Here is a 70,812-nt window from a genome sequence, read left to right as displayed (position 1 = left end):
CTGTGAAATGCTCACTACGGTGAGTATAATCACCATGCATCACCACACAGAGTTATTACAACAGTATTGTTTTTTAAAGTTTTTATTCACTTATTTAAGTAATCTCTACACCCAACGTGGGGCCCGAGCTCAGGACCCCCGAGATCAGGAGTCTGCATGCTCCACAGACTGAGCCAGCCAGACGCCCCTATTTCCTGCTTTTGAAAAGCTTAATGTATCGCTTTGCTTTAACAGGAAAAGATTCATCAGGACCACAGGATACTGAAGGTTAACTGGGCAGTGATACAGACCTAGGTTTAAGACAGTTTTTAAAGAAACTACTGCAATCAGTCACGTAAGAAGTGTTTACCGAGTATTTACTATGTGCCTGGCCCTGTTCTGGGGACTGAAGACATCAAAGGAAAAACTGCTCTGATATTCTGCATTCGACTGAATGAGAAATGAGATACCACGTTGATCCGTATTCTTACAAATTTAATCTGTTTTTTTTTCTTAACTTTCTCAGGATTTTTTTTTCTTTTGATCCTTGTACTCTCGAAGTTTCACTACTATTTCAATGGCTCGGAGAAAGCATCAAGCTAAGTGGACTAGAGATGTCAGGACTGGGGCGCCTGGGTGACTCAGTCGTTATTAAGCGGCTGCCTTCGGCTCCGGTCATGATCCCAGGGTCCCCGGGATCGAGCCCGGCATTGGGCTCCCTGCTCTGCGGGAAGCCTGCTTCTCCCTCTCCCACTCCCCCTGCTTGTGTTCCCTCTCTCACTGTGTCTCTCTCTCTGTCAAATAAATAAATAAAATCTTAAAAAAAAAAAAACAGCCAGGACTACCAGAGCAGACGGTGGAAGAAGGGTCAAAGATGAAGGCCTGCTGGACTGAGTCTATGATGTGGATCTGGGAAATCCCCACAAAAAAAACCCCGAGGATGATGTCCCCTGCGAGGGCCCAGGGGATCCTCTGTTTACCGAAGTGATAATAAGGAATGCCATGGTGAGGGGCCCCCGCATCACAAACAGGATGGGTGGTGGCGCTCCTCTGTCAGCCATGGCCAGTGGGTGCCAGTCAAGGAAGGAGGTGGATGGTGGGGCTGGGTGGGGAGGGAGGGGGACAAGAAGGGCCTTGGGATCAGCCTGGGGTGCTCCACCCACCCTCAGGTTGCCCAACACGAAGGTCCATGAGGGGTTCAAGATCAACAAAAACATCTACTCTCTCTTTTTTTTTTAAGATTTTTTTTTTTTTTTAAAGATTTTATTGTGTTGACCATCTTTTTATCTTTTTTTTTTTTAAGTAGGCTCCATGCCCAACATGGGGCTCAAAGTCACAACCCTTAGATCAAGAGTTATTGGATGCTTTACCCACTGAGCCACCCAGGCACCCCAGTGTTGACCATCTTTTTATGAGCTTGTTTGCCATCCTTATAACCCCTTTGGTGACGTATCTATTCAAATCTTTTCCCCATTTAAAAAAAATTAGGCTTAAAAATATTAAAAAATTAGGCTTCTTTTTTTTTTTTTAAGATTTTACTTATTTTTTGACAGACAGAGAGGGAACACAAGCAGAGGGCATGGGAGAGGGAGAAGCAGGCTTCCCGCAGAGCAGGGAGCCCGATGTGGGCCTCGATTCCAGGACCCCGGGATCTTGACTTGAGCTGAAGGCAGATGCTTAATGACTGAGCCACCCAGGTGCCCCTGGGCTTGTTTTCTAATTGTTGAGTTTCAAGAGTCCTTTCATATTCTGGAATCGAGTTCTCTGTAAATGCGATTTGCAAATATTTCCTCCCAGTTTGTACCTTGTCTTTCCATTCTTTTAACAGTGTCTCTCACAGAACAAAAGTTTTTAATTTTGATGAAGTCCAATTTACATTTTTTTTCTGTTGTGGATTGTGTGTTTTGTGTCCTAAGAGCTCTCCACCTAATTCTTGGTTACGAAGATTTTCTCCCATGTCTTCTTTTTTTTTAAGGTTTTATTTATTCATTTGAGAGAGAGAGGGAGGGAGGGAGAGAGCACAAGCAGGGGGGAGGGGGAGAGGGAGAGGGAGAAGCAGGCTCCCTGCTGAGCAAAGACTGCATGCGGGGCTCGATTCCAGGACCCTGGGGTCAAGGCAGCCGCTTAACCATCTGAGCCACCCAGGCGTCCCCTCAGGTCTTCTTTTTAAAAGTTTGATTGTTTTATGATTTTTTTTGAGAGAGAGCAAGAGCCTGTGCGAGCCAGCGGAGGGCAGGGGTCAGGGGGAGAGAGAATCCTGACATGGGGCTCAACTTTAGGACTGTGAGATTGTGACCTGAGCGGAAATCAAGAGTTGGAAGTTTAACCAACTGGACCACGCGCACCCCATTTATGTTTGACATATAGATCTATCATCCATCCGGTTTTCATTAATTTTTGTATAAAGTGTGAGGTTTCCATTGAAGTTCATTTTTTGCATATGGATGAGCAATTGTTCCAATGCTTTTTAAAAAATATAATTACAGAGGTGGGTTTTTTTTAAATTCCAGTATATTTCACATACAGTGCTATATTAGTTTCAGGTATGCAATATAGTGATTCAACACTTCCATACAACACCTGGTGCTCATCAAGAACGTGCCCTCCTCAATCCCTATCACCTGTCTCACCCAACCCCCTTACCCCCTCCCCTCTGATAACCATGAGTGTGTTCTCTATAGTTAAGAATCTTGTTTCTTGGGCACCCAGGTGGCTCAGTCGTTAAGCGTCTGCCTTCGGCTTGAGTCATGGTCCCAGGGTCCTGGGATCGAGCCCCACATCAGGTTCCCTGCTCTGCGGGGAGCCTGCTTCTCCCTCTCCCCCTGCTTGTGTTCCCTCTCTCACTGTCTCTCTCTCTCTCTCTCTGTCAAATAAATAAAATTTAAAAAAAGAAAGAATCTTGTTTATTGGTTTCTCTGTCTCTCTGCCCTTTGCTCATTTGTCTGTTTCTTAAATTCCACATGAATGAAGTCATATGGTATTTGTCTTTCTCTGACCGACTTCGCTTAGCATAATATTCTCTAGCTCCAACCATGTGGTTGCAAATGGCAAGATTTCATTCTTTCTTATGGCTGAGTAATACATACACACACACACACACATATATGTATGTATATATATATATATATATAAGCCACTTCTTCACCTTTTGTTGGATACATGGGGGGCTTCCATATCTTGGCTATTGTAGATAATGCTGTTATAAACATAAGGGTGCATGTATTCCTTTGAATTAGTGTTTTTATATTCTTTGGGTAAACACCCAATAGAGCGATTACTGGAAGGCAGTTCTATTTTTGATTTTTCGAGGAACCTCCATACTGTTTTGCAGAGTGGCTGCACCAGTTTGCTTTCCCACCGACAGTGCACAAGGGTTCCTTTTCTTCTACATACTTGCCAATTCTTGTCTCTTTTGTTTTTGGTTTTACCCATCCTGACAGGTGTGAGGTGATATCTCATTGTAGTTTTTTTTTTTTAAAGAGCTAGGAGTCTTTTTTTTTAAGATTTTATTTATTTATTTATTTATTTATTTATTTATTTATTTATTCGAGAGAGAGAGAAACAGCATGAGAGGGGAGAGGGTCAGAGGGAGAAGCAGACCTCCCGCCAAGCCGGAAGCCCGATGTGGGACTCGATCCCGGGACTCCGGGATCATGACCTGAGCCGAAGGCAGTCAGTCGCCCAACCAACTGAGCCACCCAGGCACCCTCACTGTAGTTTTGATTTGTATTTCCTTGTTGATGAGTGACGTTGAACATCTTTTCATGTGTCTGTTGGCCATCTGGATGTTTTCTTTGGAGAAATGTCTGTTCATGTTTTCTGCCCGTTTTTTAAATTGGATTATTTGGTTTTTGAGTGTTGAGTTGTATAAGTTCTTTATATATTTTGGATACGAACCCTTTATTGGGTATGTCACTTGCAAATATCTTCTCCCATTCTGTAGGCTGCCTTTTAGTTTCTTTTTAAAGATTTATTTGACAGAGAGAGAGAGACAGCGAGAGGGGAACACAAGCAAGGGGAGTGGGAGAGGGAGAAGCAGGCTTCCCGCCGAGCAGGGAGCCCAATGTGGGGCTTGATCCCAGGACCCCGGGACCATGACCTGAGCTCAAGGCAGATGCTTAACGACTGAGACACCCAGGCACCTCCTTTTTTTTCTTTTAAAGATTTTATTGACTGATTGATTGATTGATTTGAGAGAGAGCACGAGTGGGTGGAAGGGCAGAGGGAAAGGGAGAGGGAGAAGCAGACTCTCTGCTGAGTGGAGAACCTGAAAGATCATGATCTGAGAGATCATGACCTGAGCCAAAGGCAGCTGCTTAACCAACTGAGCCACCTAGGCGCCCTGGTTTAGGAGTTTTTAATGCTTGGAATGAAAAATCACAGGCTGGGCTTTTCATAAAGTTATTGGTCCATCTCTGGCAAGGCAAGGATCTGCCCTCACCCAGCAAGGTCTTCGGAGTGGGGGAGCTCCTTCTGTAGTGTGGTATAGTGATGCCCCAACCAGGAGGCAAAAAAGCAAGAAGTATAAGGACCATCCACCTGCCAGGCCCAGGCACGACACAAGGCAATTTCAAGTGTTATCTCACTTAATCCCCACACCAACCCCATGAGGTAGGGATCCCCGTTTTACCAATGAGGATCCTGAGGCTTGGAGAGGTTCATCAAATTTGTCCAAAGTCATAAAGTTCAAAAGTCATGAAGTCTCAAAGCCGAGATGAAGAAAGCCTGGTCTTCTGGTCTTCCCTACTCTGCCACACTGAATTCTTTCTCTGATCCAACCTCAGTGTCCCATAAGAGGTTCTTTCTTAACATCCATATCCCTTGCTTTGTCCTGGTCCCTCTGACTGAGGGCACTCCAGTCCCAGCACTGGTCGCTTTGGTGCTCTTGGGGCGGGGTCAACACAGGTCCCCCAATGCCCAACCAGTCCCGGACTATGCTCACTTCCCGAAAGGGCACCCCAGTCTGGGCCATGCCAACGGGCCTGGGGTTCATGCCCAAGAGGAGTACTTCCTTGGGGCCCTGGCAGTAGCGGGTCACCTAGCTGCGGTGAGGCTCCCACGCATACTCCACAGGATTGTAGATGATGCCCACAGGCTCGGAGAACTGCAGTTGGCTCAGTTCAGCACTGAGCCGCAGCTCCTCCTCCAGGAAGCCCTCAGCCACACTTTGAGGGCAAAGCTGCGGCTCTATCGGGGCACTGGGAGGCTCATGGAGGGGCCCCAATGGATAAGCCTGGGGCACAGCCACGTCACTGCCCCCTTTTTCAATCCTGTTTAAAACGACCTTCTACCAAGGAGTCTTTCTTTCCCGATGGACTCCTCTCCGTTTCTACAAGCCCGAGTTCACTCAAGACTCAGCTGCCCGCTTTGCACTCCAATTGCTTCTGAGGGTTTGCCAGGCTCTGGGTGTGTTTCCATCATGTCTGGGCCTCCCATGGGGCAGGGATCAAGGTTCTTCTCCCCCATGGGACCTCGGGGTTGACAGAACAGCTTGATCCATCAACCTGTTCTCTGACCCTAGCCTGGTTCAGCTCTCCACCCAGTTTCTGCCTTTTAGTTTTGTTGATTGTTTCCTTCACTGTGCAGAAGCAATTGTTCCAACACTGTTGAAAAAGACTCTCCTACCTCCATCGAATTTCTTTGGCATCTTTGGCAAAAATCAAATGTCAGCATTTCTGTGAGTCTATTTCTGAGCTCCTCTGCCCCATGATATGTGTGTCTGTTCCTTTGCCAGTACCACACTGTCTGGGGTATTATAGTTTTGTGGATTTTTTGTTAAGATTTTATTTATTCATTTGAGACACAGAGATACAGAGAGAAAGAGAGCATGAGCAGAAGAGGGAGAAGCAGGCTCCTCGCTGAGCAGGGAGCCTGATGTGGGGCTCAATCCCAGGACCCTGGGATCATGACCTGAGCTGAAGGCAGACGTTTAATGACTGAGCCACCCGGGCGGCCCTCCCCTCACTCCTATATACAATTATTTATTTATTTATTTATTTATTTTTAGTAGGCTCCATGCCCGATGTGGTGCGTGAACTCATGACCCTGAGATCAAGAGTTGCATGCTCTACCGACTGAGCCAGCCAGGCGCCCCTTGGGTACGATCATTTTACCATAATTTTAAAAATTGATTGGTGTGATTCCTCCAACTTTATTCTTGCTTTTCAAAATTACCTTAGCTATTCTAGTTCCTTTATCCTTCCATATAAATTTTGAAATCAGTTTGTGTATAATTACACAAATTCCTGCTGGGATTTTGATTGGTATTGCATTAAATATTTAGACCAATTTGGGCGAAACTGGCATTTTTCTTGTGTTGAATCTTCCAGTCACTGAACACAACATGCCTCTTCATTTATCGAGCTGTTGTTGATTTCTTTCGCCAACGTTTTGTAGTTTACGGCATGCAGTCCCAGTACGTGCTTTATTAGGTTTATAACTAAGTATTTCATTTTTGGTGGAGCTGTTGTACATTTCTTTGTTGTTGTTTGTTTTTAATTTTATTTACTTATTTGAGAGAGAGAGTGTGAGAGAGAGAGCACGAGCGGGTAGGGCAGAGGGAGAAGCAGATTCCCCGCTGAGCAGGGAACCCAGTGCTGGACTCTATCCCAGGACCCTGGGATCATGACCTGAGCCGAAGGCAGATGCTTAACAGACCGAGCCACCCAGGTGCCCAATGTATATTTCTTCGGTTATCAATTCTACATCGGTTTCCAATGCGATTGAATTTTGTTTGTTGACCTTGTACACTGCGACCATGCTAAGCTTATTCATTAGTTCTAGGAGGGGTTTTTTGTTTTTCTTTTGTAGATTCCTTGAGATTTTCTACATCGACAATCTTGTTGTCTGTGAATAGAAGCAGTTTAATCTCTTCCTTTCTAATCTGTATGCCTTTTATCTTTTTTTTTTTTGTAAGCTCTATGCCCAACGTGGGGCCAGAACACTCAGAACCCCATGATCAAGAGTCATTTGCATGCTCCGCTGACTTCTAGGCACCCCTTATCTTTTTTTTTTAGAGAGAGGGAGAGAGAGGGCAGGGAGGGGCAGAGGGAGAGGAAGAGAGAGAATCTTAAGCAGGCTCCACGCCCAGCCATGGGGCTCGATCTCACAGCCCTGAGATCATGACCTGAACCAAAATCAAGAATTGGTTGCTTAACCGAAGGAGCCAGCCAGGCACCCCCAAAGTCTTTGTTTTCCCAAGAAGTTCCTGAATGGTCCTTGATTGCTTCTGATCTGAATATGACTTCAGAAGGGAATAAGACAGCACCAAGCAGTATCTTTTCTATGCTCCAATTCAGCATCATACTAAAGATCAGATGATTTAGAGAAAAATTAATTTGTGCAAAACATAACCAAGGAAGGTTTAGTTAAATTATAGGCTTTCTTTCTTTCTTTCTTTCTTTTTAAAGATTTATTTATTTGAGAGAGAGAGACCATGTGCCAGAGGGGCAGTCGCTTAACCAACTGAGCCACCCAGGCACCCGCTGGAGAACTTCTATTACCCAATTTCTTTTTTTTTTTAAGATTTTATTTATTTATTGAGAGAGAGAGAGAGAATGGTAGAGAGCATGAGAGAGAGGAAGGTCAGAGGGAGAAGCAGACCCCCCGCTGAGCAGGGAGCCCGATGCGGGACCCGATACCGGGACTCCAGGATCATGACCTGAGCCGAAGGCAGTCGCTTAACCAACTGAGCCACCCAGGCGCCCTCTATTACCCAATTTCAAAACTTTCCAGAAACCTACAGTAATAAGATAGTGTGGTATTGGTAGATAGGCATATAGGTTGAGAGAATGGAATTGAGAGTCTAGAAATAACCCCTACATTTATGGCAAACTGATTTTGACAAAGGTACGATGAGAATTCAGTTGCAGAAAAGACAGTCTTTTCAACAAATGGTGTCAGGACAACTGGCTATCCATATGCAAAAAGTCAGCTTACACTGTTAGCTCACACTGTACAGAAGAATTAACTCAAGTGGATCATAGACCTATATATAAACCTGTAAAATGTTTAGAAGAAAGCATAGGAGAAAATCTTTGCAACCTTCAGGCAAAGAGTTCTTTAAAAAGACATTAAAAGGGGCGCCTGGGTGGCTCAGTCGTTGGGCGTCTGCCTTCGGCTCAGGCCCTGATCCCAGCGTCCTGGGATCGAGCTCCGCATCGGGCTCCCTGCTCGGCGGGAAGCCCGCTTCTCCCTCTCCCACACACCTTGCTCATGTTCCCTCTCTCTCTGTGTCTCTCTTTCAAATAAATAAAATCTTTAAAAATAAATAAATAAATGAAAAGACATCAAAAAGGGTGCCTGGGTGGCTCGGTTGAGCATCTGCAACCGGCTCAGGTCATGATCCCAGGGTCCTGGAATCAAGTACCGCATGGAGTCCCACCTCCAGCCCCTGCATTGGGCTTGTAATTTAGCAGGGAGCCTGCTTCTCCCTCTGCCCCTAGCCCCTACTCGTGCTCTCTCTCTCCCCCTCAAAAATAAATAAACAAAATCTTAAAAAAAAAGACATCAAAAAGAGGGGTACCTGGCTGGCTCAGTTGGAAGAGCATGTGACTCTTGATCTCAGGGCTGTGAGTTCAAACCATGTTGGGTGTAGAGATTACTAAAAAAATAAATAAATAGAAACTTTATTTTATTTTATTTTATTTTATTATGTTATGTTAGTCACCATAAATAGAAACTTTAAAAAAAGACACCAGGGGCGCCTGGGTGGCTCAGTTGGGTTAAAGGCCTGCCTTTGGCTCAGGTCATGATCTCGGGGTCCTGGGATCAAGCCCCACGATGAGCCCGGAAACGGGTTCCCTGCTTGGTGGGGAGTCTGCCGCTCCCTCTGCCCCTCCCCCACTCTGTTCGCGTGTGCTCTCTCTCTCTCAAATAAATAAAATCTTTAAAAAAGAAGACACCAAAAAAAACATATTAAAAGAAAAAAAAGTTGATAAATTGGACTTCATTAAAATTTAAGGTGTTTGGGGTGCCCGGGTGGCTCAGTCTTTGCGCGTCTGCCTTCGGCTCAGGTCATGATCCCAGCGTCCTGGGATCCAGCCCCGCATGGGGCTCCCTGCTCCGCGGGAAGCCTGCTTCTCCCTCTCCCGCTCCCCCTGCTTGTATTCCCCCTCTCGCTGTGTCTCTCTCTGTCAAATAAATAAAATCTTTAAAAAAAAATTAAAGTGTTTGCATTTCAAAAGACACCACCAAGTAAAGGAAAAGACGGTGCTTGCTTTGGCAGCACATATACTAAAATCGGAACAATACAGAGAAGATTAGCGTGATTGACACACAAATTCATGAAGTGTTCCATATTTTTACAGAAAAAAAAGTAATACCCATTAAAATGGCAAAATTAAGGGCTCAAGCCGGCAGAGCAAGTGACTCAATTTTTTAAAACAATTTTTCTTTAAAGATTTTATTTATTTATTTATTTGACAGAGAGAGACACAGCGAGAGAGGGGACACAAGCAGGGGGAGTGGAAGAGGGAGAAGCAGGCTTCCCGCCGAGCAAGGAGCCCGATGCGGGGCTCGATCCCAGGACCCTGGGATCATGACCTGAGCCGAAGGCGGACGCTTAACGACTGAGCCACCCAGGCGCCCCTAAAACAATTTTTAAAAATATTTTATTTATTTGCCAGAGAGAGAGAGAGAGAGGACAAGCAGGGGGAGCGGCCGGCAGAGGCAGAGGGAGAAGCAGGCTCCCCGCCGAGCAGGGAGCCCGATGTGGGGCTCGATCCCAAGACCCTGAGAGTGTGACCTGAGCCGAAGGCAGACGCTTAACCGAGTGAGCCACCCAGGCGCCTTCATAGGCTAGTATTCATAGCAGCGTTATTCATAAGAACAAAAATCCGGAAACTATCCGTATGTCTATTACTGATGAACGGATAAACAAAACGTGGCGGCTCGGATATGCAATGGATTCCTATCAGCAATAAAAAGGAACAGAACACTGACAACATGGATGAACCTCAACAACATTACACTAAGGGAAAGAAGCTAGATACAAAGTTCCGTATGTTGTATGAGTCCATTTATATGAAATGTCCATAAAAGGCAAATCCATAGAGACAGAAAGGTCAGTGGTTGCCTGCGACTGGGGTTCGGGTGTGGGCAGTGACTGCAAGTGGGCTCACGGGAAATTTTGGAGCTGATGGAAAAGCTCTGAAACTGGCTTGTGATGATGTTGGCCCGAGGCTATAAATGTACTAAAAATCATTGAACTGTACACTAACAATGGGTGAACTTTGTGATATAGAAGCTATACGCTGATGAAACTATAAAATGTGCCCAGTGCCAGGAAAGACGGCAGGTTTTATCTTGCCCCTGCAGCCCCAGCACCGCCAACCACAGTGTGTGTGGCCGGAAACCAAGACCGGGGTTCACCCTCGCGCCACAGATGAGAGAGAGGGAGCTGGGGGGTGCTACAGCCGCGGCTGTTCTCCTGACCAGACACTGCCAACCTCCCCAAGGACTGGCCATTAGAAATGTGAGGAGCGGGGCGCCTGGGTGGCTCAGTTGGTTCAACCGCTGCCTTCAGCTCAGGTCATGATCCCAGGGTCCTGGGATCGAGCCCCACATCGGGCTCCCCGCTCGGCGGGAAGCCTGCTTCTCCCTCTCCCACTCCCCCTGCTTGTGTTCCCTCTCTCGCTGTGTCTCTCTCTCTCAAATAAATAAATAAAATTTTAAAAAAAGATTTTATTTATTTATTTGAGGGAGAGAGAGAGAGAGCACGGGCGGAGTGAGGGGCAGAGGGAGAGACAGACCCCCAGCCAAGCAGGGAGCCGGATGCCGGGGCTCGATCCCAGGACCCTGGGATCCTGACCTGAGCCGAAGGCAGACGCTTAACCGACTGAGTCACCCAGGTGCCCCCACACCAATTTCTTTTTTTTTTTTAAAGATTTTATTTATTTATTTGAGAGAGAGAGAATGAGAGATAGAGAGCATGAGAGGGAAGAGGGTCAGAGGGAGAAGCAGACTCCCTGCTGAGCAGGGAGCCCGATGTGGGACTCGATCCCGGGACTCCAGGATCATGACCTGAGCCGAAGGCAGTTGCTTAACCAACTGAGCCACCCAGGCGCCCCCCCACACCAATTTCTTAAATCAAGAAGGGATCACAGGTACTGCCAGGCCTTAACACCATCAAAAAGACCTTTTTGTGTGCCTTTGGGAAGAAATTCACATTTCCTCCCAAAAGGTCTTCTGAAGTTTTACCCCAAATCTCCTTAGCCCCCCAGCAGATGTCCCTAAAATGTTATCTGGAAAAGTGGGAGTTACCTCTCTTCTCTCCTTCCTGCTCAGTCTGTGACATCTTCACACCCGTTCTTTTTTTTAACTAGAAGTTTGTTCCTCTTCGTCTTCACCTAGACCACCCATCCCTCCACCCTCCTCCCCTCGGGTAACCACCAGTTTGTTCTCTGTACTTATGAGTCTGTTCTGTTTTGTTTTGTTTTTTGTTTGTTCCTTTTTGTTTTTTAGATTCTACGTATACCTGAAACCATAGGGTATCTGCCTTTTCTCTGTCTGACTCATTTCACTTAGCATTATACCCTCTAGGCTCATCTATGTTGTTGCAAATGGCAAGATCTCATTCTTTTTCTATAACTGAATAATTCTCCATTATATATATGTACCACATCTTCGTTATCCATTCATCTATGGTTGGACCCTTGGGTTGCTTCTGTATCTTGGCTATTGTAAATAACGCTGCAATAAACATGGGAGTGTGTATATATTTTCGAGCCAGTGTTTTGGTTTTCTCTGGGCAAATGCCCAGCAGTGGAATTACTGGATCATATGGGTTTTTTTATTTTTAACATTTTGAGGAAATTCCATACTGTTTTCCACAGGGGCTGCACAAGTTTGCATTCCCACCAACAGTGCACGAGGTTTCCCTTTTCTCCGCATCCTCGCCAACACCTGGTGTTTCTTGTTTTTTTTAATAAGTATTCTTTTTTTTAAGGTTTTTATTTATTTATTTGGTAGAGAGACAGCGAGAGAGGGAACACAAGCAGGGGGAGTGGGAGAGGGAGAAGCAGTCTTCCAGCCGAGCAGGGAGCCCGATGGGGGGCTGGATCCCAGGACGCTGGGATCATGACCTGAGCCGAAGGCAGACGCTTAACCACTGAGCCACCCAGGGGCCCTTTGTCTTTTTGACACTAGCCATTCTGATGGATGTGAAGTGAGATCTCAATGTGGGTTTCATTTGTTACTTCCCTGATGATGAATGATGTTGAGCATCTTTCCATATGTCTGTTCTTCACACCCATTCCTGCTTCTCTGGATCTCCGGAGCCCCAGAGGATGACAGGGCTATATTCTGAAATTATGTCCTTCCTACTTTTCTTTTATGTGAAAAAAAACTCTTCTTTCTTTTATAAAATGATGGTGAGAAGTTAGAAGTTGAGGCTTTGTCAGTTTGTTAATGTCCCAAACTTGGCAAAATGGAGAGATGGCCAACCTCTGTCCCCTCCCACACACTCACATACATGACTACACCTGTTTTTCTTGGGGGGGGGATTCATTAGTCCAAAAAATGTGGCTAGTATCCACATTATATATCTAAATTTTCTTACACTTTAGAAACTTATGTAATATTTATCATAAAATAATTTATCATAGGGACACCTGGGTGGCTCAGTCAGTTAAGTGTCTGCCTTCGGCTCAGGTCATGATCCCAGGGTCCTGGGATCGAGTCCCACTCCCTCCTTGGCGGGAAGCCTGCTCTCCCTCTCCCACTCGCGCTGCTTGTGTTCCTGCTCTCGCTGTGTCTCTCTCTGTCAAATAAATAAATAAAATCTTTTTTTTTTTTTAAAGATTTTATTTATTTATTTGAGAGAGAGAGAATGAGAGATAGAGAGCACGAGAGGGAAGAGGGTCAGAGGGAGAAGCAGACTCCCTGCTGAGCAGGGAGCCCGATGTGGGACTCGATCCCGGGACTCCAGGATCATGAGCCGAGCCGAAGGCAGTCGCTTAACCAACTGAGCCACCCAGGCGCCCATAAATAAAATCTTTTAAAAAAATAGGAAAAAAACATAATAATGGCCAAAAGTTGGGTCGGTGCCAGGCACTGCCTCAAGAAAATGGCCAGAGGCAATCTTGGATGAATGAAATGAAGAAGAAGAGCAGGCTGGAGGTGCCCACCACACCAGGGCGGTGCTGCGGCAAGCAGGAATCTCCATCTCTCAGAGCTTAGAGCACTGCTAAGAAAGTGGAGGTCCCGTGTTTGATTTTATGTTTTCTGCTATGGGACCCAGGGCTATCATCCCTCTCCCGTAGCCCCACAAACATATAGCAACAGAGAAAAGAACAAGAATTCTGGGTACGGTGGGATTCAAGGCACAGGTGACCACGAGGAGGTATCATCTAAGTGCCAAGAAGTAAATAATATGTAATGTAACAGTGATGATGGTGATGATGGTGATGGCAGAAAAAAATGTAGAACTTGGATTCTTGGCTAGGGCGAACTCATTTAATCAACTGCATGGGATCTAATCCCAGCTGCTAATGTCAAAATGTTGTTCCCTGGTGGCCCCATTCTTTGCTTTCTACCATTTTTTTAAAAGATTTTATTTATTTGAGAAGGAGACACAGAGAGAGCTCGTGCGCGCGCGCGCACGCACACACACACACGCACACACGCGCGCGCGCGCGCGCACACACACAGGAGCTGGTGGGGAGCGGCTGCGGCAGGGGGAAAAGCAGGCTCCCCGCCGAGCAGGAAGCCCAACCCGGGGCTCAATTCCACAACCCTGGGATCATGACCTGAGCCCAAGGCAGAAGCTTAACCGACTGAGCCACCCAGGCGCCCCTCTATCTTTTTTTTTTTTTTTTAACTCTGTTTCCAAAATGTTTGCGTCTCTGGTCGGACTGTGATAAAGGGAAATAGCTATCCTGGGCCCCGGGGGTTCAGCCCAGAGCCTGCTCTTTATCTTGCACACGCCGTGTCCCTCCCCCGGGATGACCGTGTCCCTCCCCCGGGATGAATTTCTGCAGATGAGAGGCCGGGCGTTTCATTATCCTTACACACTGCCTGGCAGACTGCCTTGCGCAACAAGGTTTCTAATAAATGTGCTTTGAAAAACAACTTCTGGAGGACTGCAAGGGAGCAGACGGGGGAGGATTCAGTGGTGGAGGAAGGCCCAAAACCTATGCCATGTCTCCGGGGCAGATTTTAAACACGTGTCAACTGGTTAGTAAAGGAATCAGTTAAAGGGACAAGTCTTCAGCGAGATCCCAGTATGTTTTCCCCTTTGGTTCCAATCAGACATTGACTTTGGCTACTCATTTTCCCAGAGAGTGGCAGCAGGAATCTCTCCTTGGCCCAGACTTTGCCAAGAGGGGGCCTTCAGGAGGTTACTCTGCGACAGGGGGGTGGTGGATGCGGTTTCCCCATTAAAGAACCTGAACCTGATTTCTTCTCTCTTACAGGAGTGTGAAGGGTGGCGTCTTGGGGAGCAGAAGGGAGGAGAAGGGGGACCAGTAGGGAGTAGGGAGAGAGCTGGGGGAGCAGCGGGTCTCCTCCCAGCTGTCACCCAATCAGAAAGCCAGAGATTTATCAGAAGACTCACAGGGCCAGGCCAAGGGTTCTCTTTGTTCTACCTCTTTTCCCATGCCAGAACCAAAGAGGAAAAAACCCAAAACACATCAAAGGACAAGAATTAATGGTGTCAAATAAATAACATTAGGGACAGAGCCTTCTCAGTCTGTGATAAGAGCCGTGCTGCTCAGCCTGGGGCTGAAGTTCATGGTGCCTTGGGCAGAGGCAAGCCGCTGGTGCCTCCTGGGAGTGAAATCCAAAACTATCAGACCAGGAAAAAGTGAATTAGGATCTGAGAGACAAACGCATCACAGTCCACATTTATAGGAAAGCAATGCATTATCCATCGGGCACCCATCCTCTACCTCCCTCCAGCTTTTGGTCTGACTCGCCCCAGACACCGTGGAGGGAACACAAAATATGAGTCACTCATTACTCCTGTCCTCACATCGCTTCCAGCCTTCACAGGGAGCTCATCCCGGTCCAAAGAGAGAACCAGCCAAGTGGGGACCGGAGCCGGGAGCCAGGACAAAGGACAATGTATGACCGAGGAAGTGAGCACAAGGGGACAGGCTAAATACACACACTTTTACCTGTGAGTGATTTGTTATTTACAAAGGAGTAATTATTGCAGGTGATCTATTATTTGCCAGTAGTTCCAAGGCATCAGCATCGGACTCTAAAGGTGTCAGGCTTGGAGCGCCAGGGTGGCTCAGTCGGTTCAGCATCTGACTTTTGATTTCGGCTCCAGTCACGATCTCAGGTCTGCATCTCAGGTCATGATCTCAGGGTCATGAGACTGATCCCAGAGTCAGGAGTTAGGCTCCAGGCTCAGGGCAGAGTCTGCTTCTCTCCCTCTGCCCCTCCCCGCTGCTCCCGCAAGCATGTTCTCTCTCTCTCTCTCTCTCAATTAAATAAATAAATCCTTAAAAATCCTTTATTTAAAAGGTGTCAGGCTCAGTTCTCCAGTCCATAATTTATATTCACATGATTGTTCTCATATTTGACTTGAGAACATTATTTGGATGAAACAATTTGTTTCATCTCTGATGACATCCGTTGATTTTCCTTTCCCTAGCTGCCCTCCCTCCACCCTATCCTCTCCTCCAGCTCAGGGCACTCTGCATTCCCATCATTTTCTGGAATGTCTCCCTAACCAGCAGTGAACTCACAAGGGCGGGTCTCCTCCCTGTCTGTACTGTGTCCCCCACCCCAAGGGGGTTCAGCCCTGGCCTGGCCCTTTGCAAGGAAGGAGACTGGGTGGGGGGTGGAAATCTTTGGCGTGCATCATTCACACCTTTGTTTAGTCACTCATCCAATAGCTATTTTTTTAAAGATTTTATTTATTTATTTATTTATTTATTTATTTATTTTGAGAGAGAGAGAGACAGAGAGCATGAGGCAGGGGGAGGAGGAACAGTGGGAGAGGGAGAAGCAGACTCCCCCTGAGCAGGGCTCAATCCCGGGACCCCGAGATCATGACCCAAGGCAAAGGCAGACGCTTAACCAACTGAGCCATCCAGGCACCCCAATAGCAATTTTTTGTAAATTTAAATTGACTCCATGCCCATTGTGGGGGTTGAACTCACAACCCTGAGATCTCGAGTCACAGGCTCTACTGACTGAGCCAGCCAGGCGCCCCTCCAGTAGCTATTCCTTTAATGTCTCCCATATACCTGATGCTGTGAAATAAGGCTGAAAGGCTTGCCCACTTACTGCTTACAGAGGAGGGATACACGAGTTCATGAGGAGGCAACAGAACCTGAACTCAGCGTGCCCGGGAAGGAGTTCCGGGGAGAGTGGGATCTCAGCTAAGATCTGAAGGATGAATAGAAGTTTGCTAGATGAATGGGGTGAGAGGCTGGGTAATGGGAGCCAGAGTTAAGAGGACAGGGGCCCAGCCTTATTTGTGCTGACTCTGTGATCCTGAGCAAACAAGTCACCTATATTTTCTGAATCTGTTTTCTCATGAGTAAAATGCGGACAAAATATCCCCCTTGTCGGTTTGTCGTGAAGGTTAAAGGGGAGAATGTAGATAGAGCATCCGACAGACTGCCTGGCATGTAGTAGATGTTCAGTAGACATCTGATGGAGTAGAGCCTGCTTCTCTCTCTCCCTCTGCCCCTCCCCTGCTTGTGCTCTATCAAATAAATAAATGAAATCTTTAAAAAATATTTGTTGAGGGGCGCCTGAGTGGCTCAGTCGTTGGGCGTCTGCCTTCGGCTCAGGTCATGATCCCAGGGTCCTGGGATTGAGCCCTGCATCGGGCGCCCTGCTCGGCGGGAAGCCCGCTTCTCCCTTTCCCTCTCCCACTCCCCCTGCTTGTGTTCCCTTTCTCGCTGTGTCTCTCTCTGTCAAATAAATAAATAAAATCTTAAAAAAATATATTTGTTGAATTTTGATTACCTGGATCTAATGCATTCCATAAATTTTATAGGTGGTCCTCTCCTGCCTAAGATTAAATCCCAAACTCTTGTGTGGTAACTTCATTGAACTACTTGAGAAAAATAATTGGGTATGGAGTAAGGGGGTGTCACCTACCGAATCACTTCAATCCCTCCACAATATTAGGTTTTTCCCCTTGAGGCCCCTGACCAATCCATGGCTCTGTGAGCCACACGAATACTTGCACACCTGTGTGTGAGTGCACATGTAAAGTATATACACACATTTGTTTGCCTGAGTTTCTGGAGATCTCTCAGCCTTGTGGTTCAGCTTACCCTCTGCAACGGGGGGATGGATTTCAGTTTGCTATTTCAATGAATATTGGACACAAACCTACTTGCTGCTTAATCAAAAGATGCAATGGAAAGTCTCAGCCTGAAATTCAATGTTCATTTGGGCAGGGACATAAAAGATCCTTTTAATAACATTGCATTAGAGAATGTCTTTGAAAGTCTTCAGCAGAAACCACATATCTTTTTAAGACTTTATTTATTTAGGGGCGCCTGGGTGGCTCAGTCGTTAAGCGTCTGCCTTCGGCTCAGGTCATGATCCCAGGGTGCTGGGATCAAGCCCCGCATCGGGCTCCCTGCTCGGCGGGCAGCCTGCTTCTCCCTCTCCCATTCCCCCTGCTTGTGTTCCCTCTCTCGGTGTCTCTCTCTGTCAAATAAATAAGTAAAATCTTTTTTTTAAAAAAAGACTTTATTTATTTATTTGAGATAGATAGCTTCCCGCTGAGCAGGGAGCCCCAGGCAGGGCTCGATCCCAGGACCCTGGGATCATGACCTGAGGCAAAGGCAGACACTTAAGCTTAACCAACTGAGCCACCCAGGCGCCCCAAAATCACATATCTTTGTACAAGGAAGGACTTCCCCTCACCCAACGCCAACAAGTTGCTGATGGAAATTATGTATTTTAACGTTACGGATTTGGTTTGAAACCAAGCAAACATTATGACTACTCTTTGGCAGTGGAAAGAGCTCTGTAATACACTGAGTGTATGTATTCAAATAATCAGGCAATTTTTACACTTTCTCCCTAGATCTTGAAGAATGCTGTTCCTACATTTAAAATTATACAGCACCTTCAACTGGTTATCCAGACTAATAAGTAGGTATTCAAATGCTATACTATCACTTGCCCATAATATACCTTGTAGTGAACAGTTCTCACAGTGAAGCCTCATAATTGCTTAAAGAAACCTTTCTTGGGGCGCCTGGGTGGCTCAGTCAGTTAAGCGTCTGCCTTCGGCTCGGGTCATGATCCCGGGGTCCTGGGATGGAGCCCCACATCGGGCTCCCTGCTCAGCGGGAAGCCTGCTTCTCCCTCTCCCACTCCCCCTGCTTGTGTTCCCTCTCTGTCAAATAAATAAATAAAATATTAATAAATAAACAAATAAATAAACCGATTACAAGATATTTTATTCCAATTAGTTGTTTTCATTTCAACACATGGTTTCTTTCTTCCGGGAAAATATATCTTTGGGATGAGGCTCAGAAGCTGCCTGGCCACTCAACCGCACTCTAGCCTGGTAACTATTTTGACTCTCTTTGAAACCCAAAGGGCTAAGGCATTTAGGGCTTTCACAGCAGATATTCAGAGCCTTAAGGAGGGAGGAGAGACTGTTTGGTACCTGGCCTCACCCGGCGCCAAATACCCTGCACTGCTATAATTCTTTTGTAATTCAAATTTTACACAGAAGTTCATCTATCTTTGATAAGACTATTACTACTTTTTCAGGGAAAAAAAGTTTTGAAAAGATGAATTTTTTTCCTTTTTTGTTAAATCCCTGCCCCCCAAATGTCCCAGCTGTGCAATCCCGCCCCACCCCACCCCACTGTGTAGCTAGCCCCCATGCCCAGCCTCCTGAATATTTGTAAACATTGACAAAATATCTTTCAGTCACAAATAAAAAAAAAATCTTAAGTGAAAAAATAGCTTTAAGAGATTTTGCTTCGATTTTAAAAGACCATCGGTGGCCAAAAATATACATTTTAAAGCTTCCTGACTTAACTTGCAGGACTCAGGCAAGTTATGCTAACACTATGCATATGTGCATATTTATCCCCAATTTCCTGAAAGTTCCATTGATCATAAGATTATAAACACACACGCATTGTTTTCCCATAGTTGCCAAACCTAGCAAATAGACACAAAACAACTTTTTTTCTCAAGTCTAAACTGGGCTTGCTGGTGAAGAAATTCGTGTAATTGAAAGGGCTGCCAACATAATAATGCGAGCCACATTTATTGGAGGTTTTCTTTCAGCATTTTATTTTTTGCAAATGGGCTCATTCTTTTATTCATAAGCTGAAGATTTTCTTTTGTTCCCCTCCATCTTCTTCAATCATATCACTTTGGGGTGTATTTCTGGAAAGAGACTGTAGAGCTATTGCATGTTGGGCTACACCATACTATAACCATTAGGGCTAGATCCCAAACAAATACAATGCACCTCCTACCAACATTGGCCCTTGGGTGAAGATATTAAACCGAAGTATGTGTGTTACAAACCCAGCCACCATCAGAAACATTCAGGGATGACAAAGTACCCACACTTTAACCTAACCTTTGATTTGTTCTACCCAGCACCCCAAGCTCCCATATACACACTTAAAATAATGATCAGAGCTGATGCAAAAGCAGTGCAGGCAGTGCTGGGCATAAATTTGGAGTTTCCAAGCAAACTAAAGGAAATTTGCCCCTACCTGGTGAAGGCAGAGGGCTCAGGGCCCAGGCCTCCTAAAATTGAGGGCACCATGTGAAATTATCAAATTACTTGCCTTTGAGCATGTGACTGACCCAGGACAGTGAACCGAGGTCCCACTCCTCCATTTACATCATCTATATGCCTATGAATCATGTACTTATAGTTATTTATATGTATTTTATAATGCACGTAATATATACTTATATTTTAATTTACATACATTTATAATGCAAACATTGCCAACTTTAAAGCAGGTAACTGGCTGTATCACCTACGATGTATATTAAATAATACATATCAATCGCCAACAATCCTGTCCCCTCTGGCCGGGCCTAATGCTCCAAAACCATTGCTTTGTGCATCGAAAACTGGGGAAAAGTATTTATTCTCTTAAACACACTTTGTCAGATCCCTCGCCAGGAGGGACCTTAACCGCTGTAAACTTTGTACCCGTTTGTCAGAGGAGTAAAATTAATAACTTTAGTACATTGAATCCAAAGACCGTAAAACGTCCACTCTGCAATTTACGGTATTTAGGGAGAGCCAGACAGCCCACCTGCGCCCGTCCTACTGCGGCGTAATTTTATTAAACTAACTTCTGAGTAGTTCCTGGAGTAGTTCCTAGAACCCAAACTCAAAGAACGCCTTCTATTTTGTGTTAACTAGAGAATAAAGGAATGCAAGAAACCTGGGGTGCAGGCACGAAAACCCTACTAGGTTTGTTAGAGTTTACAATTTCGAGGTTACACGGAGCGCCACGCCCCGGTGGGTCATCTCACTAACCCCCAAGGGGAGGCACCACCTCCTGCCCGTTCTTACAGGTGAACCCCTCTGAACCCCGGGCGCGGTACCCGAGGCCGCGATGCGAAACCTCCCACAGCCTCGCTTTAGCGGCCCGGCACCGCGGTCTGGCATCCACTGCACACGCTCCGAGCGCGTGACCAATGGGAGCCCGGCGCGAGAGAGCGGAGGCGGACCGTGTTTGTCTCCGAGGCCCAGGGAGAATGCGGCCATCGACCAATCAGAGCCCACGGCAGTCTCCGAGCCGGCTCTCTGCACCCCTGAGCCTATTGGGGGCTCGGGTACACTGACAGCGGCTTCTAGGGAATGGAGTGGGGCGGTGAGAGTGGTTAAGATGGCGGATGTGAGTGAGGCCGAGGGCGCGACCAGAGCGTGAGGCACGCCCGAGGCGGGTGGGAGTCGGGAGGACCGGACGGGAATCTTGGGACAAGCCAGATTGTGACATGCCCTCTCTATTACGGATTGAGGCAGCTGTCGCAATCCTCCCCCACGAACAAATGGTATGTTGTGAGGTGGCCGTCCCCTTCCTAGTGGTACGGTCCTGGGCGGACTGTTCCATTTCGCGTTCCTCCCCACGCCCCTCTGTGGTCCGTTCCAGGCGGCGGTGTTAACCTTCCTGGGGGTTCACACGGCCAAGGGTGTGAGCTGCCCTTGGGACACGCAGACCGGAACGCGGATACTCCAGGAGTCACACACATGGGGATTTGGACCCTCAAGGGGTCACACACGCTCGGTGTGCACAATTCTGGTGTCACAGACTAGGGAAGGGACACGGGGTCACAAACGTTGCGGTCCAGGGAAGTAGCGAGCACCTGTCTAGGGAGAGTTGGTGACTTTGAGGGGGTGGGCAGTGTAGGGACTAGAAGGGGACCTTTGGCTCCCCGGCTGGCCCGAGGTTAGCAGCCACAAACCTAGAAGGGAAGGGGAGGGCTGGCTGGCAGTTTTCCTGTGCAGGTTCGGGGAGTAGGACAGGAAGCAAGTGGTGGGTGGGACCTCCGAGGTTGCCAGGGAGGGCTCCAGGAACACGTGACGGCCCTGGAGGAGTCCGGCTGCCCCCCCCCCCCCCGGAATACATCTCTGAGATGGTCTTTGCAGCAAGGGAAGGTAGAGAAAGGGCAGTGGGGAAGTGGTCAGGTGTTCTGGGTCTCTCACCATCCACCAAGGGCGGTGGGACCTGAAAGTGGTATGGAGGAGGGTGAGGAGAAGATTGGAGCAGGGCTGAGGGATGAGAGTTCATTCATCCAAGTTACTCAGCTATTTCAGAAAAACAACAATAATGCATAATTACAACATGGCCTAACCACTTTGCATGAATTATCTTATTTAGCCTTCCCAACAACCTTAACTGCTATTATCTTCACTTTATGGATGAGAAAAGGGAGGCACTGCGAGGCTCCCAGACTTTTATTTATTTATTTATTTTTTATAAATTTTATTTATTTATTTGACAGCACAAGTAGGCAGAGAGGCAGGCAGAGGGAGAGGGGCAGAGGGAGAGGGGCAGAGGGAGAGGGAGAAGCAGGCCCTCCGCTGAGCAGAGAGCCAGACGTGGGGCTCGATCCCAGGACCCTGGGACCATGACCTGAGCCGAAGGCAGACGCTTAATGACTGAGCCACCCAGGCGCCCCAAGGCTCCCAGACTTTAAACAGCCCTAAGTGGGGGCGCCTGGGTGGCTCAGTTGGTTAAGCGTCTGGCTTCGGCTCAGGTCATGATCCCAGGGTCCTAGGATCACCCCTTGGAACAAGAATGATCCCGCATCCCTCTCCCTGCTCAGTGGGGAGTCTGCTTCTCCCTCTCCCTCTGCCTTCTACCCCCGCTGGTATACACACATTCTCCCTCTCAATAAATAAATAAAATATTTAAAGGAAAAAAAAAAAACAGCTCATAAGTGGCACCGCCAGAGCCGGACTGTAGGGTCCAGAATTTGTGGTTCTAACCACTGAGCCATTTTTTTTTCTTTTTTATTAAAGTAAGGTCTCCGCCCAACGTGGGGCTTGAACTCATGACTCTGAGATCAAGAGTCACATGCTCGGGCGCCTGGGTGGCTCAGTTGGTTAAGCAACTGCCTTCGGCTCAGGTCATGATCCAGGAGTCCCGGGATCGAGTCCCACATGGGGCTCCCTGCTCAGCGGGGAGTCTGCTTCTCCCTCTGACCCTCCCCCCTCTCATGTGCTCTCTCTCTCTCTCTCTCTCTCTCATTCTCTCTCTCAAATAAATAAATAAAATCTTAAAAAAAAAAAGTCACATGCTCGACTAACTGAGCCAGCCCGGTGCCCCGCCACTGAGCCATTCTTGTCTTTCCAGGTGTCTCTGCTTTTCTGTGTGCCCCCATCCTCCCTCCACCCCCACCAGAACTAGAAATCAGCTCCCCTCCTGAGCACCCCTAAGAAAGCACCCATTTGCCCATAGCGTCCATGAACGGTTTAGACACCTCTGTGAGAGAGAATGGCCCCTGCACTGAGTTCTTTTCTTCCCCCTTTCCCCAGGCCGGGGCGGGGGGGGGTGGGGGTGGAGGATGAAGAGAGGGCAGTAAATCTCAGCACAGATAGCTGGACTGTAGGCTGATTATTCCACAAATACTGATTGAACAGCATGCAGGGTCTTGTGCCTTGTGCCAGGGTGGTGGGCATACGGCGATGAACAAGACAGACAAGGGTCACGTTCCTTCCTGGTACCTGGGGGGTGTGTTTTAGAAATTCCTGGTTGGCCGAGTTTGGTTGTCACAATGACGGGGGTGCTCCGGCATTGAATGGGCAGGGGCCTAGGATGCTGGGGGACAGCCCCACACCACTGAGACTTGTCATGTACCTGAATGTCATTCCAGGATGGTCAAAGGATTGGGTCAGAGGGTTGGGCACTGCTGCTTCCTTCCGCCTACCCGAAGGAGCACTCCTCAGTCTGGGGTCCAGAGGACCACGGGAGGCGGGGGGGGGGGGGTAAGGGGAGGAGAAAGATGGCGTGGCAAAGAAAATGTTGCCATCTTGGCCTCAGTTTGGTCCTAGAGGACAGCAGTAGGACCCTACATTTGCCTACGTCTCTTCTGTGGACTCAGTCGTGCGGTAGGACCAAAGTGAGGAAGATAACCCCATGTCTTATCACTGACAGTGTCTTATTCCCTACTCAGGGCCTGAGGTGTGGCAGTCAGGATCTTGTAGGCAATCTCCTCTCAGAAGAAAGCAAAATAAGCGCAGGATATAAACAGGAAATGGTTCTCCATCTGGTGACCCCGGGGCAGGGGGTTGGGGGGGCTGTGGCAGGAGGGACATCAGGATGGTCTAAGTTACTGGGTATATCCTGGTTCTTGGGGCTTTCTGGGTATTCACTGGCTTACTGAGAAGTAAGCTGGAACTACTGCTCCCAGCTGTGGTGGGCTGACTCATATTCGACCTACCCTCCTGCTGAGAACCATAAAAGCTATATTAAGGTTCTTGTTCTTTTTAAATCTATTTGAAGACCCTGGAGAGCACGTTACCTTTAAGGTCATCACGTCACCAAAGACTGTCATCCAGTGCAGAAAAGCAAGAACCGATGGGGATACATAAAAGTGAAATAAGCCAGCTCCCCATTCCTTATGCAGGTCAACAAAGTAATTCAATAATTTGGATAATCTGAAAAATTATTACCAATCACTATATTCCAGGGTGGGGAAACTCATTCTGTTAGGGACTAAAATAACAAAACTCTAGTTTTTTTTTAGTTAGAGAAGAGTATACATTTTAAACCTGTCTGCTACTTAGAAGCACAGGAAATATATAACTTTTTAAAAGAAGATTTATTTGTGGGCACCTGGGTGGCTCAGTCGGTTAAGCATCTGTCTTTGGCTCAGGTCAGGATCCCAGGGTCCTAGGATCGAGCCCTGCATCGGGCTCCCTGCTCCATGGGGAGCCTGCTTCTCCCTCTGCCACTCCCCCTGCTTGTGCTCTCTCTGTCTTTCTCTGTCAAATAAATAAAGAAATAAAAATCTTAAAATTTTTTTAAAGATTTATTTATTTATTTGAGAGAGAGAGAGAAGCAGAGGGAGAGAGAAACTTCAGCAGACCTCGAACTGAGTGTGGAGCCCTACACGGAGCTCGATCCCATGACCCTGAGATTACCACCTGAGCCGAAACCAAGAGTCGGACGCTCAACCGACTGCACCACTGAGGCACCCCAGAAATATATAACTTTTAAATGTTATTTTATTTTTTTTAAAAGATTTTCTTTATTTTTTTGAGAGAGAGAGAGCATGAGTGGGGAGAGGGTCAGAGGGAGAAGCATACTCCCCGCTGAGCAGGGAGCCTGATGCGGGACTGATTCCGGGACTCCGGCATCATGACCTGAGCTGAAGGCAGTCGCTCAACCAGCTAAGCCTCCCAGGTGCCGAGAACTTTTAAACGTTAATGCAAATGTAGCAGAGGCTTAAGGCCCCCTGGTATAGACTTAAGGGAGACAGATCTAGGGGCAGAGAAAGAAGGAAGAGGAAGGTGGAGAACAAAAGGCAGAGAAAGAGCAGAAGAATTTTGTCTCTGCCCCCATGTGACACTTGACAGATTAGGAATCACTTCTCACATATTTGGCCTCCACTCCACCATTCACGAGCCGGGTGATCTTGGGCAAGTTAGCTTACTTCCCTGGGCCTCAACTTCCCTATCAGTAAAATGGGGATAAGAGTAGTGTTTACCTCATGGGGTCATCTGTGAAGGTGAAACGAGTTAATAAATGTAAGGCACTTAGAAAAATTTCAGAAAACACTAAATCAAATTAGACACTAATCCCTCATTGATTCCTTCAGTAAACGTTTATTGAGTGTCTAGTTTGTGCCAGATACTGGAGATAGGCTTGGCACCCAGCAGGAGCACAATGAGCAGTATAAAAATGAATGAATGCAATGGCTTTTTTTTTTTTAAGATTTTATTTATTTATTTGAGAGAGAGAGACACAGCGAAAGAGGGAACACAAGCAGGGGGAGTGGGAGAGGAGAAGCAGGCTTCCCGCCGAGCAGGGAGCCCGATGCAGGGCTCGATCCCAGGACCTGGGATCATGACCTGAGCCGAAGGCAGACGATTAACGACAGCCACCCAGGTGCCCCAGCAATGGCTTTTTTAAAAATTTATTTTTATTTATACTGTCAGAGAGAGACAGCACAAGGAGGGGAAGCAGCAGGTAGAGGGAGAAGCAGGCTCCCTGCTGAGCAAGGAGCCCGATGTGGGGCTCGATCCCAGGACGCTGGGATCGTGACCTGAGCCGAAGCAGATGCTCAACTGACTGAGCCAGCCAGGCGTCCCTGCAATGGTTTTTTTAAGGAACAAAGCAGGGCCTTGCCCCACGAACAGGCTGGAAGGCGCTACAGGCCCGGAGGTACGAAATTGCCTGGTGAATTGTGGGTTCCAGAAGCTGAGTTGTGAGTTGTGCTGTATGTGGCCGAGAGCTTCATGTCCCCAAACGGTAAACTGAGGCCCAGGGAGGCATGAGGACTGAGCTAGCATCCACTTGGGGGAAGAGCCTGGCATAATCTGGTCAAGTCAGTGATAGGCAAGCCCTACAAGCGATGTTCTGACCTCTGTAAATATTGACCCATTTAAATCCTCCTAACAAAATGGCCAGCAGACACATGAAAAAGTGCTCAACATCGCTCGGCATCAGGGAAATCCAAATCAAAACCTCAATGAGATACCACCTCACACCAGTCAGAATGGCTAAAATTAACAAGTCAGGAAACGACAGATGCTGGCGGGGATGCGGAGAAAGGGGAACCCTCCTACACTGTTGGTGGGAATGCAAGCTGGTGCAACCACTCTGGAAAACAGTATGGAGGTTCCTCAAAAGGTTGAAAATAGGGCGCCTGGGTAGCTCAGTTGGTTAAGCGACTACCTTCGGCTCGGGTCGTGATCCCGGAATCCTGGGATCGAGTCCCACATCAGGATCCTGGCTCAGCGGGGAGCCTGCTTCTCCCTCTGGCCCTCTCCCCTCTCATGCTGTTTATCTCTCTCTCTCAAATAAATAAATAAAATCTTAAAAAAAAAAGTTGAAAATAGAGCTACCGTACGATCCAGCAATTGCACTACTGGGTATTTACCCCAAAGATACAAATGTAGGGACCCTAAGGGGTACGTGCACCCTGATGTTTATAGCAGCAATGTCCACAATAGCCAAACTGTGGAAAGAGCCAAGATGTCCATTGACAGATGAATGGATAAAGAAGATGTGATATATATATATATACACACACACAATGGAATATTATGCACCCGTCAAAAGGAATGAGATCTTGCCATTTGCAACGACATAGATGGAACTAGAGGGTGTTATGAGGAGTGAAATAAGTCAATCAGAGAAAGACATGTATCATATGACCTCACTGATATGAGGAGTTCTTAATCTCAGGAAACAAACTGAGGGTTGCTGGAGTGGTGGGGGGTTGGGAGGAATGGGGAGGCTGGGTGATAGACATTGGGGAGGGTGTGTGCTATGGTGAGCGCTGTGAATTGTGCAAGACTGTTGAATCACGGATCTGTACCTCTGAAACAAATAATGCAATATATGTTAAGGAAAAAAAAAAGAAGATAGCAGGAGGGGAAGAATGAAGGGGGGGAAATCGGAGGGGGAGACGAACCATGAGAGACGATGGACTCTGAAAAACAAACTGAGGGTTCTAGAAGGGAGGGGGGTGGGGGGATGGGTTAGCCTGGTGATGGGTATTAAAGAGGGCACGTTCTGCGTGGAGCACTGGGTGTTACGCACAAACAACGAATCATGGAACACTACATCCAAAACTAATGATGTAATGTATGGTGATTAACATAACAATAAAAAATTTTAAAGGAAAATAAATAATAAATAAATCCTCCTAACAGCCTATGGGACATACACCCTTACCGGGTCCATTTGCTCATGGGAAGTGAGGGAACGGAGGCACACTGATTGTGTGGGGGAGAAAAAGCAAGACTCTGAAGAATCCAGACTTTTATTTTATTTTATTTTTTAAGATTGTATTTATTTATTTATTTGACACAGAGAGAGAGAGAGAGAGAGAGAGAGTGAGAGAGAGAGAGAGAGCACAATCAGGGGGAGAGGGAGAAGCAGGCTCCCTGCTGAGCAAGGAGCCCGCCGACATGGGGCCGGGACCCTGGGACCATGACCTGAGCTGAAGGCAGCCGCTTAAGGACTGAGCCACCCAGGCGCCTCAAGAATCCAGACTTTTATTTATTTATTTTTTTAAAGATTTATTTATTTATTTTGAGAGAGTGAGAATGAGAGAGAGTACATGAGAGCGGGGAGGGTTAGAGGGAGAAGCAGGCCCCTCGCCGAGCAGGGAGCCCGATGCGGGACTCGATCCCGGGACTCCAGGATCATGACCTGAGCCGAAGGCAGTTGCTTAACCAACTGAGCCACCCAGGCGCCCAAGAATCCAGACTTTTAAAGGTTCAAAAGCAACGGGCGATTAAACAAGATGGGGGATTAAACTAGACGTTGCCTAGGCAGTCATATATGCTGTGAAGGGATGAGAAGCAGAAAGTGATTTGGGAACTGTGGGGAGGCAGGGGTAAGGGATGGGGAAGGGAGCTGGGTGTCCGTGCATTGCTGGGGGTCTCACGAGCCAGGAGGGAATGTTATTAGAGGAAAATATCACAATGTTATTAGAGGAAAAGTTTTAACACGGTAACCCTTCGGCACGAGGGGCCTTGGGCCTCAGGCCCAGAGCAGCTGGATGCTTTGGGGAGGAAGGAGGCCGCTCAGCCCCCGGACTGCTCCCCACCATAGCGTCCTCCAGCAGAAGTGCAGCAGTGGCCTAGCTCTTGCTCCCAGCCAATCAGAGGGAGGAGGATCTGAGCCAGTCCGAGGGAAATGGGCCTCGGGGAGTAAGGAAGAAGGAGGAGGACATGAGCTGGCCCCAAAGATGGGTCTTAACCAGCCAAATGGAGGAGGGCCTCATTCTGAGGGAGGAGGGTCCAAGCCTGTCCAAGGGAGGGAGGAGGAGGCCGGGCCCACCCCGGGGCCCCTGGAGGACTTGTTTCCCTTGTGGTTTTTTGTACTTCCTGTTCCCCTGTGCACTGCGGAAGTTCCTCTTCTTACCCCACACCCAGAGCCTGGCAGGAGAGGACAAGGGCAGGAGGCACCATGAGTGGGGGCCCTGTGGGAGGCAGGTCTGGGGGTCGCGGAGGACCAGGGGTTCAGCAGAACATGCCCTCCACACTCCTCCAGGACCATGAGAACCAGCGACTCTTCGAGATGCTGGGTCGGAAATGCTGGGTGAGCTGGGCATCTCCTGGCCCTCCCTGTCTCCCTCCCTTTCCTCCTCTTTCTTCCCCTCCTCCCCTCTTCCTTCCCTTCTCCATCATCTCCTCTCCGAAAACCCACTTACCCCCATTCAACAATCCCAGGAAGATCTTGATTGCGGTGTCTGTCTACTTTCCCTCTGGCTTCGGCTCTTCCTTTGGAGCCAGGACAGCCGTGGACAAGGAAGAACTAGACCCTCTTTGCCCCTGAGCCCTGCTCTTCTCTCCCAGACACTGGCCACTGCCGTTGTTCAGCTGTACCTGGCACTACCTCCTGGAGCTGACCACTGGACCAAGGAGCACTGTGGGGCTGTGTGCTTCGTGAAGGATAACCCCCAGAAGTCCTACTTCATCCGTCTTTATGGCCTTCAGGTGACCCCCATCCCCCCGCTGGACGTGCAAACCGGTTTTCAACCTGCAAACCCAGATCTGTGTCTAAAGCCCCAAGGCGTTGGACAGAGCAGTGAACCCCTGAGCCCCAGAACCAAAGACCTCATCTAGACGTCAAACTCTGGTTTGGCTTTCTTTGTCTTTGATGACTGACCCCAGGATCCCCATGTCAAGATTTATAACCCCCCAACTATTAGTATAGCTCCTAAATCTAATCTGTTTCATGAACTCAAAAAAATAAATAAATAAATGGGCACTGTATTTTTACCTGAACCTCAAATCTGTTCTAAACTCAAACTTTTGGGTTCCAGAAATCCCCCCATCAAAACTCCTGGACCCTAAATGTTTGCCTAGCTCCTAAGCCATAGCTCTGCCTCACAAACATCAAATTGTATATACCTTGACTGAATCTCCCACCCCTAAAACTTTCAAGTCTGTGTGTCTGAACCTCAAATCTCAACTCCAACTCCCAGTACTGGAGCCCTACCTGCCCAAATGAAGGCCCCCCCCCCCATAAAGGAAGGATGTAAGATGGAGTCTATGAATGGGCTGTTTCCTAGGACTGGAGTCCTAAACCCTCATATTCAAGCCCCCAAGTCCCACATCTGGGGCCCTGAACCCCAAATCCAAATCTGACTGCAATGTCTAACTCCCATATGGTACCCCAACCCTCCACACCTGACATCTAGACCCCTAACTCTGATGATAAGCTGGAAGTCTCCAATCTGATCCTGGGGTCCCAAATTAGGACACCATTCTCCTTGCCCAGATAACAGAGGCCTGCCACCCAGGGCATGCCTCCCTGCTAATGTGCCCCCTCCCCACCTCTCCAGGCTGGCCGGCTGCTCTGGGAACAGGAGCTGTACTCACAGTTGGTCTACTCCACTCCCACCCCCTTCTTCCACACCTTCGCTGGAGATGTGAGTGACCCTTCAACCCCTGGGCCTCAGGTGGGGTGTGGGGAGGAGATGGGAAAGGTGCGGGGTGGGGTGGGGGCTCCTGGAAGGCTATTGAGCCCAAGATGTACGCAGGCCTGCCAAGCAGGGCTGAACTTCGCAGATGAGGGCGAGGCCCAGGCCTTCCGGGCCCTGGTGCAGGAGAAGATCCAAAAAAGGAGTCAGAGGCAAAGTGGAGGTGAGGAGGCCTTCGGGGAGGAAAGGAGGTTGGGCAGAAGTGTGTGCAAGAGTAGGGAGCTGGAGGAGCCCCTCTTATGGTTCTGGTTCCCAGTCCACCTGTCTCTCCACAGATAGACGCCAGCTACCCCCACCACCAGCACCAGCCAATGAAGGTGAGTCTTCAAGTTCAAGGAGGGTACTAAGGGGCCAGCCCAGGAACTTATGGCAGGGTTGTAATAGCTCTCTACCCATTCCATCTTTCCAGAGAGAAGAGGAGGGCTCCCACCCCTGCCCCCACACCCAGGCGGAGACCAAGGGGGTGAGTGCTGATTCTTCCCTGTGTCTCTGGGTGGACAGGTGGGTGGGGGAGTAGACGGATAGATGGGTGAGGAGTGGGTGGATGGATGAGTAGTTGGGGAGTGCAGAGATAAGTGGGCAAATGGGGGGGTGGATGGGTGGGTGGATAGATGGTTGAGTGGAGGATGAATTGATGGGAAGATGAAAACATAGATATATAGATGTATAGGTGGGTGTACAGATGTATAGGTGAATGAGTATGTGGATATATGGGTGAATGGATGGATGGATGATTGCCTCAATGAATGAATGAGTGAATGAATTGAACAGCAAATAAATGAATAAGTGACATAACATTTCAATCAGTGAAGAAAGCAATGATTGACTGACTGACTGAATGAATGAATGATTTAACAAATTAATTGGTTAATGAGCCATGAATGAATGAATCAATACTTAAGTGATAAGCATGAGTGGATGAATAAATAAATGAAGTGGTGAAGGTAAGAATGGTTTGTGGAACCCGCCCATCCACTTCTCCATAAACCCTAATTGGACCCCTCACCTACTCCCTCCATGACCATCAAACACACACACAGATTCCCCCAACACTCGCCCTATCTCTTGCCCCTATGCTTTGGTTGGTAGGTAAAGTAGGTCAATGGCTCAATCACCCTATTCTCCCCACAGGCCCAGCATCTGGCCAGCTGTCCCTGGGGCTAGTAACAGTGGACATCCAGAACCCCGACATCACGAGTTCACGATACCGTGGGCTCCCAGCACCTGGGCCTGGCCCAGCTGATAAAAAACGTTCAGGGAAGAAGAAGATCAGCAAGGCTGATATTGGTGCACCGAGTGGATTCAAGTGAGAACCTCTCCCCGCCAGTCCCACAGATCCCTGTTGGGGGGTGCAGATGAAAAGATGGACAGGAAGAGAGCTGGGTGGATGGAAGGATGGAAGATGGATGGGTGGGTGGGTAGGGAGATGAGTGAGTAGGTGCCTGGGTGCAAGGCCAGGACTAGGGAGAGGCAAGTGAGGCACTAATGTTGCAAAATTTACAGAGGCAGTTATTCTAAGGGTCATGCAACTGCAATTCATGACTGTGAGAGTGAGGGCCTCCTTAAATTTTGCACCCTAGGCACCTCACTTGCTTCCCCTTGGTCCCACCGTGGGTGGCTGGGGGGTGAGTAGATGGGTGGGTGGGTAGATGAATGGCCGAATGAATGAATGAAGGAAGGAATGAATGGATTGGTCGGGGAATGAGTGGATAGGTGGTTGGATGGATGGGTGAATGGGTAAATGGGAAGTGGGAGGGTAGATGGATGGGTGAGTGGATGAGTGTCTGGACAGAGGGATGGCTATCGGTTGGTTCACAGAGAAGGTGGATGGGGATGGATAGGCGGCCAGTTGCGTGGATGAATGGATAGTTCGATGGATAAATAGAAGTGTGTTTTGAATAGGTAGACAAAAGAGTGGATGGATTGAAAGGTGGGCACATGGGTAGATGGATGGGTAGATGGACAAGCGTGTGTGAAGACAGGTTGGCAGAGAAATGGGTAAATAGGTGTATGTGGGCAGATGAGTAGAAAGACAAATATACAATAGATGGGTGGTCTGACAGGTGAATGCAAATGGCTAGGTGGACAAATGGATGGGTGTGTGGATGGTAGAAAAAGGGATGTTTGGACAGACGGGCAGTATAAACCAGGGACTCCTAATTCTATAACAACTGCTCTCATTCAGTCACTCATTCATTCACTTAGGACTCATCCAGTAATTCTGGCCCCTCAGAGTCCCTCTGGGCAGGGGAGGGCAAGAGGGCTTCACTAGGAAGGGAGAGAAGGAAGGGCAGTGGGGCTTCACTGGGATCTCCTCACCTCCCCCAGACATGTCAGCCACGTGGGGTGGGACCCCCAGAATGGATTTGACGTGAGTAATTCCAAAGACCCCTTGACCCACTTAACTCCCCGCCTGCCCTTCCGTGGTCCACTGGCTCAGACCTACCCCCAGACCCCACCCTTTCTACACTCCTCTCAGATCCCCCCTCTGGGGTGGGCCCAATGATAATCCGTGCCCCTCCCCTATCCACCTTATGCCCCGACCCCTGCCCTCGCCGCCTTTTTCCTCCCGGGCAGGTAAACAACCTGGACCCGGACCTGCGGAGGCTGTTCTCCAGGGCAGGAATCAGTGAGGCCCAGCTCACGGATGCCGAGACCTCCAAACTTATCTACGATTTCATTGAGGACCAGGGTGGGCTGGAGGCTGTGCGGCAGGAGATGAGGCGCCAGGGTGAGCACCCTCCTTCTTTTTCCAGCCCTAGGAGCTGGTTCCTAAGAGATACACTGCAGTCACTCAGTCCTCATGGGTACCCTTACACTGCTTGAATCAGGAGTTGGTCAGTTAGGGTGCCCATGTTACAAATGAGCAAAATCGAGGCTCTGAAGAGAAGTGTAACAATAGCTCTGTGTTATTCCTCCCGCCCAGAGCCGCCTCCACCACCCCTGCCGCCATCCAGAGGAGGAAACCAGGCCCCCCGGCTCCCTACTATCGGGAGCAACAAGGGTCGTTCTGGTCCACTGCCCCCTGTACCTTTGGGAGGTGCTCCACCCCCACCAACTCCCCGGGCACCCCCACTCCCGGGCCGAGGCGGCCCTCCACCACCACCCCCTCCAGCCACTGGACGTTCTGGATCACTGCCCCCTCCGCCCCCTGGAGCTGGAGGCCCCCCCGTGCCTCCACCACCACCACCACCACCCCCACCACCGCCCAGCTCTGGGGATGGGCCAATCCCTCCCCCACCTTCTGCTCTGGGGCCTGTGGGGGGCCTGGCCCCTGGTGGAGGTCGGGGGGCACTTTTGGATCAAATCCGGCAGGGAATTCAGCTGAACAAGGTGAAGACGGGCGAGATGGAGGATGGGTGGGGGGGTCTGGGACTCGGGGGTGCTGGGCAAGTCAGGATCTTGGGGCCCAGGGCTGAAACTCGCAGAGGCCCCAGGCTTTTGGGTTTCAGTGACAGGGCTGGGAGGCCGGTGGGGAGAAGTAGGTGGGGAACCCTGAAGAGGAATGGAGTGTATGGGAGGGGAAATGACGAGGAAGGGGCAGGGAGGAGTGCTCCTATCGCGGGCCTTGAACCCTCTGTGCTGGACCCTGCTTGGTGCAGACGCCCGGGGCCCCAGAGAGCTCAGCGCTGCAGCCTCCCCCTCAGAGCTCAGAAGGGCTGGTGGGAGCCTTGATGCACGTGATGCAGAAGAGAAGCAGAGCCATCCACTCCTCAGGTGAGAGCCCGCCCTTTGCCAGGACAGCCAGCCCGCTTCCAAGGGCCAGTGTCGGCCTGAAGACACCCCCACCGGCTACCACCAGTAGTAACAGTCACCCCATCATGACTCTCGTGTCAATCTCCTTTTTGACAGTGTTAACACTGTCATCATGGAACAATAATAGAATTCACTCTATCTTTGCCAATAGCATTAAGATTAATCCCAGGGTAGTTCCGCAAGATTGGTATGGATCCATTACCCGACAATATTCTAACAAGCCTCATCTTTTGATAGTGCGATCATCAAGAACCCATTATGGGTCAACAGTATTAACATGAGCCTGCTATGAAATAGTAATATTGTAACGTACGCCACCTTCGCTATAATACTTAAATTCACCCCATTAAGAAAGAAACAGAGCATTAACCCTTGTGTGACACCACATTTCTTTTTTTTTTTTTGAAATGTAGTATAGTCAAGAATTCAGACTTTTTTTTTTTTAAGATTTTATTTATTTATTTGACAGAGATAGAGAGAGAGCACAAGTAGGCAGAGAGGCAGGCAGAGGGAGAGGGAGAAGCAGGCTCTCCACCGAGCAGGGAGCCCGATGCGGGACTCGATCCTGGGACTCCAGGATCATGACCTGAGCCGAAGGCAGTCGCTTAAGCAACTGAGCCACCCAGGCACCCGTGACACCACATTTCTGACAGTGATATTAACTTTCATTCCAACTCCAGCCCTCACCGTCCGCTCTCCCTCCTCTGAGGGGCCCCTTCTTCATTCAACTGCGTGGGTCCCCAGGAGACCTCAGCCCCCCAGAACCCTGAGTCTTGACCTCTCAGACCCCAGGAACTTCACCCCACCCCCGGCCCTTGAACCCTTCTGCCCATCCTGAGTCCCACTTTCTCTCTCCCTCCAGATGAAGGGGAGGACCAGGCCGGCGAAGAGGATGAAGACGATGAGTGGGACGACTGAGCCCCCCTCGCCACCTGTTCTGGGCCCCCTCCCCCGGCAGCCGCGGCTCGCTGCCCTCCGCTCCCAGCCTCCAGGGCCCTCAGGCCCCGTTTCTTCCCCGCCGACCCTTCCAATGCTGGTCCCCAACATTCACCCTAGCAGGAGCCAGGGCCCCTTTTTATACAGAATTTCTCGGTTCTCCTCACATAAGGATTTTGAGACCAAAATAAAATAACTGTCTTTTTGTTTCTCTAAGTCTCAGTTGGTTTATATTCCAAATGTGGAAATTTGGGGTCCTGTAGCCCCAAAGTCTCTTTTATTCATCTCTCCCATTTCATTCATTTATTTATTCACTCATTTGTTCCCTCATTTATTTCTTTGTTCCCTTCTGCCCTTCTTTCTTCCCACAAACATTTGTTGCTGGGCACTGCTCTTGGGCCTGGAGCTAAAGCCGTGGGAAGAAAACTTAGTGACGCCAACATTCTAGTGGAGGAGACAGATATGAAACCAGGAATCACATAGAAATGAAAGATAGTTACAGATGGTGACAAGGGCTGTGATATGCTGAGGGGGAATGGCCTTCAGATGGAACATCCAGGGAAGGCCACCAGGACGCTGTGACAGTTGTGCAGAACCTAAAGAGAGAGGAGTCAACCAGTAAATCTTTGGGGGGAGGGCATTCCAGGCAGAGGGAGCAGCTTGTGCGAAGGCCCTGAGGTGGGGGAAAAGCTTGGTGTGAGGTTGAACATGGTGAATTTGCAGGAGTTATTTGTTCAGTTATTTGCTTAGTTATTTTTTTTATTTTTTTATTTTATTTTTTTAAAGATTTTATTTATTTATTTGAGAGAGAGAGAGAGAAACAGCATGAGAGGGGAGAAGGTCAGAGGGAGAAGCAGGCTCCCCGCCGAGCCGGGAGCCCGATGCGGGACTCGATCCCGGGACTCCGGGATCATGACCTGAGCCGAAGGCAGTCGCTCAACCAACTGAGCCACCCAGGCGCCCCAGTTATTTTTTTTAAAGATCTTATTTATTTATTTGAGAGAGAGAGAATGAGAGATAGAGAGCACGAGAGGGAAGAGGGTCAGAGGGAGAAGCAGACTCCCTGCCGAGCAGGGAGCCCGATGCGGGACTCGATCCCGGGACTCCAGGATCATGACCTGAGCCGAAGGCAGTCGCTTAACCAACTGAGCCACCCAGGCGCCCTAGTTATTTTTTTTTTTTAAGGTCCAATCGGCACAATATTAGATCAAGAGAATACTCAATGGTCAGACTTACTCTCCCATGCACACAACTCACACACCAGGATCCTGATGGGCAGGACCCCTCTCTCCGTTTTAAAATTTGGTTCTGCCTAGTTCTCAGCGCAAACCAAGTCCTGGCCAGTGGCAGTGGAAGAGGCAAAGACTCAAGACAGATCAGCTCTAGAACCTGGGCAAGATGCCCCACCTCTGAGCCTCAGTTTCTTCATCTATACAAGGGCGGTAACGATATGTAACTGATTTGCAACTGAGATCCCACTGGGTTCCCCCTCCTCTTCTAGGAATTATTCACCAGAAGAAAAGGAGCAACGCAAAACTGTCCGTGGTGTTTACTTATTTATTTTTTTAATATTTTATTTATTTATTTGACAGAGAGAGAGAGCGAGAGAGGGAACACAAGCAGGGGGAGTGGGAGAGGGAGAAGCAGGCTTCCCACCGAGCAGGGAGCCCGATGCGGGGCTCGATCCCAGGACCCTGGGATCATGGCCTGAGCCGAAGGTAGACGCCTAACAACTGAGCCACCCAGGCGCCCCTGTCCCTGGTGTTCAAAGCTATTTCCAAGGGAGTGATTAGAAGCTCTTGCACATCAGAGCCTTAGCAGAGGTGTCTACTCCTTCCCATTTCTGAAATCTGGTGGATTCAAGACCTCAGGTATCCTACCTTTAGAGGAGGAGGAGGGGAGTGGGAAGAAAGGTAACAGTGAGGAGGAATCCAGAGAGGACAGGCTTCATCCATCTGCAAGACCAGTGGAAGAATTTCGAACCATCTGAGGTGCAGGCTGGGGGTCAGAGGAGGGAGCAAAGGAGAGCCAGGGCCAGGGTGGAGGTGTGGGAGGTGAGAGCTGGCTTTGCTCTTAAGAATTCCCCTGTAGGGGGGGGCCTGGGTGGCTCAGTTGGTTAAGCGACTGCCTTCGGCTCGGGTCATGATCTCAGGGTCCTGGGATTGAGCCCCGCATCGGGCTCCCTGCTCCGCGGGAAGCCTGCTTCTCCCTCTCCCTCTCCCACTCCCCCTGCTTGTGTTCCCTCTCTCGCTGTGTCTCTCTCTGTCACGTAAATAAATAAAATCTTAAAAAAAAAAAAAAGAATTCTCCTGTAGCCACAGAAGCAGAAGAAGGAGGGAGTCTTGGGTTCCTTTTAACTCTTTCATTGTTCTTCACCTCCCACTCTACTCCCCACCCCACTTTGACCAGGTCGCCAGGGGTGAGCTGAGTCTAGGAAGGGCCTGTCATTATCACTCACCTGCCTCCCCACTCCCTGCTAGGTAACCCCAGAAATCCGGGTGTCTTGGGACCCCCTCAGTAGGCTTTGTCCTCGAGAAGACCTTGTATTACACAACCTCTGAATCTCCAGGAGCGCTGCCTACAGCAGGCACGGGCTTGGTGGAAAAGAATTGACCGTGGACAAGTGGCTTGACATTTCTGGGCCTCAGTTTTCTCGATCTTTAAACTGAGACTAAAAATGCATACTTCACGGGGTTGCGGAGAGAACACGAGTGTCTGCAAAGTGCGGGGCTCCTTGAGGCATCTACAAACATTAGATGCTGCTGTTGCTGTTCTTCCTACTACTGACTGGTCCCGAGTCACCGTTGATCATAAAATGCACCATCATTGTATGTATCACCAAGAAAGACAAAAAAGTACTGCGAATTAAATTATGACTCACCAGTGCCTGGGAGACGTAGCCAGATTTCAGAGATGTTACAGATTTAAGTATTCCTGGAATCTGGCTGGGGATGTTCCTTTAACCTGCGTTCTGGTTCCACGTGTATGTTTGCTTGTGAAAACTTGTGATGCTGATCCCCCATGGTCAGTGCTTTCTTTCTGTATGTGTGGTACACTCGAGTACGAGGTTTACATTAAAAACAGGTCAAACCTGTACAGCTCGGAATGGATAACACCTTATATTGGCCCCAGCACTGGACAAGGCAATATAGACTTGGCACTGAATTAATGCTGAATGAACAGACAAGTGGCTGGGAGTGGGACACAGGAATAACAGGGTGGCCTCTTACTTTTGAGGTCTCCTGGACAAGATGCTACTCCAGAAAGATTCATTTCCACACGAGTGGGAGATGCCCTCCCCAAGGTCACTCATCTGAGGTTTTACAGATGAAGAAACTGCCTGAGGTCACACAGTTTAGTAAATGGTGGAGCTGGGATTTGAACCGGGGTAGCTAAGCTCCAAGACCCAGACCTTTACCCACTGCATTACATATACTGTTATATATACTGTTTGGGGAGGACCAAGGTATGAAAATTAATAAAGGGAAACCTTACTAAAATGGACTCCGGATGCTAGAAGGGGAGGCTGGTAGAGGAAACCTACCGCTCAATGTCAATTACAGCAAAAAGTGTCAATTACAGACCCAAAAGAAGTATCTCAGCAGGAAAGAATGGTCAGTTACAAGCCCCCCACAGGGAAAGATATACATTGTGGCTCCTATAAGAAATTGACTACACCTGCAGCTCAGCCACTGAGAAACCATCATGGCTATGAACTCTTGCTTTTCTCCAACAGACTTTTGTTCCAAACAACCCCTCCCAACTTCCTCCTCCATAACATAATGTTCCTCTCCTCTGTTTATTGGACTTGCATATGGTTTTGCCATAGCTTGCTTGTCCTGCATTGCAATTCTCAGCTATTCCTGAATAAACCCATCTTTTGCTGGTAAAATAACAGGCAGTTTTATCTTTAAGGTTGACAAAGGGATGTTTGCCCAACACCCACAGACCCCTATATGACCCCCTCCAGATTCAGTCATGCCTCAAGCCATTCTTACGGGTTGGACTGGACTTCTGGGAATAGGAGGGTTCTGCCTGTCCGGGGAGACTGAGAGCATGTGAGGACCAGCATCTGACTGTGTTCTAGAAGGAAAAGGGAAGGGAAGGGGATGCATGGTGGGGTGCATGCTGCTGGCTGTTCCACTCACGGTAAGCAGGGGCTGCTGGAACTTCAGACTGACTGGCCATTTCTCCCAACTAGCTCACAGCTAGACTGGCAGGCCGACCGAACGACCATTTGCTTAACCGTATAATCATTTGGTTGCCTACATAACTCACGGACCCACAGGGAGAGGGGCAGTTTGAGGAATGGACAGTGCAATTTCCTGATGCTGTGAGGTACTGAATATCTAATGAAATTATGCCAGCCTAGGACCGGCTGCGGCTGGTGGTCCGAGAGCGTAGAAGACAGGCAGCCTCCTGAGGGACTGACAGGCTGGCTGACTGATGGCCCGTGCGAGCTGTTGCTGCCCGCCTGGGAGGCGGGATGTTGTGAATGGCTGACTATTGCAGGGAGTCACGTCTGGCCCGAGGGAGTGTGTCTGGATGTGACGCCACGGTCTGATGGTGCGTAAAGGAGGGCTACCCTGAGGGGATTTCGGGCTGACTGATGGCCAGATCTGTCACTGCCTGATAAGCAACTGTATCTGGTGAGGGACTCTCCACCCAGACCGTGTGGCCCGTCAGATGCTGAGAATGGCTGCCTGGCGGGTTGACAATACGATGAAGGGCAGTGAACGAGTCACAGGCCAGCTGACCCATCGAAATATCAGTGTAGCCACCTGACTGGATGGCCGTACCAGGTTGGAACCACAGCGGCCCTGAGGGCCCCCCTGGGTCAGAGGAGACTGACTGGATGACTGACCAATGGTGGGCATGCCTCCCCTGAGAAGTGACAGACCGCTGACCCACTGTCAGGTGGCGTGGAGGCTTCAGTTGCTGTGACTCTTTGCTTTGAGGGAGTAACTGCCTGATCAGGGCATGAATGAGGGGTCACCCGAGGGAATTAAAGATCGACCAACTAACAGTGGATAGAATGTCTGCCCGAGAGAGCGACATTAGATGCTGACAATGACAGCCTGTCCTGACCTAATCATGGCCCGCTTGAGGCCACGGCTGGTGGTTGTGAGACGGTTTCCCCTGGGGCTTTCGGAGCTGCCCCCGGAGCAAGAGTACCATGGAGAGACGGGCTGCTTGACTGGCTGTGTGAAAAAGGGGCCGTCGGAGGCAATGACAGGCTGGCTAACAGTGTAGTTGTTAGCGCCGTCTGTCTGCCTTGAGAGACTCGCAGCTGGCCCGAGGGTCGAATGGGTGCCGCTGTTGACTGGCAGACAGTGTGAATGGGGGGGGGGAGCGGGGTCTGACTAAACAGTCGTCTGTGGTGATGGACCCGTTGTCTGATTTGAGTCTGGGGGCCGGCTGAGCAGCTGTACGTGGCGACAGTCCCATCTTGGGAGTCACGGTCTGCTTGGGGTTAAAATGTGGTGACGACTGACTGACGGTGGTAACTGGGGGTCTGACAGGACGGAGAATCCTCCGTGCGGTCGGCTGACAACGTGATTGGCTGACAGCGTGACAGACAGACCGGCGTACGGGCAGGGCCTCCCGCAACCTTAGTTGCCGCCGCCGCCGCCGCCGCCGCCCAGACGCACTCTGGGAAAGCGCTGGCGAGCACCCGCCTTCGGGACCGAGCGGGGTGGCGGGGAGGGGTCCGGTCACGGCTCGCCGGTTGGTCCGCGCGGGCGCTGCTCCCGGCGCCGCGCGGCCAATAGGCTGCGCGTTCTCGGCCACGCCCGCGCGAGCTCTCTTCTCGCGAGGCCGGTTAGGCCCGAATGTCGTTAGCCGTGGGGAAAGATGGCGGAAAATTTAAAAGGTGAAGCAGTGGCGGCGGCGGCGCGGGCCTGCTGGCCGGGCCGGGTGGGCTGGAGGGGTGGCGTTGCGGGCTCGGGGCCCCGGCGTCCGAGGCCACGGAGCCGGGAGCCGGAAGCCTGGCGCGGAAAGGATGGGGCTCAGGGAGCCCGGGCCTGGCGCGCGGGGCTGGGCGGGGCTGAGGGGAGGGGGCGCGTGCCTCGGAACGCGGCGGGCGCGGGGCTAAGTGGGGACGCGGGAGGGGGGCGCGCGCCTCTGATCGCGACCAGTCGGCGCGCGCACGCGCGGGGGCTTGTCGGGGAGGCCGCGCCCGCGCGCGGGAAAATCGGCCGCCGGTGACCGTTACCCGGTTGGTGTCCACGCGAGACGCCGGAAGGGGAGGGAAGGGAAGGGGACGGACCTCTTTTCAGAGTGGGGGGACAGAGGACTCTTCAGGGTGAGGGTACCTCCTTTCCGCGTGATGGGGAAAGGGTTTGCTGTAGAGAAGACTCCCCCGGGAAGAGGGGAAAGGGGCTTCTCTAACAGGAGAGCTGGACTCCCTCGTGTGCAGGGGAAGAGGGGGTGACTTTTCCAGTATGTTGGGGAGGGTGGGCTCCTCTGGGTGAGAAAAGCTGCGGGGAGGATGGGCTCCACAGTGTGAGGGGGACCTCTGAGGGGTAGGAATCCACCTGTGGTCAGTGCGGAGCCAGCAGCTGGAGAGGTTAGTTGGGACCACTTTAGTGGGTTTCGAATGCAAGTTAAGGGGTTTGAAAGGGAGAGGCATCATAGGGAGAGGAAAGCGTGGGCACAGGGCTGAGTCTCCACTAGGCCTGCCTAAGTGGAGGGGGGGTTGTGCACACGAAATAATTCTGCAAAGCTCTTGTACGTTTTCAGGTTGACGTCTAGAGTATTTCATTATGAGTTCAAATGTTTGATTTTTGTAATGGGAGGTAGGAAATACTAAAGATAGGATGAGGACCGACTGCATTTGGAATAAGTGTTCTATGGAATGATTTGATAAAATGGCTTCTAAAGCACATTGTGCCTTGAATCAGAATTCTTTTAAAAAAAATCCGCATCTTGAAAATTTCTGATAGCCCCAGAAACATTCCAGGTATATTTAAAAGAATCGTCATTAACCTGTGCTGTTTTGCCGGTTCCTGAATTCAGAGCATACTCCTTTGGGTGGGCTTTACTCTTCACAGAAATGTAGATGAGACAGCCAAAATGCAGTGTGAAAAAATATACCTTGCAGGTTTAAGGGACCCAGGCTAATCATTCAAGGAAGCTTCCTGAAATCTAACACCATTCCACAATCTCTTCTTCCTAATTCTGAAATCTAAAAAGCTCTGAAAACTTAAGTTTGGCACCATTCAGTGGCAAAACTAGATTATAAGGCGGGACTATCTTGCCTCTATTTCTCCTATTTAATGTAAAAGTTCAGATTTTTGCTGCAGAATTATTAATGTGTTTGATTATGGCTTGATGCCCCTGACCACACTGGGGGTGTTATAGTGTCGGGGGCACACCTAGAACTACACTTGTAAAAATTAAAAAAAAAAAAAATCTGAATTCCTAAACACAACTAGCCCCAGGAGTTTCAGATAAGGGATTCCGGACCAGTCTTTCCAGTTAAGCCTTTGTTTGGTGCCTACAGGTTGTAATGCTGTCCCCACCAGTTCCCCTGGGGCAATGCACCTTACTGAGATGGGGGGGGTTTGTTCTCTTTATTTTGCAAAGTGGGGAGAGGGACGATTAGGTCCTGAACCCTAGGCAGGTTTGCGGGCAGTTTTAGGAATAGTATGGAGGGAGTTGGAAGCTTCTGGGAATAGATTCCTTTAGGATAATCCATCCAGCAGATCCCACTTTGAGGTCTACTGCTCCAGGGGTAGCCTTGGAATGAGCCCTGGGGTTGAAGAAGTGGCACATTTTCGTCGTAGAAGGGTCTCAGCATTGGGAAGGCCTGTGGATTAAATCTCACTGACTCTGAGGCAGCCCTTTGGAAGTCCCAGAGAGGATTTGGGGTTCCCTTTGACCCGTGGCTTCGCCAGGATGCCCATTAAGTTCTTTCTGCCCTCCTTGTCCCAGGCTGCAGTGTGTGTTGCAAGTCTTCTTGGAATCAGCTACAGGACCTGTGCCGCCTGGCCAAGCTCTCTTGCCCTGCCCTCGGCATCTCCAAGAGGAATCTCTATGACTTTGAAGTCGAGTACCTGTGTGATTACAAGAAGATCCGCGTGAGTCTGGGGTGACCTTGGCCAGGGCAGGGGTGTCTCAAGGAAGATGGCTTAGTAGCCCCTTTGCCCCCACCCCCACTGCCTGCATCTGTTTCCAAAGGGAATTTTCTCCTCTAATCTTAAAAAATTAGGTTTAGTAGGACTTCTTATCATCCCCATTTTGCAGGTGAGGAAACGAGGTGGCTTTCTCAGGGGGGTAGGAGCCAGAATGAGTCCCCAAATAGGTCTCTCTTCCCACCTCCATAGGAATACAAACCAGTTGCAAAGATTGAGGTGCTGAGCCCAGGAAGGGAGCGGGTGATAGCTAGCAGTTATTGAGCACTTTCAGTGTGCTGGGCACTTCCTCTCAGAAACTCATTTAATCCCCCCAGCAACACTGTGAAATGGAAACTGTTACCATTGCCAGAGGAGGCAACAGGATAAAGAGAACATACTAGAACCAGTATGTTCGGGTTCAAATTTTGGCCCTGTAGCCCTGGGATACTTACCCACATTCTCTGTGGTTCATTTTCTTCATCTGTAAAATGGAGATGACTAGTAGTATCTAGCTCATACAGAGTTATGAGGGTTAAATTAGTTAATAAAACATAGAAGTTACTTAGAACAGTACCTGCTACATACCGAATGCTAGAAAAATGTCAGCTTTTTTTTCTTACTTATAGATGAGGAAACTGAGGGTCAGCAAAGTTAAGTAACTTGCCATAGGCCACCTGGTCAAGGACCTGCAGGTTCAGAATTTGTACACAGTGTGTCTGCCTGTAGAATCTGTGGTTAAATAGCTGCTCTGTGCAAGAAAATATCCCTCTGTCCGCTGATTGGAGAACAGACTATGGGGGCAAAGGTGGGACTGGGGAGACTGGTGAGGAGGCCTACTACCCTAATTCAGGCGAGCGATGATGGGGGTGGCGATGACGTTGGTTTGAAGTGGTTGGATTCTGGATGTAGTTTGAAGGTGAGGCTGACAGGATTTGCTGAGGGTGGACGTGGGGACTAAGAAAGTTGTGACTCCCAAGGGTTGGGGCCTGAACAGCTAGAAGGAGGGGGCTGATAAGAGGGAAGATGGGAGGGAGTAGATTAGATTAAAACTTGGAATTTGGACACTAGTAGCGGGGAGTGTGGGATTTGAACCTAGGGATCCTCAGGCTAGAGCCCGTGCTTATGCTTTGTAACCACCGCATAGAGTCATTCCAGAACAGGCGCCGGGAGTGGTTTGGGTCTTAGCCAACCAGCTTTGGGATAGAAGTCCCACAAGGGCTGGGCCAAGGGTATGGCCACTTACGGTGCCCCCGTCCCCTGGTGCCCCCAACAGGAGCAAGAGTATTACCTGGTAAAATGGCGTGGATACCCAGACTCAGAGAGCACCTGGGAGCCCCGGCAGAATCTCAAGTGCGTGCGCATTCTCAAGCAGTTCCACAAGGACTTAGAAAGGGAGCTGCTCCGGCGGCACCACCGGTCAAAGCCCCCCCGGCACCTGGACCCAAGCTTGGCCAACTACCTGGTACAGAAGGCCAAGCAGAGGCGGGCGCTCCGGCGCTGGGAGCAGGAGCTCAATGCCAAGCGCAGCCACCTGGGACGCATCACCGTGGAGAACGAGGTGGACCTGGACGGCCCCCCGCGGGCTTTCGTATACATCAACGAGTACCGTGTGGGTGAGGGCATCACCCTCAACCAGGTGGCGGTGGGCTGTGAGTGCCAGGACTGTCTGTGGGCCCCCGCCGGAGGCTGCTGCCCTGGGGCGTCCCTGCACAAGTTTGCCTACAACGACCAGGGTCAGGTGCGGCTGCGCGCCGGCCTGCCCATCTACGAGTGCAACTCCCGCTGCCGCTGCGGCTATGACTGCCCCAACCGCGTGGTACAGAAGGGCATCCGCTATGACCTCTGCATCTTCCGCACGGACGACGGGCGCGGCTGGGGCGTCCGCACGCTGGAGAAGATCCGCAAGAATAGCTTCGTCATGGAGTACGTGGGAGAGGTAGGGAGCCGGGATCCGATGTGTGTGCGCGCGCGCATGGGCGCGCGCGTCCAGCTCGCCTCACTGTGTGCCTGCAACTTCCCTGCTTTTCCTGTCCGGGGAAAGGTGGGGGGCGGTTGGCCTGATTGTGACAGGGACATCCTGGCAGGGGCGTGCGTTTCAAGCTGGTAGTTGAAAGTGCAGCGAGATACTTCTGGACTGGGTTGCCCTCTTAAGGGTACCTGGCAAAGAGGGAGGCGGGAACTGAAATCCAGGCAGAGTTCCTTTTATCAGGCCATGTGCTCAGCATAGGGTTGCGTCACCTGGAAAGGCTCCACTTCTCATTTCGCAAGGGTTCAGCTTACCACCGAGCGGTGTCTGACCAGGAGGGGAGCGCCTTTTACTACTCGGAACACGAAGGCTCTGGAATAGGACGTAGACATGCCTTACGTTGGCTGCCTCTTCCTCCGGACTTGCAGGACCCCGGGGGCAGGCCAGGTATACAGTTGACCCTGGAACAACATGGTGGGGGGGGTAGTTAGGGGCACTGACCCCGCGTAGTCAAATCGGCCTGTAACTTCTGACTCCCCAGAAACTTAGCTACTACTAGTAGCCTACTGTTGACCTTACCGACGACATAAACAGTGGATTGATACGTACTTTATATGTTATATGTATTATATAACGTATCGTTACAGTGAAGTCAGCTAGAGAAAAGAAAATGTTAAGTCATGAGGAAGGGAAAACACTTACAGTACTATACTGTATTTATCGAAAAAAACCTGCCTGTAAGTGGGCCCACATAGTTCAAACCTGTGTTGTTCGAGGGTCAGCTGTACTAGGCAGGCTAGCTGCCGTACCTATAACCCCCAAATCTTAGTGGCTTCACACATTAGAAGTCTCTTCGCTCCTGTGTCAGTCCCGCATGGGTATTTGGCTAGTGTCCTTCCATACAGTGGCGTGGCCATCTAGGCTCTTTCCCTCTCGAGCCTTTGCTGTGCCTCAGAGCCGCCCCCTGATCCTCACTCTGCATCGCTGGCAAGTGGGCCGAGAATCGGGGTGGAAGCGGAGGTTGCTCATGGGCCAGGCTAGGACACGGTGCCCATCACCTGTGCCCACACTGACTGGCTAGAGCCGAGTCACTGGCCTCACCTTGGTGCGAGGGAGGCTGGGAAGTGTGACTCAGCCATGCGTCTAGGTGGAGAACAAAAGGAGTGTGTGTGTGAATAACCCGCAAGTGTCTGTAACAGCAAGTGTCATGTTCTAAGGTAGGACGCGGTGTGCATTTGGGGTGGAGCAGTCCTTTTTATGTAGGACCATCTCATGCATTGGGGAACAATTAACATCCCTGGACCTTGACCAGTTAAATCCGTGAGTGTGTTGTCGTGGTGATAACCCCAGATACCTTTGTATTTCTTTTTTTTTTTGAACATAACCTCATGATTTTATTGTCTTCGTAATATTAACAAAATATGAAGCTTAGAACTGGATCACTTGGCCCTTTCTCTTCTTATCTCCTCCCAGTTCAAAATGCTTGCATCTCTTAATAGCCAGCATTCTCTTAGATCTGCAATTGGGCTCAACACATTCAAGCCTCAGCACAATCTTCTTTGTAGTTTTAGCCTTTTTCCGGAAAATCGGCTTAGTCTGCCCGCCATAGCCACTCTGCTTCCTGTCATAACACCGCTTTCCCTGGGCATAAAGAGAATCTTTGCCCTTCTTGTACTGTGTCACTTTGTGGGGCTGGTGCTTGCCACACTTCTTGCAGAAAGTCCGGCGGGTTTTAGGAACGTTCACCATGTTTGCGAGAGCGCTATCGGCACGGAAAGCACCTTTGTATTTCTTAGCAGTCTCTTAGGGGTGTGATATGGTTGGGAAGTGACAGAAATTGGCCTAAGGGACACACACCTGAAGGTGTCCACACTGTAGTAATGACACTGATGGAGAGGAGAGACTCCCAATAATGAACCATAAAGTAGAGAGGGTCATAGCCCCAGGGGGCAGAGATGATGTAGAGGCAGAGCAGTCCACACTTCCGAGGACCCTGACCGTCTAGACGAGAAGTCCACACTCAGATAATCCCGACGGTCTGGTGGAAAAAGTGTCTACGCATCAAAGGACCTGCCAGTCTGGAGGAAGGAGTAGGTGGCCATACCCCGGAGGGTTCCCGACAGTCTGGGGCAGGGGTCCTGACAATTTGTGGGAACAGGTGTCTCCGTCCCAGAGTGACCTGGAGGAAAAGAGCGAGCTCTCCACACTCCACAGGACCCTGGCAGTCCAACTTAGGAAGTGTCTACACCCACACTGTCCTGACAGTTAGGAAAAAGAAACATCTTCACCCCCCGAGGGATCGGGACAGTCTGAAGGAGATCAGGTCTACACCTAAGAGAACTCCGACAGCCTGGAGAGAGTGTCCACACCCCCAGTGTCCTGACACTCTGGGGGAGGTATCCAGACCTCCAAGGGATGCTAACAGTGCAGCAGATGTTAACAGCCTAGAGGGGTGTCACCAGTCTGAAGGAGGACATGTGCACACTCCAGAGCCCCTGACAGTCTGGAGGTGTCCAGCCCCCACGGGAGGCTGCCAGTTCTAGAGGAAGTCCAGGAGAAGGGAGTGTCTCCAGCCTCACTGTACTGACAGTCTTGAGGAAAAGCTCTTTACAGCACAGAGGATCCTGACGGGTGAAGAGGTGGGAGAGTCCCCTGGTCAGGGTGCTGTTCTGGCTCTTTTTCCTTAGTGCCTGTCCTGTCCCATGCTGTAAAAACATTGGCGCTTTCAGGGCTCCTCACCCCGTCCCCGCTCTTCCCGCTCCACGCACACTCTCCTTAAGCTATTTCTTGGCCTCCTTCCTGCCACCTTCTGTGACTTCCAGGCCCAGTTCTGACACTCTCAGACCCGTGGGGCCTCCTAATGGCACCATAGGTCCCCAAACGCTGCCAAAGCCAAGCTCCTCTTCATGCATCGCCTGTGAGGAGGCAGCACAGCCAAATGGTCGGGAGCGTGGAGCCGAGCCCCAGCACTCAGCGGCAGGCACTTAATCCTTTTTGTGTCTCAGTTTCCCAGTCTGTAGAATGGGAATGGTAATAGCACCCACATCATTCGCTTGTTACAAGAATTAAATGAGTTATGATGTGTGAAGCACTTGGAAGAAGCACTTGGACAGTAAGTCTTCAATAAATGTTAGCCATTACAGTCTAAAATTCAGAAAATGCAAAATGCTCAGAAAACCCAAAGTCTCTGGTAGCCCATCCTGCTAGGAGACCCCACCAGACCTGATCCGGGCCTGATTTGTAGCCTAGTTATCCCACTTGGGGTGACTATTCATAGATTTCATTGCAGGAGTATTCATTTACTCGGTTACATGGTGCTGTCCCAGACCCTACCTGGTGTCCCATAATCGAGGGCAAGCGCCCCATCTCTGGTCGCCAAGCTGTCCTACAATCTGGACACGACATCTGCCCTCCCACCTCTGCACCAGTGGTCCTTCCACGCGAGCCGCCCGTCCTCTCCTTTGGACCCTTCCACGTTCCATCAGAACATCCACCCTCGCCCAGCGGAGAACAACAGCCTAGCTTATCCAATCTAAGACCTGCATTTGCTTCATATTTTACCAACCCCGAAATGAAGGTGCGTCTCCATTAGTTTAATTAAATGATGGTACGTCATCATTTAATTAGCAGTGTTTCCTTTCTCGGGAAAGGGCACATAAAAATAAGGGCGCGTGTTCGACTGGGCTAGGACTGGTACTCATAACCATTCCTAACAGTGCTCAGTGTCAAGAACAGAAACATCGTTCCCGCCCCTGATCGCGCTGGAGCTTTACAGCAGCCGCCGTCAGGTCGGCGTTACCAGCGCGTGGTCGTCCCCATTCTACAGAGGCGAGCCGAAGCTCAGAGAGAGATAGTAACATGCTCAGAGTCACCAAGCTAACAAAGTGGGTAAAAAAAGGCCCAAGTGTCTAAAACTGGTGTGCTTCCAGACCTGGTGGAGGGTTTTTTTGTTTTGTTTTTGTTTTTTTGGCTGAGGCAATAGGCAGAGGGAGAGAACGTTCAGGATCCCCTATCCAGATGGGGGCAGGGCAGCGGCTGGACTCGGAGTCTTCTGGGTGCTGTTCACTGTCAACACCCTTTCCAGGCTGCCAGCTTCTAGCCCATCTGTCTTCCCCAGTCATTCTGGAGAGCTGCTAGGGAGCAGGGACGTGGCCTGCTCTGTTCCCGAATTTTCAGGGTAGACCTGCCCTTACCGAGTGGGACTGGGAAGAAGACTGGAGAAGGAGCCGTTTGTGCCCTGGAGGGCTCACCGTGTGACTCACTCTCGGTGAGACTCGGGAAGCAGGTAGAGGCAGAACAGGCGGGAAGATGGAGACCGGGAGGATGTGGAAAGGGAAAAGCTGGCTCAGACACCACCCGGCAGGCTGGCGAGCCAGCAGAGGCTGCCCTTCAGTCCCAGGCCTTCAGAGAGCTTCGGGGAGGCGGCAGCTTCCGCACGGCGACCGGGGGTCGGGAGGCCCAGGAAGGCAGCAGAGAAGTAACGTCCGTTGCGCCGACTCCACAGGCAGCATGTGTTCTCGGGAGATGGACGGAGACTGACCTTGATGTACTCCTCCTTGGAACACTTCTGTGGCTCCTGTTGTGTCCCTCTGGAGACACTGGTGTCAAAGCCCTTTTGTGACCTGTAGCTTGCTTTAGATGCTGTATTGCTTTTCTCCTGCCCTGGGACCCCGAAGCACTGGGTTTCCTAATCGGCATCTTGCCCGGCGGGTATCCGAGTCCGTCTCTCTTTCACCAGACTGTGACCCCAGAGGGCCAGCGCCAAGCCTGGCTCCTGTTGTCTTCTCCTGACCCACCCAACTGGGACTGCGGTGGGCACCCGGCCTGGTCCCCTGTGTCTCCCCCTGCAGACACGGGCCCCTGAGTGCTGGGACCGGGCACAGGGTAGGCCTCCTAAAAACCCACTAAATCAACAAGTGAACGAACAAGCACACATTTGGAGCGTGGGCGAGCCAGGTTCCTCGGAATGGAGCTGGAGTGTGGGGCAGTGAGCCGTGTGGCCCGAGGGGTAGACCTCGGTCTTCTCAAGGTGCTGGTGAGGATTTGGCCAGGAGCAGAGGCCGGAGGTGCTGGTGTAAGAGGCAGGGAGGAGACCGCGAGGACCTCAGCGCGGCCGTCCTGGCCGGAGGAAGTGGAGGATGGTCGTGGGTGGCGTGAGGGTGAGCGAGCCAGGGAGCCGGGGCAGGTCTGGGTTTGCGTCGTGTGGCAGGGCTGGTGGTGGCCAGTGGGTCTCTGACGAAAGGAGAGGGAAGAAGGGGTGTGTGGGGGGCAGAGCGTTCGAGTTGCCTCGAGGACCACCGCAGGACAGAGGAGAGGTCACTGGGCTGGGCAGCGGAGTGAAAATAAAGGGTACTTGGGCGTTTCTGCTTTGCGCTGTGTGGGCGCTTGTCTCTCGAGGGGTGGGCAGAGGTAGCAGGAAGCCCAGGAGTGGAGAAGATCTGCCCTGGGCTGGAGGCAGCCCTCGGCTGAGGAGGGGGCAGTCTTGGGTCCCAGGGGACCCTCTCCCAGAGTAGGGCATGGTTGGCTCTGCGGGGGGATTACCAGAGGGCTGTGGTGGTTGGCCCGGGGGGGGGGGGAAGAGGCGGGGGACCCAGCCGGGCAGGAGGAGAGGTCTGCTGCTGTCGTAGAACCCCAGCCGCTGGCACCGGGTGGCACCAGGGCCGAGGGAGAGCGCTCAGCTGTGCTCTTGCCTCCTTTCTTTCACCCTCTGAGATTTTGGCCCTAGCTTTGTTCTTGCCGTCTCAGACTCCACAAGGGTCTTGAGCTCTCTTGGACCAGGGTCTTTCATACCAAGTCTCTGCCCGCAGCTCACTTGTCTGAGTCTCTCTCCCCTTCATCCCGTCCCCCCCCCCACCCCCGGTCCCACCGGTCCAGGCCGCTTTCTCCTCTCCGTGCCCCCGTGCCCTCGTGTCTGTGCCGCCTCGGGCCCCCTTGCAGCCTCTCCGTCCCCCAAACACCCACCGCTCTCTGTGAGCCCTGGGTCCTTTTCTGGCCCTTGAGCTCCTCGCCGTGTCTCACTGCGGGTCTCTCTCTTTCTCTCTCACTGCTGGACCTTGTGGCTGGCTTCCGGGTACCAGTGAGAGACACCATGCCCTCCAGAGGCCTGAGGAGGGATGGGTGGCGGGCAGCTGAGGCCCAGCCCCCTTCTCAGGGTGCTGACAGACCCTCTGCATTGCAGTCCCCCATGTGTCCATACCCGCTAGCCCTGCTGAGCCAGCCCCAGCTCTGCTCATTTGTTCTCCCGGCCCAGGGGAGGAGGGCGGGCGGGCGGGGGGAGGGGGGGCGGTGTCAGGAGCTCTGCTGGTTTTCCTGAGCCTTCTTGGCCGTTCTCCCCTCTCTCATGGCCCTTTCCCCAGATCATTACCTCAGAGGAGGCGGAGCGGCGGGGCCAGATCTACGACCGCCAGGGCGCCACCTACCTCTTCGACCTGGACTACGTGGAGGACGTGTACACCGTGGATGCCGCCTATTATGGCAACATCTCCCATTTTGTCAACCACAGTGTGGGTACCCTGCAGGCGGGCGGGGGTCGGGAGGAGCAGGCTGGGGCCCCTCCTCACCCTCCCGCTGTTCTTTTTCGCCTAGTGTGACCCCAACCTCCAGGTGTACAACGTCTTCATAGACAACCTTGATGAGCGACTGCCCCGCATCGCTTTCTTTGCCACAAGAACCATCCGGGCAGGCGAGGAGCTCACCTTTGATTACAACATGCAAGGTGGGGGTGGCGCAAGGGACCGGGGGCAGGGGCACACAGTGACATGGGACACGAAGACCCCCTCCCTGAGGAGCTTTAAGAGGCCCTTCCTGACTCTTAGTGTCCCATCTGGACTCCTGGACCTCTGCCTACCTCTTGGGGGTCCCCTCATTTCCAACCCCTGAACCCCACCCCTGAGATACTCCTACAGACTTCTCCCAAGACTCCTGGCGGGGGGAGGATGTTTGGCTTAAGAGTTAAGACACTCCTCCCAATTCATCTGAATTTCCCCAGTGCCCCCAATCCTCCCCACTCCTAACCCCCTTGGCCTGGCTCATTCCAAGTGTCCAGACACTCTTGTGGCCTCCGAGTCCCCTTCTTGACAGACTAACCACCTCTGAGACACTCAAGGTGGGGATCCTTGACAGGAGAGTTCAAGTGCCCCTCTGGATGTGTAGGTGACCATTCCTGACTTCTGATTTGGCCCTTCCCCTGACAGCACCCTGCCTCTCTCCAAAACCCCCGACTCCTGGCCATCTTTCCAACCACCTGAACATCCCTCCAGTGCTGAGCCCTGGCCCTATCTCCAAACCACCGACCGCACAACTCCCTCCTGACCCAAATCCCAGATGTGCTCCTAGCACCCAAAATTCCTGGGTCTCATGGTGAAAAGGGCAGCGGGACACTTCACCTTGGCCTTCTAACAAGTCCCCTCCTCCCCCCCCCCCCGCCCTCCCTGGCTGTGAATCCACAGTGGACCCCGTGGACATGGAGAGCACCCGCATGGACTCCAACTTTGGCCTGGCCGGGCTCCCCGGCTCTCCCAAGAAGCGGGTCCGTATTGAATGCAAGTGTGGGACTGAATCCTGCCGCAAATACCTCTTCTAGCCCTTTGAAGTCTGAGGCCAGACTGCCAGTGGGGGCCTAAAGCCGCCCGCTCCACCCACCCACCGCTGCCCTCCTGTTGAGGAATGACTGCCAGGGCCTCCTGCCTCTACCTGCCCCCACCTGCCCTGTGCTTGGGGATGTGGGGTTGCAGTGAGGACTGACCAACTCTAGGAGTCCCCTTTCCCCATCCCAGCCCCATCTGTGGGTTGCACTTACAAACCCCCACCCACCTTCAGAAGTAATTTTTCACCACCAGGACTTTCTGCGGTTGAGATTCATGGCCTATTAAGGAGGTCCAAGGGGTGATCCCAAGCCTGGCCCCAGAACGGAAGGATGTTTATTTTTGCACCTGCTTCTGCCTGGAGCTTGAGGGGTCTGTTGCAGGCCTTCTCCCTACTGCCCCAAGGGTGTGGGGAAGCAGCCCCAGGGCAGGCTGACCTCAGAGCCCTGAGTTCCCAGCCCTCCTGTTTCCCCTGCCACAGAAACTTTGTGCAAGTGAAAGAAAGGGGAATCCCTGGGGCTGGGGCTGGGGCTGGTTTCTGCTCCTGTGCCGGCTAGTGTTGGGCCTAAGAGCCAGAGGGTCTCTTCAGGGTTGCGCATCCGAGAAGTGGACACTCCCATGCTGCTGGAAGAGGGGTGGGCGCCCATGGCCCACTGACCAGTGAGGAGGGCAGGCCCGACTTTGCCAGCCCTGATGGTGGGTGGGCTCTCAAGTCGGCCTCCGGAGTGCATATAAGAAGGCAGCCAGGGCTCTTGACAGTGTGGAGGGTGCTGGGAGCCCTGACCTGGGCCGTGACAACTGCTGGGACTTCTTAGAGCTGGAACCAAGACCTAGCTAGGCTGTAGATAAGCACTTAGGACAAAAATGTGCATTGATGAGGTGCCAGGCACTGGGCAGAGCACCTGATCCACGTGGATTGTCTCAGGGAAGCCTTGGAAGCTATGGAGGTGGACCCCAGGAAAGGGTGCACGTGGCAGAAGGCAAAGTACAGGCCAAGAAGGGCAGGGGGGCAGGCCTGGTTTACCCGGGAGGGTATGGTAGGGTGAGAGGGAAGCCTCCACCGCCTGCCAGCCCCAGCCCCCAGGCCCTCTGCACTCACCTTGGGTTCACTGGTCTCAAAGGGACCCGCCCGCCAATAGACACAAGGCAGAGGCTCTGATGGCGGCCTTGCCCCTTGCTTCCCCTGTGAGGTCTTCTCTAGGAAGCCTTCCCTGACTACCTGTGCTCAGAGTGCCCCTATGTGAGACTGTGTGCCCTGCCGCCAGATGCCAGATCTGTGTGTGTGTCTGTGTGTCTGTCTGTGTCCGTGCTCCCTGCCCCCAGACTGACCTTCAGGCATGGACTGAATCTGATTCTCCTCTTGTATATCCCTTGGCCCTACCCAGCCTGGGGTAGGCATCAATAAAACAAATCAGTGACTGAACAAACCAAGGTGTGGGGATTGAAGACCTCGTGTAGGTGGGGGTTGGGGGCCCAAGAAGGTGGGTGCTGGGGTGCCCAGGAACGTTCCCCTCAGACCGCGGCCATCGGCAGTAAGGCAGCTCCCCACAAGGAACCGCTTGCACCATCATCCTAGATTGTGTGACCTAAAATAAGCTTGCTTTTTAAAAGGCACTGAAAGAGCAAACTAAATCCGGGGCACCTGGGTGGCACAGTCGGCTGAGCGTCCGACTCTTGGTTTCAACTCAGGTCGTGATCTTGGGGTCATGAGATGGAGCCCCGTGTCGGGCTCTGTGTTCAGTGCAGAGTCAGCTTGGGGTTCTCTCTCCCTCTGCCCCTCCCTGCTGCTCACTGGCGCACTCTCTCTTCCAAATAAATAAATCTTTAAAAAAGAAACCAAATCTATTGCCGTCTAAATGAACAAACTGTTATCACTTGTCATAAACAAAAATAAGAAATACAGTAGAAATACAGAAATATGATATAATTCGAGCTAGACCCTCCCTGCTCTCCGAGGCCGTGAACCCAAAGCCTACCTACTGCAAAAGGAAAAGTCTGTGCATACTGGGGGAAGCTTTCTCCGCAGATCGTTATTGGGTGCCTGTGCGTGCCAAGGTAGAAAGCAGAGAACAGAGATGACATTTCCAGTAAGCTTGTTTTCATCACCCCTCACTTGGGAGTGTGAGCCAGTGCCCTCTGCTTTGCTCAAGAGACCTCATACGCAGTGACACAGATACCTATTTTGAAGACCTCACACACAGGAGACAGAATCCTAATTGGTTCAGAGACATCACAGGGCACCTAGGACACAGGCTTCCAAACAGCTCATAGACCTTATTATACCCGGATATTGACCCTAGCCCTCAGACGGCACGCCCTGGGATACCTATCTCCGAGCAGCTCCGAGATCTCGCACCTGGACACAGACCCCAATTAACTCAGAGGCTGCACTGGAGCTATGGGACAGACTCCCCCAAGAGCGCCAAGGCCTTGAACGTCACCTTATACACTGGGATTCAGAGCCCAAACCACATCAGAGAATGAGCTTTCTGGGATAGAGATGCACAAACATCTCACAGATCTTGCAACCTGGGATACTGCTACCCAAGCTATTCGGAGCCTTCACACCCTGATCGTCAACTCCCAAACTGTTTGGAGACCTCATATCCTGGGGCAGACCCCCAAAAGTAGAGATGTGACACCCTGGACACAGACTGCCCACAGACCTCATACTCTGAGCACAGCTCCCTAAATGATTCTGAATCCACATACCTTGGACACAGACCCCCAAACTGCTCAGAGACATCCTGGAAAGGAGAGCACTAAACGTCCCAGAGACCTCTCCCTAGAGCAGAGTGCCACAAACAACTCAGAGACTCAAGTCTTAGAAGCAGACTCCGAAAAGCATAGAGATCTCACAGCCCAGAGACAGACCCTGTTCAGAGAATTCCAAGCCTGGGAAACTGATCTATATACACAGCTCAGTGACCCCACACCTTCTGGCACAGACCCCTAAATGGTTCATGGTCAGGACAGCCTAAGAAAAACTACCAAACTTAAGAGACCTCCCACTTTGTAACCCACACACCCAAAGAGCTCAGAGACCTGAAAATCTGATTACAGACCACCCCCCACACACACACACAAAGCTTCACAACCAGGGATAAAGCTCCACAATTCCTCAGAGAACTTACAAACTGGAATAAAGATGGACAGACAGTTCAGAGACCCCACACCCTCTTCTCAGACCACTAGACCAACTCGGAGACCTCATGCCTTGAACAATACTAGAGAGCTCCAAAATCACATACACTGGAACACAGGCCTTAAACCAGCTCAGACATCTTGCACCCTTGACACAGATTTACCCCCAATAGCTCAGAGCCGTCATACACTGAGACATCCCCAAACAACTCAGAGGCCTTCCACTCTGGTTCACAGAAGAGCTCAGAGACCTGAAAACCTGGACACAAATCCTCTACGTAGCTCAGAGACTGCACACCCTGTAAGACCGACCACAAATAACTCAGATCACACATCCTGGATGTAGACTCTAAACAGTTTAGAAACCGCATATCCTAGGCTCACATCACCAAACAGCTCAGAATCTTCAGACTCTCCACAGACCTCCAAATGATTCAGAAATATCTCACCCTGAACTCAGACCCATAAACCATTTATGGAACTCCCACTTTGTACTCCTATCCAGAAAGATTTCAGACCCCTGACACTCATGGACACAGATCACCAAAGAGCCTAGAAACCTCACCTTCTGTTCCAAGTCTGCCACAAACAGAGGAGAGACCCGGTAACTGGGACACAGTCCCACAACAGCTTAGGGATCTCACGTTGTGGACACAGGCTCTCAAATGACCCAGAGAACTTCTAACCCAGGAGGCAGACCCACAAAGAGGTCAGAAACAGCACATCCTGGTGACATCTGCCCACACAGCTCAACACCTCCCGTTATGGGACAGAAACCCTCAGAGAGTTTATTAACCTCTGGAAAGCAGACTCACAAACCGGCCAGACACCTCACACATCAGACATGCCGTGCCAAAATGCTCAGAGTTAACAATCCTTACACCTTAGGGCACAAATGCACCCCCACCCCCAGCTCAGAGACCTAACAGCCTGGACAAAGACCGCCCCCCAAACACCCAAGAGATGTCATTAGTAAACAGAACCCCAAACCACTCAGAGGCCTCAAACCCTGGAAACAGACTGCTAATAAGTCCAAGACCTCATACCATGGGAATGAGACTCTCCCAACAGGAGCTACACCTCACCCTTGGGAACACACCCCAACAGTTAGGAATCTCAACACCAAGGGATCCAGAGATCAGAGAGCTCACACTCTCGGTCACAGAGGGTAAAGCACCTCAGAGGCCCCCCAAAGTATAAAGACATCAGTAGAAAGTCCTTAAACTCAAAACAGATCCTGAAACTGCTCCAATAAATCAATCACACCCAAGGACAAAACCCACATCATAGAACTCATTTGCTGGGACATGGGCTCAAAACAGGAGGGGTTGAGCACAGATACTCAAACACACCTGAGTTCTCATATGAGGGTCACAGACCCCAAACAGCCCCGCCACCTCATACCTGAGAGGAGAGACTGCTAAGTAGTTCAGAGACACCATACTCTGCACAGACCATCACAGAGTTGAGAGATTTCACACACGGAATGAAGACCTCCAAACAGCTCAGAAAACTCACCAGCTGGGCACCCTCCTCCCCCCATGTAAAGCTCAGAGACCAGGACCCTGGAACAAATCCCAAATAAGTCTGATGTATCACACTCTGGGACAGAGACCTCCCAAAAGGAAGAGACTCTGCACCTGAAAATATCCCCCAAACATGTCAAGAAACTCTCAAACCAAAAGAGCGCAGGGACCAGTATTCTGAACACAGGGGCCAAACAGCTCAGAGATCATACAGTGTAGACACAGCTGCCCAAACAGTTCTGTGAACTCACCCCTGGAATGTAGACCAGAAAAAGCTCAGAATCCTCGGATCTAGGATTCAGAAATCCTTCTGAGACTTAGGGTATAGACCTCAAAATATAATTCAGAGGAATATGCTGGATACAGAGCATCAAAGAAATCAGAGACCTCAAATCGTGGGACACATACACCGAAACAGATCAGGGACCTCACATCCTGGACGTACATACAAAACAGATCAGAGAATTTAAATTCTAGGAAATACACACCCCCAACGAACAGACCTCACATCCTGTGACATACTCACAAATAGATCAAAAACCACATGAGCAGAGATAGACACCCACGAGTATTTCAGAGAAATAGCATCCAGGGACATATACCCACAAACAGATCATAGACCTCAATCCCTTGAGACATACGCACATAAAAATATCAGATGACTTACAGGCTGGGACATATACCCACAAACATTTCTGAGCACTCATATCCTGGGAAATAAACTAAAGAATGGATTGGGGACTTCAGATATTGGGACCTACACCCACAAAGAGACCAGAGACTCAAAGCCTGGGGACATAAACCCCGAACGCCTCAGAGACCTTACATGCTGAGACAAAGAAAAGGCAAAACCTGATGGCCGGAGAAACAGAACCTCAAACAGATCAGAGACCACGCACTGTTGACACACATACCAAGAACAGACCCTCACATCCTGAGACACGCAACCACAAAGGGATCAGACAAATCCTATCTTGATGTGTGCCCACAGACAAATCTGACATCCTGGGGCATGGACCCTCAGGGATGCCACACCCTTGGACAAATACCCGCAGACAGGTAATATGCAGAGAACTAGATGAAAGACCTCTCATCCTGCAACATAAATCCAAAAAGTGGTCAGAGAACTCACGTCTTAGGACATATACCCACAGTCCTAACAGAGACATCATATCCTAAGACGCATCCGCAAAACATCAGAGAGGATAGGCCATGGGATGTACGCCCACAGAGAGATCAGATATTGCCCACTGGGACACATGTAGAAAAAGAGCAGAGAGAGGGGCACCTGGGTGGCTCAGTTGTTGAGCGGTTGCCTTCGGCTCAGGTCATGATCCCAGGGTCCTGGGATCGAGCCCCGCATCAGGCTCCCTGCTCCGCGGGAAGCCTGCTTCTCCCTCTCCCGCTCCCCCTGCTTATATTCCCTCTCTCGCTGTCTCTCTCTCTGTCAAATAAATAAAATCTGGAAAAAAAAAAAAGAGTAGAGAGAGGCACATTCCAGGAAATACACTAAAATATCCTGGCAAATTCATCCACAAAAAGATTAGAGACCTTAAATGTTTGACAACACACATAAAGAGATCGAAGATATCACATCCTGGGACACAGAGTGACAAAATGCTCACAGACCTCACATGCTGGGAAACAGGCACAGAAATGGATGAGAAACCTCACATCCTAGCCTAGGACACATACCCTCGAAGAGTTCCCGGACATAAAGTCCTGCAAAATGCACCCCCAGGCCATTCACAAACCTCGCACCCTGGAACACACACAACGAACAAATCAGAGACCTCATATCAGGGACTCTCACCGCTAAGAGAATACAGATCCTGAGACACACACTCAGAAATGTATCGGTGCCCCGAAATCCTGGGAAGACAGCCACACACACGTGGACAAGCAGCTCAGAGAGCCCACATTCTGGAGCACAGAAAACAAAAAGACAGACCAGAGACTTCAAATCCGCAATCAAGTCAGACACTCCACAAGCTGAAAAATGCACCCAGAAAATACACCGGATGGTAGACATGACATCTTACGACATAACCCACAAAGAGACCAGAGGATTCCTTGTTTCTGCTTCAAATCTCTTTCTTTCTCTCCCTCTCTGACCTCTGCTTTTGCCATCACATTGCTTTCTGTGACTACTTCCATCATCCCATGGCCCCCGTCTCAATGTCCATAGCCACTTAGTTTTCTGTGATTCCTAAAGGTCCTACCTCCCTCATATGAAGACATTTGCGATTAGGATGGGTCCTCCCGGGGAATCCAGGATAACTGCTCCATCTCACGGTGCTCCCTTAATACATATCTGCAAGATCCCTTTCTCCAGGTAAGACAACATATTAACAAGGTCCAGGAATGGGGTGAACACGTATTTGGCGATCCATTACTTGACGAGACAGAACACGCGTGCGCAAAGAGAAAGCTCACCTCCTGGGACATAGGCACATGAAGTGCTTGAAGACTTCACATCTGGAGTTCCACACCTCCAAAGAGATCAGAGACCTTCCACCCTGGGACATACCTGCAGACTGTGAGAGAGCTAGCTACATTCTGAGACATACACCAGATGATGCTTAGAGTCCTCACACTCTGGGAATTAAACCTACAAAGAGAGAAGAGAACCCACTCTCTGGGACATACACACCAAAAGAGAACAGGAATCGGATTATGATGGGATATACACCTACACAAAGATCAGGGACCCACATTCTAGGACCCCCAAACAGACCAGACCTCTAACTCTGAGACACACACACACCAAAAGAGCAGAAAAGCAGCCCACATTTACACACACACACAAACACACACACACCAGGGACCTCACACACTGGGACACAGAAACACAAAGAGAACAGACCTCATGACCTTTACCAACACACTCAAGGAGATGACACACTCCCCTATGTGACATACACGCACCATCAGATCAAAGACCTGATCTGAGAAACACAACCCAAACCACACCAGACACCTTCCATCCTGCGACATGAATCAACCAACAGGTTATGGATTCCACATGCTGGTAAATGCATCCAGATAAATTTGGACACCTGAAATCTTGGGGCTTATAGTCCTCGAGATCAGAGAGCTCAGATCCTGGGATACGGGCCCACAAACAGAAATCCTCCCATAAAGAGGTGAAAGTCCTCACATGCACAGAAATACACCGAGGAACCTCAGAGAGCTGGCAAAACGTGGGACATGTACGCACCACCAGATCAGAGGCCTCCCGTCTGAAACATACAACCAGAATGAGCTTAGAAATCTCAAACCCTGGATATATAGACCTTAACAGATAAGAATTGCACTTCGTGGCCTCTACACCAACAAACAAATCAGAAACGCTTGCAAATGTCCCCATAAGGCCTCAGACAACTGATGACCTGGAACATAACACCCACAAACAGCTCAGAGACCTAACACGCTGGGATGCGCATTCACAGAACATCACAGATCTCACATCCTGGGACACGCATCGAGAGACAGATCAAAGAACTCACCTCACGCATCGAGAGACAGATCAAAGAACTCACCTATCCGGATAAAAACACCAGAAACATCAAACAAGTCAGACACCTCATAGCCCTGTTCATTCACCAGTGAAAAGATCAAACGCTTCACACTATCAGACAAGTACCCACAAACAGATGAGGGAATTTCCATCATGGGATAGACACCCTGCTTCATTCATGCTTCAGTCACCAGCAAGCATACCAGAGGCTTCCACACCACGAGACAGAAACAAACACACGGATCTGGAAGGCTCGCATTCTAGGACATAATCCCAGAAACAGATCGAGCAAAGGGAAAGCCCACGCACGAATAGGTCAGAATCCTTACACCGTGAACACACTCATGACAGTCCAGAGAATTCACATCCTGGGCGCTGTCTACAAAAACCAGCTTCTCCTCTCCTACGACCATACACCCCAAAACGGCTGGGCCCACCAATTCTGGGACACACACTATTACAGAGATCAGAGACCTCACACCCTGGTCCGTGCACCCATACACGGAGCAGAGACCTTCCACCATCAGACACACGCTCACTAACAGAGGTGTTCACATTCTTGGATGTCTGCCGACAATCAGATGGAGACCTCACCGCCTGGGACACTGTAGTCCTTTCTTCCTGACACCCCCCCCCCCGGCACCATTTTTTTTTTTTTTTTTAAGAGAAGAAAGTTACAGGGTGCCTGGCTGGCTCAGTCAGTAGAGCATGCGACTGGGCTGGGGCCTACTAAAAAAAAAAAAAAAGGAAAGAAAGAAAAGAAAAGAAGGTCATGTTTATCCCATTTCTTGAAAGTGCAGGCCTTTTTATCTCCTCAGGGCTCCGGACCTGCTTCTGTAACAAATCACCCCGATCTTACTGTCATAAAACAACACAAATTTATTATCCTATATTTCTGCAGATCAGAAGACTGACAAGGAGTCTGACAGGGTAAAAATGAGGCATCAGCAGAGCTGACTTCCTTCTGGAGTTCCCAGGGGAGAATCTATAGGACACCCGCATTTTCTAAGCTTGTGGCTCCTTGCTCCACCTTCGAAGTTAGCAGCGTTTCATGTTCCAATCTCTCTCTTTTTGCCTCCATCGATCTCCACCTCTGTTTCTCTTTGATTTCTACTTATGTCATGATGTCACTTTTTTTTTTTTTTGACTCTGCAGCTCTTCCTATACTGTGTTCTCGGACTCTTGCCTTCATGTGTCCCTCATATAAGGACACGTGTGATTACGTTGGGCCTACCCCGATAATCCGGGATAATTTTCCCATCAGCATGCTTAATTTAGTCATATCTGCGAAGTCCCCCTTTTCATGTAAATTAACGTAATCGTAGGTTCCAGGGATTAGGAAGTGGACATCTTTGGGGTGTTGCTATTCGGTCACCAGAGACATGTATGCCCAAACAGCTCACAGACCTCATATTCGGAGTCCTTCACTTCCGCATAAGTGAGACACCTTCCACCCTCTAACATACATCCAGAAAGAACACACACACACACATTTGGGGTCTTAGACCAAAAAATGCTCAGAGTCCTTGGAATTAAACTCACAAACGAAAGAGAACCCACCATCTAGGTTTCGAGAGCACCCTCGAACAGGTCAGAGGCTTCACACTCTGGTTCACTGAGCAGTGAATATATCAGACATTTCACACCACCAGATACTACCCACAAACACATCAGGAAATTCACATGTTGGGACATACACAAAGGGATTCCAGATCCCACAACTTGGGACACGTAGCCACAACCATATCAGGGACTTCAAATGCCACAAATAGCCCAAAGCCCTCACACCATGGGACATATACCACCAGATGGATCAGGGATATGAAATCCTGGGATATGCACCCATGAACAGATTAGACACCTCACAACCTAGACGTATAACCACAAAGAAACCACAGGCTTCAAACTCTGCAACACGTATCCACAAACAGATCAGAAACCTCAAGCCCTGAGTCATACGTTATAAAGAGATCATAAAGCTCACATCCTGAGATATAATCCACAAACAACGCGGAGGCCATATGTACCCAAGGCGCAGACTCACACATGGACCAGAGACCTTAAATCCTGCAGTGCATAAGCATAATCAAATCAGACACCTCAGAGGCTAGGAAGATACCAGAAACAGATTATAGACCTGAAATCTTACAACGAAGATCCACAAACAGATCCGAGAGCTCATGTGTTGGGACGTTCACCAGCAAACAAATCAGAGGCCTCAAGTCAAGGGACACACACCCACGAAAAGCTCAGAAACCTCACCCGTCCTGGACATACAAACCTAAATAAATCAGAGATCTAACATGCTGGCATATATACATGATCAAACAAATCAGAAACCTCCTAACACCAGAAATACACGCCCAAACAGATCTGAGACCTAACAACTGGAACATCAACCCACAAACATCTGGGGGACCTCAGAGAATAGAATGTATTCCCCAAATCAGCTCAGACACCTGATATCTTAGGACGTGCACACACAAACTGGAGGCCTCATATTCTAAGACATATTCCCACAAACAGCTCAGAGACTGCAAGTTCTGAGACATACCCCACCCCAAACTTTGTGAGACCTCTCATTGTGGTTCATACACCCGCACACGGATCAGAGACCTCCCACCATCAGACTCACGCTCGCAAACAAGACGGGGGAGTTCACATCCTGGGATGTGCACCCACAACCAGAAAGAGACCTCGCGACCTGGGGCACTGTATTCATTTCCCGTGGCTGCTGTGACAAGTCACAATTGTTACATGAAACAACACACATTTACTATCTTACCTTTCCACAGGTCGGAAGCTAAAAAAGGGTTTCAAAGGGCTAAAATCAAGTTGTTGGCAGAACTGCATTGCTCCTGGAGGCTCTAGGGGGAGGATCCATTTCCTTGCCTTTTGTAGTTTCTTGAGCTGCCTGCATTCCTTGGCTCGTGGCCCCTTCCTCCAACTTCAAAGCAGTGTTTCATCCTCAAATCTCTCTCTCCGATTTCTATTTCTGTCATCACATCTGCTTCTCCAATGGACTGTCCTGCCTCTCTCCTGTAAAGACCCTTGTGATTACACTGGACTCACCTGGAAAATAATCCAGGACAGTCTCCCCCATCTCAAGATAATTACTTTATCACATCTGCAAAGGACTTTTTTTTTTTTTTTTTTTGCAAAGGAACTTTTCACATGTAAGGTCCCATAGTCCCATGTTTCAGAGATTAGAACATGGACATCTTTCAGCGGCCCTTACCAATCTTAGATACACATACATGAGGAATTAAAAACATCCCATCCTGGGGGGTCTGGCTGGCTCAGTCGGTAGAGCGTGTGACTCTTGATCTCAGGATCATGAGTTCAAGCCCCACACTGGGTGTAGAGTTTACTTAAGAAACAAAAAAATAAAAACATCCCATCCTGAGATATACACCCATAAGTAGGTCAAAGACCTCACATCCCATATCATATGATTCCGAAGAGACAAAGAGATGAGAGACCTCCCACCCTTGGACATACATCCAAAAAAAAAAAAAAAAAAAGAGTGAGGTAGGTGTTCTGTGTCATATACCCACACACAGCGTAGGGACCTCTCAAACTGGGACACATAACCACAAACAGAAGACACCTCACACCCTTACACACACACACACACACACACACACACACACACACACACAGATCAGAAACTCAAATATTGTGATTAGAAAGGCAAAAACTGAAAAACAATAAGGTAACCACACACAGATGAGACACCTCACAGCCTGAGACACATACTCACAGATCGGAGATCTCAAGTCTTGCAACACATACCTACAATCAAGTAAGAGACCTCATAGTCTAGGAAAAATACCTTAAGACTGATTATGTACTTGACTTCTTCAGAAAACACCCACGAGGAGTTCAGAAAGTTCATTATCTTGGGACACAGACTCACAAAAAGATCAGAGACTTGAGCCAAATGAAAGACACCCCCAATGAGCTGCACACCTCACAGCTGGATATACGCATCCGAACAGTTCAGAGACCTCCCATCCTGGTACATATATAATCAAATGAATCAGAAATCTTGAAAATACCCATGAAATATCAAAGACCTAACAACCTAGACATAACTCACAACCACCTCAGAGACCTCACACGAAGAGACACACAAAATCAGCAGAGGGACCTCACGTCCAAAGACACGTACTCAAAAACAGACCAGAGACCACCCATCCCGAGACGTACACCCCACAAACCCCACAAATTTAGGGACACACACTCTCAAACAGGTCAGAGACTTCTTGCCCTGGCTCATACACCCACACACAGATCAGAGGCCTCCACCATCAGACACACTCACAAACACATTCCTAGGATGTGAACAGACAACCAGACAGAAACATCACAACTCAGGACACTGTATTTGTTTCTCATCGCTGTTGTAACAAATCACCACAATTTTAGGGTCATGGAAAAACACATTTATTACATTACATTGTGTAGGTTAAAAATCTGAAGATGGGTCTTACAGTATTTTTTTTTAAGATTTTATTTATTTATTTAAAAGAGGATGAGAGAGAGAGAGAGAGAGAGAGAGAGAGAGAGAGCGCATATGAGAGGGGGGAGGGTCAGAGGGAGAAGCAGACTCCCTGCTGAGCAGGGAGCCTGATGCGGGACTCAATCCTGGGACTCCAGGGTCATAACGGGAGCTGAAGGCAGTCGCTTAACCAACTGAGCCACCCAGGCGTCCCTGGGTCTTACAGTATTAAAGTCAGGTGTGAACAGAGCTGTGTTCCTTCTGGAGACTCTGGGCGGCGTGGGTGGGGGGGGATTCATTTCCTTGCCTTTCCCAGTTTCCAGAGTGCTTGTGTTCTTGGCCCCTGGCCCCTCCTTCCACCTGCAAAGCCCACTGCGCTTCATCTTCAAATCTCTCTGATTTCTGCCTCCATCATCGCTCTCCTCCCTGATCAGGGCTCCCTGTTCACATGTCCTTCACTGGACATCTTCGGAGTCCTATTATTTAGCCAAGTACAGACACGGATGCACACCTGGAACTTTCACATCCCAGCACATACTGCCATGAATGGCTCAAGGCCTTCACAAGCTGGGACACACACCCACAAACGTCTCTGTCATCAGATCACTGTATCTGACTTGGTCTGTGTCATTACTTTTCGTTCAGTGACACTAGGCATCCTGTCCCCCTCATTGTAGGACTCTTGTGATTACACTGGACCCACCTAGAAAATCTAAGAAAATCTTCCCATCTCAGGATGTGTAATTTAATCACACCTTCAAAGTACCTTTTAACATGTAAGGTCACATCTTCACGCACGGTTTCCAAGGATTACGACACAGGCATCTTTAGGAGGCCTTAAGTCGGCAGAGACATACACACACAAACAAATAAGAGATCTCGAACCACAAAACACATACCTCCAAAAAGCTCAGAGACCTAAAATACTGGGACATATACTAGAAACAGCTCCCACCCCTCATCTGGAGTCATACATCTAGAAAGTGATCAGAGACCTCCTTCCCTCAGCCATACATCTAAAGACAGCAGAGAGACACACATTCTGGGACATACACCCACAAACAGGTCTGGGACCTCAAAAATTGGGACACATACCCACAAACAGAACAGACCTCATACCATTGACTAACAAGCAAAAGAGACCCCCCCCAAAAAAACCCACTTGCATACTGTGATATAGACACACAAATGGATCAGACTTCATCTGAGAAATACAACCAGAAATGGCTCAGAGACACCAAACCCTGCAACAAGAACCCACAACACATTAGAGACCTCATATCCTAGGAAATACATCATCCAGAGTAATTAAAGATGCTTGGCAGCTTGGGGCCCACACCCACAGGGAAATGAGAGAGTTCAAATCCTGGGGCACATACCTGCAAACAGATCAGAAGCCCCAACACATCCCACAAAGAGCTCAGAACCCTCAGACCTTGGATATGCACACTTGAACAAATAATAAACTCCACATCCTGTTACATGTCCAAGGATACAAATCAGAAATCTCATATACTTGCAAACAACACCAGAAAGCATCAGAGATCTAACAAGCTGGGACGGGCACCCTCAAACAGCTCAGGGTACTCATGCCTGGGATGTACATCCCTGAATAGCTCTAAGACTTCACATCCTAGGACAGGTATTCTGGAACAGATCATGGAATTCACATCTTGGGAAAACACCCTGAAACATACCAGTCCTTTCAGCCTGGTTCTCTTACCAGAAAAGAGATCAGAATCTTCATACTATATACCCTCCCATGCACAAATGACCAGAGAGTTCACATCCTGGGATGCACTTCAGTGAACAGATTAGGGACCTCGCAACCTGGACACATAACCATGGAGACCACAGACCTCAAACCCCGCAATATATACCGGCAAACAGATCTGAGACCTCACGCTCTGAGAAATATGCCAACAAACAGATTGGGGGGCTCACATCATGGGAGAGGCTCCAAAACGTATCAGAGACTGTATACAACCAGAGATACCCACAAATAGATCAGGGCTCTCAAATCCTGCAACATATGCTTCCAGGTACATCAGAGACCTGACATGCTATGAAAAAAGAGCCACAAACAGACCACAGAACTAATATTTTGTGCCATATATTCCCGAAGAGATCAGAGAGTTCACATCCAGAGACACATACTCACAAGAGATCAGAGGATTCGGGCCAAGGAACATACCCTCACAGCAAGCTCTTTCAAACCTCACACCCTAGACATTCACAACTAAACAGACTGAAGAACTTATATTCTGGCATATATACCACCAAAGCAAGTAGCAAGTTCATCATCATCGGAAAGATATCTGAAACACATCAGAGACCTAATAATCTCGAATACAACCCACAAACATCATAAAGACCTCACACACTGGATGTACACCCCAAATCAGCTCAGAGACCCCACGTCCGAGGACACGCACACACAAACAGCTCAGAGACCACAAATGTTGGGACACACACCCTCAAGTAGGTCAGAGACCTCACACCCTGACTCATCCACCTGCACACGGATCAGAGACCTCCTGCCATCAGACACGCTCACAAACAGATGGGGGAGTTCACATCCTGGGATGTTCCCCGACAACCAGACAGAGGCCTCGTGACCTGGGACACTGTACTCCTTTCCTATCGCTGCTGTGACAAGTCACTGTGATCTTGGTGCTATAAAACAATACACACTTACTACCTTACATTTCTACAGGTCAGAAACCCGAAAACTAGTCTTAGATAAAAACAAGTTGTCAGCAGACCTGCCTTCCTCCTGGAGGCTCCAAGACAGAATCCATTTCCTTGCACTTTCCAGTTTCAGGGGCTGCCTGCACTCCCTGGCTCGTGGCCCCTTCCTCCATCGTCAAAGCCCCTTCCTTCATCTTCAAATCTCTCTCTGATCCCTCTTCTCTCGGTTTCAGTTGTCACACCTCCTTCTCTCGGTCGGCTTCCATCTTTACATCACTGTCTCTGACGCGTATCACTCTCCCACAGCCGTTTCTGACCCTTACCATCCTGCCTCCCACATAGAAGGACAGCAGTCATTATGTTAGGCCTACCTGGTTAATCCAGGATAAACCCCCAATCGTAAAGTGTTTCATTTCATTACACCTACAAGGTCCTTTTTCCCAGAAAGTTAACATAGTCACAGGTTCTGGGGATTGGGACACAGATATTACTGGGGGCCAGTATTCAGCTAAACAGAGCACAGATGTGATGTACATGGCACCGACTGGTAGAGACATGACATTCTGGGAAATACACCCACAGACCAATCAGGGAACTCACACCTCACATACACACCCACAAACGGATCAGGGACCTAACAGCCTGGAAAGTCTAGTCATAAAGAAATCAGACTAGGGGGTGCCTGGTTGGCTCAATCAGTAGAGCATGCGACTCTCAATCTTGGGGTCATGAGTGTGAGCCCCACACTAGGGCTTAAAAAAAAAAAAAAGAAATCACAGACTTCAAATCCTGCAACACAAACCTATAAACAGTTCAGAGACTTCATATGCTGGGTAGTACATCCAGCAACGGACTATGGTTCCCGCGCCCAGCACATATACTGTCCACCACGTGGGAGCCCCAAAGCCTAGAACATAGACCGATAAAGAGTTCGCATATGGCGCTTGCTGTCATTCACTCTGAAACAGATCAGAAACCTCACAACCTGGGATACACCCCCAAGCCCATTATAACCCTCACTCCCTGGGACACACACACACACACACACACACACACACACACACACACACAGAGCTCAGACACCTCATACATGGGGACACTCACCACCAAGCAGATCAGAGACCTCATGTCCTGGAATATACAACAAACAGATCAGAGAACTTACATCCTTGACAAAATTCATGACCAGAGAGCGCATACTGACACATACAGGAAGGAACAGAGAAGAAGCCTCACAGCACACACACAACCACAGAGAAGTCGGAAACCTTACACTCTGGGCACACATACCCTAAAAGATCTAGGATTTCACATTCTATGACATACACCCACAAACAAATCAGAAACCTCAAATCTTGTCAAATAATCCCCCTAGCAGATCAGAGAACCTACAACCTGGGACACATACCTGTAAAAACTAAAGAGATGTATTCTGGGGACATGTGGGTGGCTCAGTCGGTGAAGCATCTGCCTTCGGCTCAGGTCATGATCCCAGGGTTCTGGGATCGAGCCCCGCATTAGGCTCCCTGCTCGGTGGGGAGTCTGCTTCTCCCTCTCCCTCTGCTTCTCATGATCTCTCTCTCTCTCACGTGCTCTCTCTCTCTCTCAAATAAATAAATAAAATCTTTTTTTTTAAAAAGAAAAAATGTATTCTGGGATGTACATCCACAAATGATCAGAGACCTTAAATCCTGGGAGTTAGACTCACAATAAGATCAGAGACCTTACATCCTGGGATATGCACGCAAAAATCTGATCAGAAATCTCACCTCCTGGAAAAACACACCCAAACAGATCAGAGACCTCACATCCTGGGGCATATACACACAAACATTACATCCTGAGGCATATATGCACAACCAGATCAGACCTTACTCTCAAATTGGGCCCCACCGCTCAAAAGAGAGGAGAGAGCTCCTCTCTTGGGAATATACCTGCAAATAAATAAGAGGCCTCACACCATGGGACATATACCCTCACCCAGGTGAGAGACCTCACACATTTGGAAACACACAAGGAATAGATCAGATACTTCACACTGTGGGTCATGCACCCTCGAAAAGATCAGAGACATCACATCATAGGATATGAGACATGCATCATAGGATATAACACTTAACAATTTGACATTGCTGCTCTGTTTGCAAGAATTAACTCCACGAACTGATCAGAGACCTCACACCCAGGGCCATATAACCACAAATAGATCAAAGACCTTACACTTTCTATATACACCCATGTAAGAGACCTCACATCCTGGGATATACAATGATAAATAGTCACAGGCCTTGCATCCCGGAACATCCAACGATAAAAAAACATATGCCTCATATCTCAGTAAATAACCCCCAAACCAAATCAGAGACCTCACACCATGGGATGCAAACCCAAAAAGACCTCACAGACCTCACACACTGAGACATACACCCACAGACAAATAAGAGACCTCGCACCCACGTTCACAGAATCACAAACATATTGGAGAACTTATACCCCTGGCATACACCCATGAAAGACACTTCACACGTTGATAATTGTAGTAACAAGCATATCACAGACCTCAGATCCTGGGGCTTACATGCACAAACATCGGTGACCTCATGATCTGGGACATATACCCACAAACATCATCAGATCTCCCATTCTGGTGAATATACCCACAAAGAGATCAGAAACCTCACAATGGGAACATCCTTGCAGAAACAACGCAGACACATGATATTCTAGGACATACAGCCACAAACATAACACAGACAAGACACCTGGGAATTATAACCATAGGGATGAAAGACCTCCAGCTCCTGATACAGTTATGAGAAGATCAGAGACCTTACATACAGAGACATATCAGGGGCTTCTTACTTTGGAACATATACATAGAGACAGATCGGGGACCTCATACACTGAGAAACACACCCACAAAGAGACCTTGACGTACACCAGTGAAGACAGACTCACATATAATAACATATAACAACAAATAGATCAGAGACCTCA

The 70,812-nt window shown here is 49.8% G+C and overlaps 3 protein-coding genes, 1 long non-coding RNA gene and 2 pseudogenes across 4 annotated transcripts; 3 read left to right on the top strand and 3 right to left on the bottom strand.

Moving 5' to 3' along the window:
- Positions 1 to 4,672: 4,672 nt before the first annotated feature.
- LOC114216734 (single-strand selective monofunctional uracil DNA glycosylase pseudogene) lies at positions 4,673 to 6,385 on the bottom strand (annotated as a pseudogene).
- Positions 6,386 to 9,189: 2,804 nt separating this feature from the next.
- Positions 9,190 to 9,283, top strand: LOC114216894 (U6 spliceosomal RNA; annotated as a pseudogene).
- Positions 9,284 to 28,493: 19,210 nt separating this feature from the next.
- On the top strand, positions 28,494 to 34,980 carry WAS (WASP actin nucleation promoting factor). Its single transcript, XM_028113504.2, has 12 exons — positions 28,494 to 28,685; positions 28,943 to 29,083; positions 29,935 to 30,021; positions 30,133 to 30,235; positions 30,348 to 30,389; positions 30,482 to 30,535; positions 31,204 to 31,378; positions 32,401 to 32,443; positions 32,650 to 32,803; positions 32,999 to 33,405; positions 33,675 to 33,789; positions 34,691 to 34,980. The coding sequence occupies exons 1-12, from the start codon at positions 28,554 to 28,556 to the stop codon at positions 34,744 to 34,746; spliced, it is 1,509 nt and encodes a 502-aa protein (XP_027969305.1). The 5' UTR covers positions 28,494 to 28,553; the 3' UTR covers positions 34,747 to 34,980.
- A 5,540-nt stretch (positions 34,981 to 40,520) lies between these two features.
- SUV39H1 (SUV39H1 histone lysine methyltransferase) lies at positions 40,521 to 53,857 on the top strand. The gene is made up of 6 exons (XM_028113433.2): positions 40,521 to 40,636; positions 42,700 to 42,845; positions 44,155 to 44,817; positions 51,204 to 51,350; positions 51,433 to 51,562; positions 52,296 to 53,857. Exons 1-6 carry the CDS (start codon positions 40,618 to 40,620, stop codon positions 52,427 to 52,429), a joined length of 1,239 nt encoding a protein of 412 aa, XP_027969234.1. The 5' UTR covers positions 40,521 to 40,617; the 3' UTR covers positions 52,430 to 53,857.
- Positions 42,325 to 57,527, bottom strand: LOC114216778 (uncharacterized). Its single transcript, XR_015769466.1, has 2 exons — positions 57,352 to 57,527; positions 42,325 to 45,308 (listed from the first exon to the last, which is right to left on the bottom strand). It is a non-coding gene; the product is annotated as an uncharacterized LOC114216778 (long non-coding RNA).
- LOC114216776 (large ribosomal subunit protein eL42-like) lies at positions 46,207 to 46,647 on the bottom strand. The gene has a single exon (XM_028113434.2). It carries the CDS (start codon positions 46,594 to 46,596, stop codon positions 46,276 to 46,278), a length of 321 nt encoding a protein of 106 aa, XP_027969235.1. The 5' UTR covers positions 46,597 to 46,647; the 3' UTR covers positions 46,207 to 46,275.
- Positions 57,528 to 70,812: the final 13,285 nt, after the last annotated feature.

The sequence above is a fragment of the Eumetopias jubatus genome, unplaced genomic scaffold (genome assembly GCF_037043125.1).
Source record: "Eumetopias jubatus isolate StellerSeaLion01/CBP00866 unplaced genomic scaffold, mEumJub1_p1.0 scaffold_11, whole genome shotgun sequence".
NCBI lineage: Eukaryota > Metazoa > Chordata > Mammalia > Carnivora > Otariidae > Eumetopias > Eumetopias jubatus.
This window is presented reverse-complemented; position numbering and strand designations above follow the sequence as displayed.

Coding starts and splice junctions, on each gene's coding strand:
- WAS (XM_028113504.2), top strand. CDS start 28,554: ATGAGTGGGGGCCCTGTGGGAGGCAGGTCTGGGGGTCGCGGAGGACCA. Junction 30,022..30,132: donor TCCACACCTTCGCTGGAGAT/GTGAGTGACCCT, acceptor AGATGTACGCAG/GCCTGCCAAGCAGGGCTGAA. Junction 31,379..32,400: donor GGTGCACCGAGTGGATTCAA/GTGAGAACCTCT, acceptor CACCTCCCCCAG/ACATGTCAGCCACGTGGGGT.
- SUV39H1 (XM_028113433.2), top strand. Junction 51,351..51,432: donor CCCATTTTGTCAACCACAGT/GTGGGTACCCTG, acceptor TTTTTCGCCTAG/TGTGACCCCAACCTCCAGGT. Junction 51,563..52,295: donor CTTTGATTACAACATGCAAG/GTGGGGGTGGCG, acceptor GTGAATCCACAG/TGGACCCCGTGGACATGGAG.
- LOC114216776 (XM_028113434.2), bottom strand. CDS start 46,596: ATGGTGAACGTTCCTAAAACCCGCCGGACTTTCTGCAAGAAGTGTGGC.